The sequence below is a fragment of the Tachyglossus aculeatus genome, chromosome X1, assembly GCF_015852505.1.
Source record: "Tachyglossus aculeatus isolate mTacAcu1 chromosome X1, mTacAcu1.pri, whole genome shotgun sequence".
Taxonomy (NCBI): Eukaryota; Metazoa; Chordata; class Mammalia; order Monotremata; family Tachyglossidae; genus Tachyglossus; species Tachyglossus aculeatus.
In genome coordinates, this window is record NC_052101.1 from 20,510,999 (window position 1) to 20,583,087 (window position 72,089).

The 72,089-nt window shown below is 44.8% G+C and overlaps 2 protein-coding genes and 2 non-coding genes across 4 annotated transcripts in view; 2 read left to right on the top strand and 2 right to left on the bottom strand.

Annotated features, from left to right (window-relative positions):
- Window positions 1-4,539, bottom strand: part of LOC119919900 (ovomucoid-like) — a 7,477-nt gene extending 2,938 nt beyond the window's left edge. The window contains exons 1-2 of the mRNA XM_038740696.1: window positions 4,421-4,539; window positions 1,291-1,316 (exon numbers count right to left, since the gene is read on the bottom strand). Coding sequence (XP_038596624.1) covers window positions 1,291-1,316; window positions 4,421-4,511 — 117 coding nt within the window. The 5' untranslated portion in view covers window positions 4,512-4,539. The remainder of the gene's footprint in view (window positions 1-1,290; window positions 1,317-4,420) is intronic.
- Window positions 4,540-11,205: 6,666 nt separating this feature from the next.
- Window positions 11,206-18,924, bottom strand: LOC119950015 (ovomucoid-like). The gene is made up of 4 exons (XM_038771897.1): window positions 18,870-18,924; window positions 16,424-16,449; window positions 14,416-14,543; window positions 11,206-11,251 (listed from the first exon to the last, which is right to left on the bottom strand). The coding sequence occupies exons 1-4, from the start codon at window positions 18,922-18,924 to the stop codon at window positions 11,206-11,208; spliced, it is 255 nt and encodes an 84-aa protein (XP_038627825.1).
- A 7,101-nt stretch (window positions 18,925-26,025) lies between these two features.
- LOC119920038 lies at window positions 26,026-26,163 on the top strand. Its single transcript, XR_005447809.1, has one exon. It is a non-coding gene; the product is annotated as a small nucleolar RNA SNORA7 (small nucleolar RNA).
- A 27,669-nt stretch (window positions 26,164-53,832) lies between these two features.
- Window positions 53,833-53,971, top strand: LOC119920130. The gene has a single exon (XR_005447895.1). It is a non-coding gene; the product is annotated as a small nucleolar RNA SNORA7 (small nucleolar RNA).
- The last annotated feature ends 18,118 nt before the right edge of the window (window positions 53,972-72,089 follow it).

Here is a 72,089-nt window from a genome sequence, read left to right on the forward strand (position 1 = left end):
GTAAGCGCTCAATAAATACGATTGATTGATTGATTGATTCTGACCCCAGGTCAATGCGCTATCCATTAGGCCACGCTTCTTCTCTAGTAATACCTGAGTTACTTGGGGGCTATTCAAGAAGCCCGGTTTGGGCAAGCATCTGAAACACAGTTGTCCCTAGGAGCACTTCATCTTTGCTTGGCCGTTAATCCCGAGGCCCTGCTGGACACCAAGCCTGCCTAGAATTCACCGTTCATTCATTCATTCGTATTTATTGAGCGCTTACTGTGCAGAGCACTGTACTAAGCGCTTGGGCAGTACAAGTTGGCAACCTATAGAGGCGGTCCCTACCCGACAACGGGCTCGCAGTCTAGAAGGGGGAGACAGACAACAAAACAAAACATGTGGACAGGTGTCAAGTCGTCAGAATAAATAGAAGTAAAGCTAGATGCACAGCGTTGACAAAATAAATAGAATCGGAAATATGGACAAGTAAAATAAATAGAGTAATAAATCTGTACAAATATATGTACAGGTGCTGTGGGGAGGGGAAGGAGGTAGGGCGGGGGGGGGGAAGGGGGAGAGGAAAAAGGGGGCTCAGAGCCAAATCAGAGAAGAGACTATAAGCTCCTTGTGGGCAGGGAATGTGTCTACCAACTCTGTTAAAAAATTGCAGTATTTTTTAAGCATTTACTATGTGACAGGCACTGTACTAAACACTGGAGGGAATATAAGCCAATCAGGTTGGACACAATCCCCTAAACACTGGAGGGAATATAAGCAAATCGGGTTGGACACAATCCCTGCCCCACGTGGGGCTCACGGTCTTAATCCGCATTTTACAGATGAGGCAACTGAGACCCAGAGAAGTGCAGTGACTTGCCTAAGGTCACACAGCAGACAAGTGGTGAAGTTGGGATCCGAACCCCTGAACTTCCTCTTTCCACTGAGCCACGCTGCTTCGGTTGTACTCTCCCAAGTACTTTGTACGGTGCTCTGCACATAGTAAGTGCTCAATAAATACCACTGATGACTCTTTCAGCAAATTCAAATGCGAACTTGAGAAGCAGCGTGGCCTAGTGGATAGCGTATGAGCCCTGGAGTCAGAAGAAGCACCATTAGAAAACAATTCATCTTAAATCTCAAGGAATTTCCCACAGCACTCTCTCTTTAGCTGGACGTGTTTTTATCAACATCACTTCTCACAGTTCCACCCAATCTTCTGTTCGAGAATGGATACAAATATCACAAGCGAAAGCCTTGGCTTGATGATGGCCGAAGTCATTTGTAGACAGGAAATAATACTCTTACCTTTCTCGGGGAGATTGCATATATATCTGGAACAAAGAATATAAAGGCAGAAGAATGAAATAAAGCAGCCCAATGGTGAGGTAGAGGAAGTAGAGCTCAAGGTTGAGATAGCATTTGTAAAGCATGCTTTTCGGGTGGGTACACTGTATTAGGTGCTTGAGAAGTGCAGAATATCAATGAAACATTTTCTCCACCCAAAAGGATCCTGTGGGACCTCTAATGGGGGAGAAAGACTTGTAAAACATGCTTTATATGTTTTGTGCAGACTGATATTCGCGAGTGCTAAACAGAGTGTGAATAAGTTCATAAATGAACCCGTGAGCCCCATGTGTGACCTGATTCATTCATTCAGCCGTATTTATTGAGCGCTTACTATGTTTAAGCGCTTGGGAAGTACAGGTCGGCAACGTATAGAGGCGGTCCCTACCCAATAGCGGGCTCACAGTCTAGAAGAGAAGCAGCGTGGCTCGGTGGAAAGAGCCCGAGCTTTGGAGTCAGAGGTCATGGGTTCAAATCCTGGCTCCGCCAATTGTCAGCGGTGTGACTTTGGGCAAGTCACTTCACTTCTCTGGGCCTCAGTTCCCTCATCTGTAAAATGGGGATTAAGACTGTGAGCCCTCCGTGGGGCAACCTGATCACCTTGTAACCTCCCCAGCGCTTAGAGCTGTGCTTTGCACATAGTAAGCGCTTAATATATGCCATTATTATTATTAGAAGGGGGAGATGGACAACAGCACAAAACACGTAGACAGGAGTCCAAGTCGTCTGAACTAATAGAATTAAAGCTATATGCACATCATTAACAAAATAAATAGAATAGCAAATATGTACAAGTAGAATAGAGTGATAAATCTGTACAAATATATATAGGTGCTGGGGTGGGGGAAGGAGGAGAGGAAAAAGGGGGCTCAGTCAGGGAAGGCCTCCTGGAGGAGGTGAGCTCTCAGTAGGGTTTTGAAGGGAGGAAGAGAGCTAGTTTGGCGGATGTGAGGAGGGAGGGTATTCCGGGCCAGGGGAAGGACGTGGGCCGGGGGTCGACGGCGGGATGGGCGAGAACGAGGCCCAGTGAGGAGGTGAGCGGCGGCAGAGGAGCGGAGGGTGCGGGCTGGGCTGGAGAAGGAGAGGAGGGAGTGGAAATAGCAGGGGGTGATCTTATATCTACCCCAGAGCTGAAATTTATTTATTTCTATTAATATCTGTCTCCCCCTCTAGGCTGTAAGTTCGCTGTGGGGCGGGAATGTGTCCATTTATTGTTATATAGTACTCTCCCAAGCGCTTATTCATTCGTTCATTCTATCGTATTTATTGAGCACTTACTGTGTGCAGAGCACCGTGCTAAGCCCTTGGAAAGTACAATTAGGCCGCAGATAGAGACAATCCCTACCCAACAACGGGCTCACAGTCTAGAAGGGGGGGAGACAGACAACAAAACAAAATACAGTGCTCTTCACAGAGTAAGCACTCAATAAATACGATTGAATGAAATGCTAGATGAAGGTGAAGTGAGCTACACTCTGTACAGTGAAAGGGTGCAGTCTCTGTTCAGGTGACAACAGGGAAAGAAGGTTGGGTAGGGGATGTGTTTTAGAATCTGTTTTAGAAGCTAATTAAAAATTGAGCTTTTTCGTGTTTTGTTTTTACCCAGCCCTAGACACAGAATCATCATCAATCGTATTTATTGAGCGCTTACTATGTGCACAGCACTGTACTAAGCGCTTGGGAAGTACAAATTGGCAACATATAGAGACAGTCCCTACCCAACAGTGGGCTCACAGTCTAAAAGAGTGGGCTCACAGTCTAAAAGGTGATTTAGAATGATTTAGAGCCGTAGAGAATTCTCCAAGAAAAGCAGTACAAGACTGCCGAAAGGCAGAACTGGCCAATCAATGAATCAATAGCATTTATAATAATAGTAACAATAATAATTTTAATTTATTGAGTGTTTACTGGGTACCAAGCAGCCTTCCAAATGTTGGAAGAGTTCAATTCCAGAATAGAATAGATAGCCACGGTCCCTGTCAGAAAGGAGCTTACATAACGGAGGGGGAGACAGACAATAAATCGCGGTTGGATAAGTACATAAGTGCCTTAAGATCGGGTGAAAATCAAAATGCTTGTGGGTTACAGAGCCAAGCGCATAGATGGAGGATATGAGGCCCAGGAGATTCTCTTTTCGTGAGCTTTAATTTAAGGATTTGGGCACATTTTAAGGCTGTTTCTCATAATCAATCCATCCGTGGTAATTATCTAGCGCTTACTATGTGCAGGGCACTGTTCTAACCATTCATTCATTCATTCATTCAATCGTATTTATTGAGCACTTACTGTGTGCAGAACACTGTACTAAGCTCTTGGGAAGATTTTGTTCTCTGTCTCCCCCTTTTAGACTGTGAGCCCACTGTTGGGTAGGGACTGTCTCTATATGTTGCCAATTTGTACGTCCCATGCGCTTAGTACAGTGCTCTGCACATAGTAAGCGCTCAATAAATACGATTGATGATGATGATGATGGAAGTCCAAGTTGGCAACATATAGAGACGGTCCCTACCCAACAACGGGCTCACAGTCTAGGGTGGGGGGAGAGAGACAACAAAACAAAACATGCGGACGGGTGTCAAGTCAGCAGAATAAATAGAAGTAAAGCTAGATGCACATCATTATAAATTATAAATAAATAAATCACAATAAATCTGTTGCCGACTTGTACTTCCCAAGTGCTTAGTGCAGTGCTCTGCACACAGTAAGCGCTCAATAAATACGATTGATTGATTGATCATTAGCAAAATAAATAGAATAGGAAATATGTACAAGTAAAATAAATAGAGTAATAAATCTGTACAAACATATATACAGGTGCTGTGGGGAGGGGAAGGAGGTAGGGTGGGGGGGATGGGGAGGAGAAGAGGAAAGAGCGGGCTCAGTCGGGGAGAGTACAATACAACAGAATTAACAGACACGTTCCCTGCCCATAATGAGCTTACAGTCTAGAGGAGGCGATGAACTGCATCATTCTTACACCGGGAATGTTTCCTTTTTTCAAGACAAAAACTTGGAAAATAACCTAATCTAGAAAACAGCTATCCTGATTTACAATGTCTTAGGAGTTAGGAACAGTTTCAAAAGCCATCACCTGAGAAATAAAGTGTCAAGAAGGGGAGCATCAAGGCGGTATTCATTTTCACGAGGGAGAAGGTGGCTCCATTGACCAAAGTGTTCTCCATGAGAGCTCGCCAAGAATTAAAACCTCAGAAGTCTGAGCTCACTTGATCTTAACGGGTAGGAACTCAGTAATCACCCATTTATGACGAGGAGCGTGGCGATTATGAAGTCACATTCAGAATGTTTTAGAGGAAAGGGACACCCTAGAACAGGGTCATTAAGAACATGAGGATTCAACGGGAAATGCCTAGAAGTTTCAGACGATGGCCTAAGAAAGTGATTTCTATATTAAACCTGAGGATTGGAAAGTCATTTTATGGTAGTCAGTTTTGTCAGCTGTGTGACTTTGGGCAAGTCACTTCACTTCTCTGGGCCTCAGTTCCCTCACCTGTAAAATGGGGATGAAGTCTGTGAGCCCCCGTGGGGCAACCTGATCACCTTGCAACCTCCCCAGCACTTAGAACGGTGCTTTGCACATAGTAAGCGCTTAACAAATGCCATCACTATTGTTGTTATTATTAGTCATTTCATTTTTTAGCACCGTTTCAATAGCAAAGTTAAAATCAGTTGAGAAGTATTCTAGACGTGGGTTCTAATCCTGCCTCCACCACTTGTCTGTTGTGTGGTTTTGGGCAAGTCACTTAACTTCTCTGGACCTCAGTTACGTCCTCTGTAAAATAGGGATTAAGACTGTGAGCCGCACATGGGACAACCTATCTTGTATTTATTTTATTTATTTATTTATTTATTTATTTATTTATTTATTTTATTTTGTTAGTATGTTTGGTTTTGTTCTCTGTCTCCCCCTTCTAGACTGTGAGCCCACTGTTGGGTAGGGACTGTCTCTATTTGTTGCCAGCTTGTACTTCCCAAGCGCTTAGTACAGTGCTCTGCACACAGTAAGCGCTCAATAAATCCGATTGATTGATTGATTGTATTCTAGACCTTGTATCTACGCCAGGGTTTTCAACAGAGCTTGGCACGTTTTAAGCGCTTAACAAATATCATCACTATTATCATTATTATACCACAATTTTTACTATTATTATTATTTTTTTAATAGCATCTCAAGTCTGCAGAAGCAAACCACAGTGCTCAGCCCATGCGGGGAGCAAAGTCCCAAGAGGCAGCAGTTCTTTTGCCAATTTTTTTTTTTTATGGGATTTGTTAAGCACGTATTTATGTGCTAGGCCCTGTACTAACAGCTGGGGTAGATAATAATAATGGCATTTACTAAGCACTTCCTAGGTGCAAAGCACTGTTCTAAGCGCTGAAAAAGCTAAGTATATAAAAGCTAATCAGGTTGGACATAGTCTATGTCCCATGTGGGGCTCAAAGTCTTAATCCTCTATTTATAGATGAGGTAACTGAGGCCCGGAGAAGCAAAGTGACTTGTCCAAGGTCACACAGCAGACAATGAAAACTTTTCGTAGTGTATAGGGTTTTCCCAACTGCGGGACTGCAACATCCCTTCCATTTTCTTGAGACTTTTTGTCCAGTCTTAGAGCTGTTCTGAGTCTGATTCATTCATTCAGTCATTCATTCAGTCAATCGTACTTATTGAGGGCTTACTATGTGCAAAGCACCATACTAAGTGCTTGGGAGAGTACAATGCAGCAACAGACACATTCTTTGCCCACAAAAAGCTCACAGTCTAGATGGGAAGACAGACATTAATATGCATAAATAAATAAATAAACGGCAGATAATAATGATGGCATTTATTAAGCGCTTACTATGTGCAAAGCACTATTCTGATCAGGTTGTCCCACGGGGGGCTCACAGTCTTAATCCCCATTTTGCAGATGAGGAAGCTGAGGCCCAGAGAAGTGAAGTGACTTGCCCAAAGTCACACAGCTGACAATTGGCGGAGCCGGGATTTGAACCCATGACCTCTGACTCCAAAGCCCGGGCTCTTTCCACTGAGCCACGCTGCTTCTCTTATATTCATATGTGACACATCGTCTTGTGCTGGTGACCCTAAAGCCCAGTTACCTGCATAGAGCAACTCCAGAATCATTCATTCAATCGTATTTATTGAGCGCTTACTGTGTGCAGAGCACTGTACTAAGCGCTTGGGAAGTACAAGTTGGCAACATATAGAGACAGTCCCTACCCAACAGCGGGCTCACAGTCTTCTCAAAGGCGTGGGATGCAATGCACCAGATGTTTAGCTAGATCGTTGTTATCATTTTGGTATTTGTTAAGCACTTACTGTGTGCTGAGCAATCAATCAATCATATTTATTGAGCGCTTACTGTGTGCAGAGCACTGTACTAAGCGCTTGGGAAGTACAAGTTGGCAACACGTAGAGACGGTCCCTACCAAACAGTGGGCTCACAGTCTAGAAGACTGTTCTAAGCGCTGGGGTAATAATAATAATAACAATAACGGCATTCGTTAAGCGCTTACTATGTGCAAAGCTGTTCTAAGCACTGGGGAGGTTACGAGGTGATCAGGTTGTCCCACGGGGGGGCTCACAGGCTTCATCCCCATTTTCCAGATGAGGGAACTGAGGCCCAGAGAAGTGAAGTGACTTGCCCAAAGTCACACAGCTGTCAAGTGGCAGAGCCGGGATTCCTCCGACTCCCAAGCCTGTGCTCTTTCCACTAAGCCACGCTGCTTCCCCGTACCGGATGAGTTTCCCCAGTGAATTGGAAGTCTGCCCCGACTCCCTCAGTGCATCTTCCAGCATGGCAACGTCGAAGAGGCCGAGCAGGACTGTATGGAGCGCTCAATCCAGCTCCATCCTATTTATTGTTCCAAGGCGGACAGCCCCGAGGAGCTCCCTGAATGAAACCCAAGTGATAGGAGCAGAAACCGCTAACTCCAGACCATCATCATCATCAATCGTATTTATTGAGCGCTTACTATGTGCAGAGCACTGTACTAAGCGCTCGACCAGCAGAGTCTACGTTGACGGGCTAAGTTTGGGGAGAGAAAGAGGAGAGTTAGCAGAGTGATTGGATCCAGAAGCAGCGTGGCTCAGGGGAAAGAGCCCGGGCTTTGGAGTCAGAGGTCATGGGTTCAAATCCCGGCTCCGCCAATTGATGATGATGGCATTTGTTAAGCGCTTACTATGTGCAAAGCACTGTTCTGAGCGCTGGGGGGATACAATGTGATCACGTTGTCCCACGGGGGGCTCACAGTCTTAATCCCCATTTTTACAGATGAGGTAACTGAGGCTCAGAGAAGCGAAGTGACTTGTCCAAGGTCACACAGCAGACTTGTGGTGGAGCTGGGATTCGAACCCATGACCTCTGACTCCAAAGCCCGGGCTCCTTCCGCTGAGCCATGCTGCTTCTCAATTGTCAGCTGGGTGACTTTGGGCAAGTCACTTCACTTCTCTGTGCCTCAGTTACCTCATCTGTAAAATGGAGATTAAGACTGTGAGCCCCCCCTGGGACAACCTGATCACCTTCATTCATTCATTCAATCATATTTATTGAACGCTTACTGTGTGCAGAGCACTGTACTAAGCGCTTGGGAAGTCCAAGTTGGCAACATATAGAGACAGCCCCTACCCAACAGTGGGCTCACAGTCTAGAACTTGTAACCTCCCCTGCTTTTAGAATAGTGCTTTGCACATAGTAAGCACTTAATACATGCCATTATTATTATTCATTCATTCAATCGTATTTATTGAGCACTTACTGTGTGCAGAGCACTGTACTAAGCGCTTGGGAAGTCCAAGTTGGCAACATATAGAGACAGTCCCTACCCAACAGTGGGCTCACAGTCTAGAACTTGTAACCTTCCCTGCGCTTAGAACAGCGCTTTGCACGTAGTAAGCGCTTAATAAATGCCATTATTATTATCATTATTCTACCAAGAGTCAGTGGAATGAGGTGCTTAACTTGGTTTTTTTTTTTTTTATATGGCATTTGTTAAGTGCTTCTTATGTGCCAGACACTGTACTAAACGCTGGGGTAGAACAAGACAATCATATTGGACACTTGCCTAAAAGGAAAGAGAGCGAGAGAGAGAGAGGGAGAGTGAAAAAAAGCCAAAATGTGGGTATTTTAGCTCACGCTTTTAGCCTGCTTGTTGTTGGTTTTTTCTGCCATTGGTCATGCAGGGGAACAGTCAAAAAGGGGAAAGTCATTTCATCCCACTGCCTCCCTGTAGACTGTTTGCTCACCGTGGGTAGGGATTGTGTCTACCAACTCCACTGTCCTTCCCAAGCGCTTAGCACAGCGTCCTGCCCACAGTAAGCACTCAATAAGTACCACTGATTGATTGATTGAGGTGAGCACCAACAAATGATTTTCGATTCTGATACAAACTTCATCTTACACCTTTAGGAAGCAGACATACCCTTGAAATCCTTTCACCCTGGTATCGCTTTTCGGAGAAGCATAAAAGGGACAAAATGGGGACTCCAAAGGCTTTGTCTTCTTGGAAGAGAAGGGAATCTTGTTGGCACCTTTGGCCCTCTTCATTGAATTATTTCTAACCTTGAACGCTCACTAAGCACTCCCTTACATACGTATACAAGCCGGGGTTTTGAAATCTCTTTCCCGCATTTTTATTAATCCACGATTTAGGAATCAGATTCCCAGGCCAGGGCCTGCAAGTGAAATATTCCTGTTGGAAAGGATTGTCGGAGACACCGGGTGACGATTAATTGTGCACGTGTCGCTTACCTCCTTGGTTGGTGACCAGTATGGGATGTCACTGTTTTCATGTGTAATTCATGAGGTACAGTTCTGCTCAAGTCCAGACAGGTCTCCTCATTACAGGAGAATAGGTCATTCGTGACAGATCAGATGGTGTTAATGAACGCTGCTATTGTCCTAGCCACAGCTTCTGAAGGATATTTTTAATGGATTACAACAGCAGTGGCACTCAGGTATAAAAACTAAATTATGCCCATCAGACCTTTGCACATAGTAAGTGCTTAATAAATGCTATTAAGAAGAAGAAGACCCAGGAACTCACTTGGAAGTGGGTAGTTGACTGGAAAGTGGATCTTTGTGGAAGGCAAAGAGGATGGTTTGATTTTGTGGTCACACAAAGAAGCGCTATTATTTCCTACTGAATCAGATTTTCATTGGGCCAAAGCTGACACCTTGCGTCTATTTAATATGCGTCTTAATTAATATTAATTGCATCTTTGTTAATATGTTTGGTTTTGTTAATATGTTTGGTTTTGTTCTCTGTCTCCCCCTTCTAGACTGTGAGCCCACTGTTGGGTAGGGACTGTCTCTATATGTCGCCAACTTGTACTTCTCAAGTACAGTGCTCTGCACACAGTAAGTGCTCAATAAATATGATTGATTGATTGATTTAAATCTGGCAATCGCTAAGCTTTCTGGGCTCTTATTTGCTACTCATTCTATCTCTATTCCAATAACCCTAATATCGCCGCATCTCCTAATCGATGGAGGGAATTTCCAGCTTATTCAGCTCACCCTCCCTGGGTGACCTCTTCCGTCTGAGACACCCAAGGCAGTGACTTGGAGTCCAGGTGAGCCAGCAGGAGGGGCTTGGGGAGAATATTATTATTAATAATATTATAATTAATATTTATATTTGTTAAGCACTTACTATGTGCCACGCACTGTCCTAAGCACCGGGGTAGATAAAAATAAATTGGGTTGGACACAGTCCCTGTCCCACATGGGGCTCACAGGATCAATCCCCCTTTTACAGATGAGGTAACTGAGGCCCAGAGAAGTGAAGTGACTTGTCCAAGGTCACACAGCAGACGAGTGGTGGCGCCGGGATTAGAACCCATGACCTTCGGGCTCCCAGACCTGTGCTCTGTCCACAAGGCCACGCTGCTCCTCTAAGGTGCCTACTTGATACAGAGAAGCAGCGTGGCTCAGTGGAAAGAGCCCGGGCTTTGGAGTCAGAGGTCATGGGTTCAAATCCCGGCTCTGCCAATTGTCAGCTGTGTGACTTTTGGGCAAGTCACTTCACTTCTCTGGGCCTCAGTTACCTCATCTGGAAAATGGAGATTAAGACTGTGAGCCCACTGTGGGACAACCTGATTGCCTTGTAACCTCCCCAGTGCTTAGAACAGTGCTTTGCACATAGTAAGACCTTAATAAATGCCATCATCATTATTATTATTATTATGTTCCAGGCAAGACCTGGGGTGGATATAAGCAAATCAGGCTGGACCCAGTCCCTGTCCAACACGGGACTCGCAGTTTCCATCCCCGTTTTACAGATGAGGTAACTGACGCCCAGAGAAGTGAAGTGACCTGCCCAAAGTCACACAGAGGACAAGTTCCTGGAAGTCAGAGGACTTGGATTCTACTTCCAACTCTGCCAATTGCCTTGCCTGTGTGACCTCGAGTAAGTTAATTTCTCTGTGCCTCAGTTTCCTCAACTGTAAAATCTAGATTTTTTTTATAGTAGAGATACCTGTTCTCTCTCCTGTTTAGATTGTGAGCCCCGTGTAGGACAGAGACCGTGTCTGACCTAATTAACATGTTCCTACCCCAGCGTTAAGAATGGTGTTTGACACCTAGTAAGTGTTTAACAAATACCATTAAAAAAAAACCATAAAAAAAGTGGGCTCTGCCTTTTGAGACACCTAGAACTTTAGCCCCCCAATCAGACATAAACACGTGGTAGAGCTGCAAAGCTTATTTTATTAAATAATCCAATGGATGAAAAAGAATGAGTGTTGGAGAGTGGAAGAGTAAGGAATTGGGCACAGGCTCAAGGGAGAGAGAGCGTTTCTAAAAAGCATGGAGGGAATTCTGGAAGTAACAGAGTTCTCGAGTCAGTAGCGTCAAGAATTCAGCACCTTCCTCTGTGGCGAAGACCGACTCTTCCTTTAGTTTCTCTGAAATGAAATGCAAAATAGAAATAAACCACGGTAAACATCAATTCACGTTCTTCCCTTCCCTCTAAACCCTTGCCCACGTCCTGCCTTTGGCCTGGAACTTCCTCCCACTTCATATATATGCCAGGCCACCACCCTCTCCACCTTCAAAGCCTTATTAAAGCCTTCCCCGACAGAGTCCTCATTTCCCCTTTGCCCTCTCCCTTCTCTGTTATTACTGATAATAATAATAATGGTATTTGTTAAGCGCTTACGATGTGCCAGGCACTGCTTTTAGTGCTGGGATAGAAACAAGGTAATCAGGTTGTCCCACGTGGGGCTCACGGTCTTAATCCCCATTTTACAGATGAGGTAACTGAGGCCCAGAGAAGTGAAGTGACTTGCCCAAGGTCACGCAGCTGACAAGTGGCAGAGCCGGGATTAGAACCCACCTTTTCTGACTCCCGAGCCCGGGCTCTTTCCATTAAGCCACGCTGCTTCTCATCAAGGATCTGTGCTTTTTCAGCCGTTGATAGTCACCCTGCTCTTTTAGACTGTGAGCACAATGTTGGGTAGGGACTGTCTCTATATGTTGCCAATTTGTACTTCCCAAGCGCTTAGTACACTGCTCTGCACATAGTAAGCGCTGAATAAATATGATTGATTGATTGCTCTTTGCCCTACAGCATTTATGAACATATCCAGAATTTATTTTAATGTCTCACCCCTTGGACTGTAAGCAGGGATCACATCTACCAACTCTGTCGGCTCAAGATTCTATGACTTCAATCAACCGATAGTATTTACTGAGTATCCTGAGCAGAACATAGTACTAAATACTTGGGAAAGTGGCATAGAAACAGGAGACATGATCCCTGCTATCAAGAAGCTTATAATCTAATGGAGATGAGAAATATTAAGATGAATTGCAGATGGGAAGTAATGGAATATAAAAGTATGTATATATGTATGTGTGTATTCATTCATGTATTCATTCAATCATATTTATTGAGCGCTTACTGTGCACAGAGCACTGTACTAAGCGCTTGGAAAGTATAATTCAGCAATAGAGACACTCCCTACCCAACAACAGGCTCACAGTCTAGAAGGGGGAGACAGACAACAAAACAAGTAGACAGGCATCAATAGCATCATGAGAAGCAGCATGGCTCAGTGGAAAGAGCCCGGGCTTTGGAGTCAGAGGTCATGGGTCCAAATCCCGGCTCCGCCAATTGTCAGCTGTGTGACTTTGGGCAAGTCACTTAACTTCTCTGTGCCTCAGTTCCCTCATCTGCAAAATGGGGATTAAGACTGTGAGCCTCCAGTGGGACAACCTGAACACCTTGTAACTTCCCCAGTGCTTAGAACAGTGCTTTGCACATAGTAAGCACTTAATAAATGCCATTATTGTTATTATTATATTTATGTATATAAGAGGATCAGCTCCCTTCTGCCTTGCCGTGACTTTCTCCATTCCCCATCCCAGCCCCACAGCACTTAATAATAATGGCATTTGTTGAGCACTTACTATGTGCAAAGCACTGTTCTAAGTGCTGGGGTGGATACAAGGTGATCAGGTTGTCCCATGCAGACAGTCTAAATCCCCATTTTGCAGATAAGGTAACTGAGGCACAGAGAAGTTAAGTGACTTGCCCAAAGTCACACAGCTGACAAGCGGCGGAGCTGGGATTTGAACCCATGAACTCTAACTCCCAAGCCTGTGCTCTTTCCACTGAGCCATGCTGCACATCTGTAATTTATTGATTTATTTATACTAATATCTGTCTCCCCCTCTAGACTGTAAGCTCCTTATGGACATGGACAGGGAAAGTTTCTGTTTATTGTTATACTGTACTCTCCCAAGCGCTAAGTACAATACTCTGCATGCAGTAAAGTGCTTAATAAATGTGATTGATTATTGACTGACTAAGGAAAACCTTGGCTAAAAGTCAGTACTTCATATATATATATATATATATATATACATATATATATATATATACATACATATACACATATATGTGTGTATGTGTATATATATATATATACATACTTAACAAACAGTGGTATTTGTTAAGCACTTACTATGTGCTAGGCATTACACCAGAGCGCTGGGGTGGATACAAGCAAATTGGGTTGGACACGGTCCCTTCCCCACATGGGGCTCCCGGTCTTAATCTGCACTTAACAGATGAGGGAACCGAGGCACAGAGAAGCAAAGTGACTTGTCCAAGGTCACACAGCAGACAAACTGCAGAGCCGGGATGATGTGTGTTGCATGCTCCTTTCTGAAGGGATGCCTCAGATCTCACCAACGTGAGAGTGGGCCTGGGTGATAATTCTCCATAAATCACTTAAGATTTTTGGGTGTCCGCTTCCTCCTCTGTGAAACAGGGTTTAGAACTGAAGGACCAATTATTTAACACAAATTGGGAGGCAGCATGTCCTAGTGGAAAGAACACGAGCCTGAGAGCCAGACTGTTCTGTCGACTTGCCTGCTGTATGTCACTTAATTTCTCTGGGCCTCGTTTTCCTCAACTGCAAAATGGTAATTCATTACTCATTCTTCCTCATTCATTCATTCAATCGTATTTATCGAGCGCTTCCTATGCGCAGAGCCCTGTACTAAGTGCTTGGAAAGTACAATTCGGCAACAGAGAGAGACAATCCCTACCCAAAAATGGGCTCACATTCTAGAAGGGGGAGTGTGATTACTCAGTGTCAAAATGCATTCCAGACAGGAATGATCATTTTAATGTAAGCACATCTTTTCTGACAAAGAATCTGAATGGTAGGGAAGACTTGATATAACAAATAAGAAGTCCAGAGAGTAATGCGAAAGAGGCTTCATCTTTTGGTATTCAGCCGATTATCAAATTACTTAAATTTAGCAACAGGCAGCATATAAACCTCCAGTGCAGAGGAATCCCACTCCTAAGATGTCAACTAGATACTTGCGGGTGTGTTTCACTAGTATTCTAGTGAATTGAAGAAGTCACTGTGCCCCTCTAAATCCCTGGCTCCCAGGGAGGAATTCGGACAGGAAGAAAAATCTAATCCAGCATAAACATTTTATCTTTCATTACTCTTTTGGCTGGGCAGAGGATTGGGAAGCTAAGAACTGTCCTGTCTGATAGCACAGATCTTTCAAATTTGTTCTTGTCTCACCAAAAGATCATACTTACACAATTTTACCACACAGACTACACTCATTTCCGTAGGTTTGTCCATCAGTTCCACAAACAGGCCCATACACCAGGGTGCAGGGTCCTACACTCCCATCTGGCTTTCTTGGGTATCTACTGCAATCCACCTGTAATGAAACAAAAATGCTTGGTTTTCTTTCCTTTGCTCTTTTGAGAGGTCGCACTAAACAGCTTTTACCACTGCTAAAGAAATACACATTGTTGCCTAAGAGAAGGTGAAAAGTGCTGTAGGTGTAAGCAACAAACTGGAATTATCCAAAAAGTTTCAGGGAACTCAGAGACTGGATGGTAATTCAGAGATCATTGTATTCTCCTGCCCCTCAACTGTACTTTAACTATTATTACTATCAAGTGCCACTGAGTTGTTTCTGATTCATAGTGACTCTATGGATATATTTCCTCCAGCACATCTGACATAATCTGTAGCCTTTCTAGCGGGTCTTCTGTTATCATTGTTATGGTTTCTGTCCATCTAGCTGCCGGTCTGACTCGCCTGCATTTTCCCTGGAATTTTCCTAGCATTAGTGTCTTCTCCAGAGAATTGGTTCTCCTGATTAGGTGTCCAAACTATGCTCATCTAAGTCAAGTCATTTGGCCTTTCAAAGACCACCTTGGCTTAATTTGCTCCAAAATCCATTTGTTTGTGTTTGGGGCAGTCCGTGGTATTCGGAAAAGCCTTCTCCAATACCACATTTCAAAAGAATCGAGGTTCTTTCTATCCTGGTTTCTTTTCCACCGTCCAGCTTTCAAACCCCATACATTGTCACTAGAAATATCATATCTCTCCTATGAGTCAATGCCTTACTGTGGCAGGAGAGTTTGTGCACACCAATGAAGCTTAGAGCTATGCCATTGAGAGATACTCTCACTAGAGTTACCCATAATGGAGAGGTCTAAGCTGAAGCATCAGACCAAGTTGCCAACGAGAGTTGCCAACTTGTACTTCCCAAGCGCTTAGTACACTGCTCTGCACACAGTAAGCACTCAATAAATACGATCAAACGAATGAAAAGTTGATTCACCTGTGCTGGGTGGCAGCAACATGGGAAAGAGTCAAAGGCAGATGATCAAATGATCAAAATGTTGATCAGAGACAGCGGCAGAAACTCAAGTTTTCACTGCGCGGAAGGTGGCAGTGGTAAACCACTTCCATATATTTACCAAGAACACCCTATGGATACACTCCAACTACACTCTTGTAAAATATGGAGCTTCTGTTCTCATTCCTAAGACTTCTGGGGTGGATATTAACTTCCCTTAGAAAACCGAACCAGTATTTACACCTCAATCATCTCTTCTTTTGGCTCACTCTTCCCTACTCATTCAGTCTTTCCTCGTAAATCTTTCTTTCCCATCTTTTGATCCTTTTTCATCTGTGCATTTTAAGTTAGAACACCGCATTTCTGATTCATGTTCAGTGCTGGTCCATTTTTATGTGTAAATCTTTGGAATACAGTATCTTTCAAAATATCGTGTTGGGCGTTAGTCTCTAAATACACTTTACCTCTCTTGCTATTCTATTCTATTTTATGCTTTTCTAGGTTAAGTGCTAATCCTGCCCCATAAAGTTCTTCCAAATAGGTACCATATCTAACATCCCAAAATGGGGAACATTTTCCTTTCTGTTTCTATTCCTGGCCATTGTGAGGTAATTGTCTAGCCTAGGACTGGAAGAGATAATGTACATTTTGAGAGTCCAGAAAACTAGAGTGTAAATTCTTTGGGGGCAGAAATTCTTTCTGTTCTATTGTTCTATCGCACTCTCCCAAGGGCTTAGGTCAGTGATCTGAGTCCAGTAAGTGCTCAGTAAATACTATTGTCTGACTGACTAACCTATTGAATTTCCATTCTCTCCCTCAAACTGGTAGATACTCTTTCTTTTCATCGCATTCCTTATTTGTGGTTTTTGTTCTACTATGGAAGTGTCAAACAAAAGATCAACTTTTTTTTTAACCATCAGATATTATAAAAACTGAAATTGATTCACCTTTTGTTGAGGCGTTCGTGAGGCAACTAGAAGGAAGCGGAGGAAAGAAAAGAGAACTGAATTAGAAGCCTTAATCTGTTTAAATAATATATTTAGGCAGTTTTCACCCAGAGAAATCCCACCGGCAGCTTAAAGAGAGTTCACAACATTTGATCGGATCCTAAAGAGGTTAATGCTATCTAACCAGTTAGCCGGGTTCAAATCCGAATTTTCATACTATAATAATTGCTTTGTTATTCTGTATGTGGGAAAGTGGGAGGTGCTCATTAAATGAAAAATTCCATTTGCCAGAGTCAGGGTGGAAGAGTCTCAGCCGCCCTGGAGAAGCGATCACTCAGTGGAGCTTTGTGGAGGTCCATTTGCAGACTTACACAGTGCTCAAGCCCAGCCGGAAAAACCCGACTAAGGAATTTGAGAGAGGGAGTTCCTTCACTTCTGCCTTGCTAATAATAATAATGATGATGATGGTATTTGTTAAGCACTTACTATGTGCCAAGCACTTTTCTAAGCACCGGGATAGAGACAAGGTTATCAGTTGTCCCACGTGGGGCTCACAGTTTTAGTCCCTATTTTGCAGATGAGGGAACTGAGGCCCAGAGAAGTGAAGTGACTTGCCCATCACTGTTCCCCTCTGTATCCTATTTCAAATGTTTAAACTCTTCTGAAGTGGGACCACTGATGCGTGGCTCTAAAAATATCGATCCTGCCTTCACAGCCCAAATCTCTCTGACATTACGATATAGTCTTTAATGATTGGTTTGGCCTGTTCTGATTTGGGTAATTAAGTCCCAAAGTGGTTCAAAATAAGATTCGGTTCAGGAAAATGATTCTGAAGCAATGCACTTGCTTTGGACTGCCACAGCACCTGGGTTTTAGTGAAGGAATCATTCCTCAGCAAAAAACGATCAGAACTGCAAGGCTTCCTCAAACTTGATCAGGAAGTCTCTTCTATCATCATCATCATCATCAATCGTATTTATTGAGCGCTTACTGTGTGCAGAGCACTGTACTAAGCGCTTGGGAAGTACAAGTTTGCAATACATAGAGACAGTCCCTACCCAACAGTGGGCTCACAGTCTAAAAGGGGGAGACAGAGAAGATCATCATCTCTCCAGGGAACAGAAATGCTCCTTGTAGGGGGTACTTGCAGGAGGGAGAGGTTCACATTTCACAGGACTATTTCAGCTAAAACGTCAATACAAACTCAAAGGAACTATCCACCCCTCACCTTCCCCTTAGAGCCATCGGATCATTGTCATACATTATCCTTTTTATCTCTCCAGATGGTCTAAAGGAGGGACACCCAGAGAGAACACCATTTTTCAGTAGAAGAAACTGAGTTTCAAATTGAGGCTTTTCTGATGAATGTCGCCCCACTGTCAATCATCCAGCGAGAGCAGATCTTATCCTGAACCCGAGAGCTGTTACTCATAGAGAAGCAGCATGGCTCAGTGGAAAGTATATGGGCTTTGGAGTCAGAGGTCATGGGTTCAAATTCCGGCTCCGCCACTTGTCAGCTATGTGACTTTGGGCAAGTCACTTAATTTCCCTGTGCCTCAGTTACCTCATCTGTAAAATGGGGATTAAGACTGTGGGGCCCCTGTGGAACAACCTGATCATCTTGTAGCCTCCCCAGTGCTTAGAACAGTGCTTTGCACATAGTAAGTGCTTAATAAATGCCATTATTATTATTATTATTATCATTATCCCTAACCATTCAGCTCTTCAAGTCTCCTGAGAACAAGGCATTGATCATTCTATAAGCTTACAGGGCAGAACTGTCCTTATTCATTCATTCATTCAATTGTATTTATTGAGTGCTTACTGTGTGCAGAGCACTGGAATAAGCACTTGGGAAGTACAAGTTGGCAACATATAGAGACAGTCCCTACCCAATAATGGACTCACAGTCTAGAAGGGGGAGACAGACAACAAAACAGAACACGTAGACAAGTGTCAAAATCGTCAGAACAAATAGAATTATAGCTATATGCACATCATTAACAAAAATAAATAGAATAGTAAATATATACAAGTAAAATAGAGCAATAAATCTGTACAAATATATATACAGGTGCTGTGGGGAGGGGAAGGAGGTAGGGTGGGGGGATGGGGAGGAGCAGAGAATAAAGGGGGCTCAGTCTGGGAAGGCCTCCTGGAGGAGGTGAGCTCTCAATAGGGCTTTGAAGGGTGGAAGAGAACTAGTTTGGCGGATGTGTGGAGGGAGGGCATTCCGGGCCAGGGGAAGGACGTGGGCCAGGTGTCAATGGCAGGACAGGTAAGAATGAAGCACAGTGAGGAGGTTAGCGGCAGAGGAGCGGAGGGTGCAGGCCGAGCTGGAGAAGGAGAGAAAACCCTTAGTTAAAAACCTTAGTTAAAACCCCCAACAGAACTGGGGTGAAACCAAAGACTAGGCCCAAATCATAGATCATCAAAGGCTACTCACCTGTGAGGCCCAAAAATGCCAAAAAGAGGACTAGGAAGACCCCTCCTATCTTCATGATGGAAGCAGTAGTGGAGATTATGGAGTTGGTTGGTGCCTCCTTTGATCAAACCCCCCTATATATAGGACAAACGAAGAGGGAGTTGTTCCTAGGCGTTGCCAGAATGACGTTAAGCAGTCAGCTTGGGGACAGTCCCTAGTATGGGAGAATGCTTTTTTCCTCAACTGAATTTGTGTAGAAACAATCAGGACCGGGAACTTGGGGGCAATTAGAAAGGCTTATGAAGTATCAACTCAAGAAGCTTCCTGAATGCACACTCCCTAGGAGTATTTGGGACAAAACCGAGGGCCAGGAAGTCTTCCTAAATCATGAAGAGGGGGTGAATTTCAGCAAGAACACGGGCTTGGGAGTCCGAAGTCGTGGGTTCTAATCCCGGCTCCCCCATCTGTAAAATGGGGATTGAAACTGTGAGCCCCACTTGGGACAACCTGATTATCTTGTATCTGCCCCAACGCTTGGCACATAGTAAGTGCTTAACAAATACCATCATTATTATTATTATTATTATTATTATTATTATTATTATTATTAGTCAGGTCGACTGATGATCTCTTTTCGATGATGATGATGATGGCATTTGTTAAGCGCTTACTATGTGCCAAGCACTTTTCTAAGCGCTAGGGGATACAAGGAGATCAGGTTGTCCCACGAGAGGCTCACAGTTTTAATTCCCATTTTACAGATGAGGTAACTGAGGCACAGAGAAGTTAAGTGACTTGTCCAAAGTCACATAGCAGACCATTCAATTCAAACATATTTATTGAGTGCTTACTGTGTGCAGAGACAGGATTAGAACCCAGGACCTCTGATTCCCAAGCCCGGGCTCTTTCCACTGAGCCACGCTGCTTTCGATACCACCGGAGGCCCTTCAGGAGGAGGAAGGAATGGCCAAGAAACCCTGATTGCAGAAATTAAACATTTCCAGTGCCCGAACTCATTAGCACCGATGACGATCAAATGCTGACGAGTTGTTTCCGACTCGTAGCGACCCCATGAGTCAGTAAAACAGCTCATTTTTTCTCGGTAAAAAATACGAAAGTGGTCTACACCACTGCCTTCTTCTGTGCAGTAAACGACTTGAGTCTCTGCGGTCGTCTTTGATCAACACTCGATCATCTGCCTTTGACTCTTTCCCAGGCCACCGCTGCCCAGCACAGGACAATCAACTTTGTCTGACACGTTGGCTTAGACGCTTTTCCGTTACGGGTAACCCTAGCAAGAGAGTATCTCCAAATGGCATAGCTCTAAGCTTCACTGGCGTACGCAAACTCTCCTGCCACGATAAGGCATTGATTCATTGGTGGTACAGTAACACTGACCAACTACTTTACAGAGACCCAATTGTTTAAAGCAAATAAGTTGTCCTTGCTCTCGCCTAGTAAATCATTACGCCAATCAGTCAAATTTATTGAGTGTTTACTGCGTGCAGAGCCTTGTTCTAAGCGCTTGGGAGAGTAGAGAACAACCGAGTTGGAAGACACTTTTCCTGCTCACAAGCTCACGGTTTCCCACAAAGGTTTATCTAGGGGGTGTAGTAGTAGTAGTAGTAGTAGTAGTAGTAGTAGTAGTAGTAGTAGTAGTAGTAGTAGTAGTAGTAGTAATAATGGTAAGAACAATAATAATGGTATTTATGGGCCGACAATGTGTCAAGCACCATTCTAAGCCCTGGAGTAGATGCCAAATACTCAGCTCCCCCATGGGGATTACTGTGTAAGTAGGTGGGAGAACAGGTATTGAATCCCTATTTTGCAGATAATAATGATGGCATTTATTAAGCGCTTACTATTTGCAAAGCTCTGTTCTAAGCGCTGGGGAGGTTACAAGGTGATCAGGTTGTCCCATGGGGGGCTCACAGTCAATCCCCATTTTACAGATGAGGTAATCGAGGCACAGAGAAGTTGTGACTTTCCCAAAGTCACACAGCTGACAAGTGGTGGAGCCGGGATTTGAAGCCTTAACCACTGACTTCAAAGCCCGTGCTCTTTCCACCGAGCCACGCTGCAGATGAGGGAACTGAGGCAAGGAGAAGTGAAGTGACTTACCCAAGGTCCCACAGCCAAATGGCAGAGCCTGGATTAAAACCCAGGTCCTTTGACTTCCATTCCCACGTTCCTTCTAGTAGGCCAAGAACCAGCTGCTGCTTTGGGACATCCCACTAGGGATGCTACTTGTATAAACGGTTGAAAACCCCCGATTTGTCCATGATTATCCCCTTAGATGACTATAGGATGCTCACCCAGTGGCATATGTAATTTAGGCACTGTCTTAAAAAGTAGTGTGTATAAGCAGAAATGATCTCACCTTCTTTTTTTCCGGTGAGAATTTCATTTACAAGGAATCGTTTCAACGTCAGATAGACCGAGGAGGTGATGGATTTTCCCAGTCAGTGACTATCCGACAAACATGGAGCCTTCAATTGTTCCAAGAGAATGATTTTTTAATGCTATTCATTAAATTCTTACTATGTGCCAGGCATTCTAGGTACCCCATCGGTCGCTAAGTGCTGAGGTAGATGCATGCTAATAAATTGGACATGTCCACACATTTCCCTAATGGGGCTCACAGTCTTCACCCCCATTTTACAGATGAAGTAACAGAGGCGGAGCCGGAATTTCCACCCAGGTCCTCTGGCTCACTGACCTGGACTCTTTCCAGTAGACCATATTGCTTCCTAGATTATTCCCAGATTTGACTTGGGCAATCTTGGGAATCTGAAGAGAAATATCCCCCTTTTGCCTTCATGACTCTCCACAAAGAGATTCATTTGTTCATTCATTCAATCAGTCATATTCATCGGGCACTTACTTTGTGCAGAGCACTCTACTAAGCGCTTGCGAGAGTACAAGGAGAAGCAGCGTGGCTCAGTGGAAAGAGCATGGGCTTTGGAGTCAGAGGTCATGGGTTCAAATCCCGGCTCCACCACATGTCTGCTGTGTGACTTTGGGCAAGTCACTTCACGTCTCTGGGCCTCAGTTACCTCATCTGTAAAATGGGGATTAAGACTGTGAGCCCCACGTGGGACGACCTGATCACCTTGTATCCACCCCAGCGCTTAGAACAGTGCTTTGCACATAGTAAGCGCTTAATAAATGCCATCATCATTATTATTATTATTATTACAATGTAACAATAAAGAGACACATTTCCTGCCCGCAACGGGTTTACCGTCTAGAGACTTTGTGGGGCCGGAGCAGGTTGGGGAAGAAAATTTGCCTGACCGCTTTTGGGGTTCTGACACCCACCTTAGAATGCAGCCCCACAATTAGCATCCTTAACACCCATTCTACCTTCCCAGTTCCAACCTCCCATCTAATCGACAATCCCTCATTTCCTCTTGCTTCTAGGACACCTTTCCTTTCATGTCCTGCCAACACCTCAAACTGAACATTGTCCAAAACTGACCACCACTGGGTCTGTCCCAGAAACTCCCAACCTTAGCATCATATGCTCAACTCCTGTATTCAGTACTGGGGTAAATACAAGCTACCAACTCTGTTACATTGTAATCGATCAAGCAATCATATTTACTGAGCGCTTACTGTGTGCAGAGCACTGTACTAAGCGCTTGGGAAGTACGAGTTGGCAACATATAGAGACGGTCCCTACCCAACAATGGGCTCACTGTCTAGAAGGGGGAGACAGAGAACAAAACCAAGCATACTAACAAAATAAAATAAATAGAATGGATATGTACAAATAAAATAGAGTAATAAATATGTACAAACATATATACATATATACAGGTGCTGTGGGGAGGGGAAGGAGGTAAGGGGGGGATGAGGAGGGGGAGAGGAAGGAGGGGGGCTCAGTGTGGGAAGGCCTCCTGGAGGAGGTGAGCTCTCAGTAGGGCTTTGAAGGGAGGAAGAGAGCTAGCTTGGAGGGTGTGTGGAGGGAGGGCATTCCAGGCCAGGGGGAGGACATGGGCCGGGGGTCGATGGCGGGACAGGCGAGAACGAGGTACGGTGAGGAGATTAGCGGCAGAGGAGCGGAGGGTGCGGGCTGGGCTGGAGAAGGAGAGAAGGGAGGTGAGGTAGGAGGGGGCGAGCTGATGGACAGCCTTGAAGCCGAGGGTGAGGAGTTTCTGCCTGATGCGTAGGTTAATTGGTACCCACTGGAGATTTTTGTACTCTCCCAAGTGCTTAGTACAGTGCTCTGCACACAGTTAATGCTCAATAAATATAATAATAATAATGATAATGATAGCATTTATTAAGTGCTTACTGTGTGCAAAGCACTGTTCTAAGCGCTGGAGAAGTTACAACAGGTTGTCCCATGGGGGGCTCACAGTCTTCATTCCCATTTTACAGATGAGGTAACTGAGGCCCAGAGAAGTGAAGTGATTTGCCCAAAGTCACCCAGCTGGCAATTGGCAGAGCCGGGATTTGAACCCCTGACCTCTGACTCCAAAGCCTGAGCTCTTTCCACTGAGCCACGCTGCTTCTCTATAACGGATGGATTGATAGATTGGGCACAGTCAAGCTGTCAACGTGGCTTAGTGGACAGATCACGGGCTTGGGAATCAGAAGGTCCTGAGTTCTAATCTTGGCTCCACCGCATGTCTGCTGTCTGACCCTGGACAGATCACTTCACTTTTCTTGGCCTCAGTTACGTCATCTGAAAATGGAGATTAAGATTGTGGGAGAGCCTGTGTCCGACCTGATTACCTTGTATCTATCTATCTATTGATTATTATTATTATTACCAGGGAAAGAGCTGTTTGAGAGCCTTGAAACCAATAATAATGATAATAATAATAATGACGATGGTATTTGTTAAATGGTTACTCTGTGCCAGGCACTGTACTAAGCGCTGGGGTGGATCCAAGCAAATTGGCTTGGACACAGTCCCTGTCCCACGTGGGGCTCAGTGGTTAGGATTTCTTTGTTTGAAAGCTTAGAGATGGCTCTGAAATATGCCATCTCATTGCGGAGAACCATTCGCAAGTTTGGCCCACAGTGCCAGCTAGACTATAAACTTGTTGTGGGCAAGGAACCTGTCTGATAATTTTGTTGCATTGTGCTTTTCCAAGTACTTAGTACAGTGCTCTTCCAAGTGCTCAATAAATGAAACTGATTGATTAATTGGTAGAACCCATCTCCCCCCTCATAATCTCTAAAGACAATTCAATTATCTCTGCTAAAAACAGATTCATAATCATTGGATTCAAAGCTCCTCAGCAGCTGTGACTTTCCTCTCTGCTCCGTTCCTCTGTTATGTTCCAGCTCTCATTCTTTCCTTCTCCCATCCTCACCTCCTAGCTGAATCTCATTTTTGGCATTCATTCGTTCCTTCATTCAATCGTATTTACTGAGTGCTTACTATGTGCGGAGCACTGGACTAAGCGCTTGGAAAGTACAATTCAGGAATAGAGAAAATCCCGGCCCACACAGGGCTTACAGTCTAGGAGGGGGGAGACAGACATTAAAACAAGTAAAGAGGCATCAATATAAATAAAATTATATATACATACACATCAAAACAATTAGGCAGGCATCAATATAAATAAATAGAATTATACATCTATACATATATACATAAATACATAAGTTCTGTGGGGCACGGAGTCGGGGGTAGGGGGAGAACAAAGGGAGTGAGGTGAGGTGATGCGGACAGGAGGGAGAGCTGAGGAAAAGGGGGGCTTAGTCTGGGAAGGCCAGTTTCTGCTGAGACAAAGCCCGGTCTGTTTAAGGACACCCCCTTGACTGCTTCTGATTCTTTCTCCGGCTTGTTGTTCTTGTTCTAGGTGCAATAATAATAATAATAATGGCATTTATTAAGCGCTTACTATGTGCAAAGCACTGTTCTAAGCGCTGATGCAATGCGACGAGTTCAGAATCTCTCATTTTCATTTATGACTTTAGTTTCTGCTGAGACAAAGGCCAGTCTGTTTCCAGACACCCCCTTGACTGCTGCTGATTCTTTCTCCCGCTTGTTTTTCCTGTTCTAGGTGCGATGTGACCAGTTCAGAGTCTCTCCTTTTCATTTGAGAAGCAGTGTGGCTCAGTGGAAAGAGCACGGGCTTTGGAGTCAGGGGTCATGGGTTCACATCCCGACTCTGCCAATTGTCAGCTGTGTGACTTTGGGCAAGTCACTTAACTTCTCTGTACCTCAGTTCCCTCATCTGTAAAATGGGGATCAAAAACTGTGAGCCCCCCGTGGGACAACCTGATCACCTTGTAATCTCCCCAGCGCTTAGAACAGTGCTTTGCACATAGTAAGCGCTTAATAAATGCCATCATCATCATCATCATCATCATCATTTATGACTTTAGTTTCTGCTGAGACAAAGGCCAGTCTGTTTCCAGCTACACCCTTGACTGCTTCTGATTCTTTCTCTTGCTTCTTGTTGTTGTTATTAAGCACTTACTATGGACCCGACACTGTAGTAAAGGCTGGGATCGATGCAAACTTATCAGGTTAGACACAGCCCTTGTCCCACGTTGGGTTCACAATCTTAATCCCCATTATCATCATCATCAATCGTATTTATTGAGCACTTACTGTGTGCAGAGCACTGTACTAATCCCCATTTTTCAGATGAGGTAACTGAGGCACAGGGAAATGAAGTGACTTGCCCAAAGTCAAACAGGCAGGTGGTGGAGCTGGGATTTGAACTCAGGGCTTCCTGACACCATGCTGTGTGCTTTCCACTCTTCACACTGCTATTCAGGCTTGTTTGCTTTGCTCTAGAATTACAAGTCTGGATGGTTTAGTTCAGGGGTTCCTGCTTACATAGTTTGTGAGCCCGATAATAATAATGATAATAATGGTATTTGTTAAGCGCTTACTATGTGCAAATCACTGTTCTGAGCGCTGGGCAGGGAACACTTCTACCAACAGGGTTGTATTTCCCCAAGTGCTCAGTACAGTGCTCTGCACAGTAAGTGCTCACTAAAGACCATTGATACCATTCCTACCTCCAGGTGATGGTGCCCACTTTTTGTTTGATGTGGAGCTCCCTCCCATCTCATATCCAATAAACCAGAAACCATATTCCCGCCCGCCTTCAAATCCTTCCTAAAAAAAAAAAGACTCTTCCAAGAGGTATGCTGCGACTAATTCCCACCTCCAAATTATTCCATCAAGTACCCTTAATACCCCCTTTCAGGATCGCATCTGGAGAGTTTCCAGTCCTCTACTGGTCTTGGCTACGGGAGGGAGAGTCAAGCAGAGGTCTGCCCAGTCCATTCCTAGCTTGGGCAGTGGCTAGCAAGTGGAAGACCATCTGCTACAAGTCAAAATTCACCCGTGCTGGGCAGCACCGTCATGGGAGAGGGTCGAGGGTGGAGACTCGAGTTTATTGCACGGAAAGTGGTGATGGTAAACCCCTTCCGGATTTTTACCAAAAAAACTCTACGGATACACTACCGGAATGGTTGCAGAGGGAGAGCGGGGCGTTCTGGGAGAGATACGTCCGTGGTGCCGCTATGGGTCGGAAATGACTCGGCGCCATCAAACAAGACAAGAACCTTAACACATATGGGCGCAAGAGTTTGTACCATTCATTTTGTCATTTTTTACTTACATTTGTTTTCCCAGTTGCCTCAGTTTCCCCTTTATATAGCTAAATTTTTCCTCTTATTATAAGTACACAATTTGGGTTTGCCTGCCTCCCCTGTTAAGTTGTTCATTCCTCAAAGATAGGGGCAGCGTTTGTGCGTTTAACCTATGCCCCCAGGCACCTCGGAAACGTTCGGCCCGTAGTCGATGCTCAATAAAAACGATGAGCATGGATGTTAAGGCGACCGACACATTGCCACTACCAAAAACAGAACACAGAGTTAGTTAGGTGGACCATTCATTCATTCATTCAATCGTATTTATTGAGCGCTTCCTGTATGCAGAGCAAGGCACTAAGAGCTTGGAAAGTACAGTTCGACAACAAAAAGAGAGAAATCCAACCCAGTAATGGCCATTTCTTAATAAGGGAAATTATGGACCATAACGGGCAGATAGACAGAAAGAATGAGGCCAGCGATGATTTAGAATGTTCTTTTCTTTATGAACATTTGGAATGACAAGAATGACAAGGTTGCTTCTGGCAATTTCCCGGCAGGAGTAAGCCCAGGCCAGACTTCCTTGGTTTCAGCAAGGGCCTTTATGCTTCAGTTTAATTTTTCCGCCACTTTTCCTGAGGAGAAAAAAAAAATAGAATGATATGTTCTGTCAAAGAATAAACTTGCTTTTCACATAGTTCCTTAGAAAAGTGTGCTGCCTAGAAACGTTTCCCAGCTCTTCCCTTTCTCTTCACCCAACAGCCACCATCTTGCTTCAAAGGACTGCTTCAAATGCACCAGCCTCCTCACTGGGCTTCTAACCTCCAGTCTCTCCCCTCTTCAGTCCACACCCCATGCTGCTTTACAGAGCACCTCCACAAAATATGGGTCAGTTCCCATCTCTCCACTCCTCAAAAACTTCCAGTGGTTACCCATCTCCCTCTACCTCAAACAAAAACACTTCATCATTTGCATCATTTTCCTTTTTTCTCTCTTTTTTTTATATCGGCTCATCCTCTTCTATTCCCTAGCTCTCCCTATTCTCTCCTCCCAAGACCACCTCCTAATTATTCCTTTCTCTGATCTCACCAACCTCTACTTGCTCACATTTTTCCCCTGGCCTGGAGGTCTTTCTACTCCAGTCCCAAATCTACCAAGCTTCAGTCTTCCCCATCTTCAGAGCACTTTAAAATCCCTCCTCTTCCAACAACCCAAAGCCATCCCCAGTATATATATATATATATATATATAGAGAGAGAGAGAGAGAGAGAGAGAGAGATCTATATCTCTATATCTATATCTATACCATATCTATAGCTATATATCTATATCTACACTAATTATTCTCTCTCCCTCTATGTCTCTATGTCTCTGTGTCTCTCTATGACTCTGTCTCTATGTCTATGTAGACAGAGAGAGAGAGAGAGAGAGAGAGAGAGAGAGAGAGAGAGAGAGAGAGGGAGAATAATTAGTAATAATTAGTAATTAGTAATAATTATGATACTTGTTAGAACACTGTTCTAAGCACTGGGGTAGATAATGAGTTAGTCAGGTTGCACACAGTCCCTGTCCCACATGGAGCTCACACTCATTCCCATTTTACTGATGAGGGAACTGAGGCACAGAGAAGTTATGTGACTTGCTCAAGATCACCCAGCAGCCAAGTGGGCCAGGATTAGAACCCAGGGCTTCCCGACTCACAGACCCATGCGCTATCCACTAGGCCATGTTGCTTCCCCATTGATTGTTTGATCGATAGATTGATTCTGGGACCCTACAGATGGGAGCTGCAGTTCTAAAACTCCATAGACAGGGTACCATTCTGGAATCTCACAGATGGAGTGTGCTTCTGGAACCACTGAAGCTTTACTGGGCTCAGGAATGGGAAGAGAGGGGATTAAGACTCTAGTTCCATCCAAATCCCTCTTGAACCCCGTCTCCCTGTCCCGTTTTTTGCATCACTAGAGGAGATTCATTCAATCATATTTATTGAGTGCTTACTGTGTGCAAAGCACTGTACCAAGCGCTTGGGAAGTACAAGTTGGCAACATATGTCCCGACGCAACAGCAGGCTCACAGCCTAGAATCAGAGTACTCTTTTCTTTTTAAAAATAAAAAATGATATTTGTTAAGTGCTTACAATGTGCCAGGAACTGAACTAAGAGCTGGGATAGATTCAAGATAATCAGGTGGGAAACAACCCTTGTCCCACCTGGGGCTCCCAGTTTTAATTCCCATTTTATAGATTAGTTAACGGAGGTACAGAGAAGTTAAGCAACTTGCCCGACATCACCCAGCAGACAAGAGATAGAGTTGAGAATAGAACCCAGGTCCTCTGACTCCCAAGCCTTTCCACAAGGCCATATCACCACCCTCCGGTTAGAGATAATCCTTCTGAAACATGCAACTGCTAAACCCTTTAGGCACACACTTGCATAACAAAAACGACCTATCACCCTCATACTTCCTTATGTTTGCACTCACCGGCTTGCTATTCCAAGAGTACAGCTGTTACCATAGGTCACTCCATCAGTACCACACACTGGAGCATAAACCATTGGACACATGTCCGGTTGTGTTACCTGAAAAGATGAGATCGTATTTTACAGCAAAACTTCCCTAAGGCATCTCCCAATGAGCAGCCAAAACCGATTCGATAAACGACATTCTTGGAAAAGTGTATATTTGATCCCTCCATTCTGAATCACATGGTTTACGAAAAATGTCTTCCTTGAGAAAGCGAGGCTTGATGACCGTCTCTCTATGTTGCCGACTTGTACTTCCCAAGTGCTTACTACGGTGCTCTGCACACAGTAAGCACTCAATAAATACGATTGAATGAACGAATGAATAAATGATGATCCTGTCTCTCAAGTTGGTGATTCTACTGTTTTTTCATTAGAATACGCTTGTCTGGCTGCCGATAGGTATCTCTTGCACTCTTGGAAAGTAGCATTCTCCCCCTCTAGACTGTGAGCACTTTGTGGGGAAGAATGTTTCTGTTTGTGGTTCTGCTGTACTCGGCTGAGTGCTTAGTACAGTGCTCTGCACACAATAAGCGCTCAATAAATACAATTGAATGAATGATACCTGTCTACTTGTTTTGTTTTGGTGTCTGTCTCCCCCTTCTAGACCGTGAGCCCGTCGTTGGGTAGAAATTGTCTCTATCTGTTGAAAAATTGTACTTTCCAAGCACTCAGTAAGCCTCTCTGCGCACAGAAAGTGCTCGATAAATACAATTGAATGAATACACGAATGAATTGATGGCGAAAGCATCAATTGTTGCCACTGAGTGTTCTGGGCCGGTAGGCGTTGCCCCTGCCCTGGATTTTGCACATTTCCCCTAACTCCAAGACAGATCCCCGTCCTTTCAGAGTTCAGCTGGTAAAGACTTTTAGCATAATTAACATTAACAACAGCACCCCAAAATGAGTTCCTTGTGCTCAGGGTTCATGTCCATCAGCTCTATTGTGCTGTATTTGCTCAAATCCTTAGTACAGTGAGCCCTTTGTACAGTGCTCTGCACACTGTGAGTGCTTACTAAATCCCAGTGATTGATGGAATGATGCTGGAGAATGAAACTTTAAGACTCACCTTTCCCAGAGGTTTGACAGCAGCACCTAGAATAAAGCGCAAATATGAAAGGTGAAATTCAACAAAGCCTTGGAAAGAATATACCTAGAAAATCGTGGGGTCATCAGCCTAGCTTCTAGCTTCGGTCTTCTCATTTGTAACAGTGGGGGTCAGAGAGATTGTGAGTCATTTGGGATAGTCTGTCCATCTCATAACCTTGAGTCTATCCTAAAGCTTAAGACAGAGTAAGGTTTCACATCGCATAATTCATACCTTGAAATCACCCCTACTCTCTGGCGACTACACCAAAGGCTAGCGCAGGCCAGCCAAAACCAATTACAAAACTTCACCGTCTCAGTGGAAATTAGCAAAGCAGCGGATTTGTGGAGGGAGGGCAATGCAGGCCAGGGGAAGGACATGGGCCGGGGTCAATGGTGGGACAGTTGTAAAGGAGGCACGGTGAGGAGATTAGCGGCAGAGGAGCAGAGGGTGCGGGCTGGGCTGGAGAAGGAGAGAAAGCCCTTAGCTAAAAACCTTAGTTAAAACCCCAAACAGAACTGGGGTGAAACCAAAGATTAGGCCGAAATCATAGATCATCAAAAGGTGCTCACCTGTGAGGCCCAAAAATGCCAAAAAGAGGACTAGGAAGACCCCTCCTATCTTCATGATGGAAGCAGTAGTGGAGATTGTGGTGCCTCCTTTGATCAAACCCCCCTATATATAGGGCAAATGAAGAGGGAGTTGTTCCTAGGCGTTTACAGCATGACGTTACGCAATCAGCTTGGGGACAGTCCCTAGTTAGGGAGAAGGCTTTTTTCCTCAACTGTATTTGTATAGAAACAAGCAGTGCTGGGAACCTGGGGGTAATTAGAAAGGCTTATGAAATATCAACTCAAGAAGCTTTCTGAAATGCACACTCCCTAGGAGTATTTGAGACAAAAACAAGGGCCAGGAAGTCTTCATAAATCATGAAGAGGGGGTAAATTTCAGCAAGAACACGGGTTTGGGAGTCCAAAGTCGTGGGTTCCAATCCCGGCTCCAACACTTGTCTGCTGTGGGACTTTGGGCAAGTCACTTCACTTCTCTGTGCTTCAGTTCCCTCATCTGTAAAATGGGGATTGAAACTGTGAGCCCCATTTGGGACTACCTGATTGGCTTGTATCTGCCCCAGTGCTTGGCAGATAGTAAGTGCTTAACAAATGCCATCATTATTGTGATTGTTGTTATTATTATCATTGTTATTATCAGTCAGGTGGACGGATGATCTCTTTTCGATGATGATGATGATGGCATTTTTTAATCAATCAATCAATCAATCGCATTTATTGAGAGCTTACTATGTGCCAAGCACTTTTCTAAGCACTAGGGGATACAAGGAGATCAGGCTGTCCCACGGGGGGCTCAGAGTTTTAATCCCCATCTTGCAGATGAGGTAACTGAGGCACAGAGAAGTGAATTGACTTGCCCAGAGTCACATAGTAGACAAGTGGCAGAGCCGGGATTAGACCCACGACTTCTGACTCCCAAGCCCGGGCTCTTTCCAATGAGCCACGCCGCTTTTGATACCACCAGAGGCCTTCAGAAGGAGGAAGAAATGGCCAAGAAACCCTGATTGCAGAAATTAAACATTTCCAGGACCCGAACACATTAACACCGATGACGATCAAAGGCCGTCGAGTCGTTTCCGAGTCATAGCGACCCCACGGACACATCTTCTCCAAACGCCGAGTCATAGCGACCCCACGGACACATCTTCTCCAGAACGTCTCATCTTCAGTAGTCATTCTCGTATCATCTATCCGTAGAGCTTTCTCAGTAAAAAATACGAAAATGGTCTATACGACTGCCTTCTTCTGTGCAGTAAATGACTTGAGTCCCTGCGGTCATCTTTGATCAACACTCGATCATCTGCCTTTGACTCTTTCCAGGCCGCCGCTGCCCAGCACAGGACAATCAACTTTGTCTGACACGTTGGCTTAGACGCTTTTCTGTTACGGTTAACCCTAGCGAGAGAGTATCACCAAATGGCATAGCTCTAAGCTTCACTGGCGTACGCAAACTCTCCTGCCACGATGAGGCATTGATTCATTGGTGGTACAGTAACACTGACCAACTACTGTACAGAGACCCAATTGTTTAAAGCAAATAAATTGTCCTTGCTCTCGCCTAGTAAATCATTATGCCAATCAGTCAAATTTATTGAGTGTTTACTGCGTGCAGAGCCTTGTTCTAAGTGCTTGAGAGAGTAGAGTACAACCGAGTTGGAAGACACATTTCCCGCTCACAAGCTCAGGGTTTACCACAAGGGTTTGTCTAGGGGGTTTAATAGTAGTAGTAATAGTAGTAAAAATAATAGTAAGAACAATAATTCATTCAATCGTATTTATTGAGCACTACTGTGTGCAGAGCACTAGGGCCTACAATGTGTCAAGCATCATTCTAAGCACTGGAGTAGATGCCAAATAATCAGCTCCCCCATGGGGATTACTGTGTAAGTAGATGGGAGAACAGGTATTGAATCCCCATTTTGCAGATAATAATGATGGGATTTAATAAGCGCTTACTATTTGCAAAGCACTGTTCTAAGTAATGGGGAGGTTATAAGGTGATCAGGTTATCCCACAGGGGGCTCACAGTGAATCCCCATTTTACAGATGAAGTAACCGAGGCTCAGAGAAGTGAGGCGACTTTCCGAAAGTCACATAGCTGACAATTGGTGGAGGCGGGATTTGAACCCATTTCCACTGACTTCAAAGCCCGTGCTCTTTCCACTGAGCCACGCTGCCGAGGAGGGAACTGAAGCAAGGGGAAATGAAGTGACGTACCCAAGGTCCCACAGCCAAATGGCAGAGCCTGGATGAAAACCCAGGTCCTTTGACTCCCATTCCCACATTCCTTCTAGTAGGCCAAGAACCAGCTGCTGTGCTGGGACGTCCCACTAGTGCTACTACTAGTAGAAATAGTTGAAAAGCCCCGATTTGACCATGATTATCCCCCTAGATGATTGTAGGATGCTCACCCAGTGGCATATGTAATTTAGGCACTGTCTTAAAAAGTAACGTGTATAAACAGAAATGATCTCACCTTCTTTTTTTCTGGTGAGAATTTCATTTCCAAGGAATCATTTCCACCTCAGACAGACCGCAGAGGTGTTGGATTTTCCCAGTCGGTGACTATCCGACAAACATGGGGGCTTCAGTGGTTCCAAGAGAATGATTTTTTAATGCTATTCATTAAATTCTTACTGTGTGCCAGGCATTCGAGGTACCCTGTGGGTCGCTAAGTGCTGAGGTAGATGCGTGCTAATAAATTGGACATGTCCACACATTTCCCTAATGGGGCTCACAGTCTTAACCCCCATTTTACAGGTAAAGTAACTGAGGCAGAGCCGGGATTTTTCAACCCAGGTCCTCTGGCTCCCTGACTTGGACTCTTTCAAGTAGACCATATTGCTTCCCAGATTTTTCCAGGATTTGACTTGGGCAATCTCAGCAATCTGAATAGGAATATCCCCCCTCTGCCTTCATGACTCTCCACAAAGAGATTCATCCGTTCATTCATTCAATCAGTCGTATTCATCGGGAACTTAGTATGTGCAGTGCACTGTACTAAGCACTTGCGAGAGTATAATGTAACAATAAAGAGACACATTTCCTGCCCACTTCGAGTTTACCGTCTACAGACTGTATCTCTTTGTGGGGCCGGAGCAGGTTGGGGAGGAAAATTCCCCTGGCCGCTCTTGGGGTTCTGACACCCACCTTAGAATGCAGCCCCATGATTAGCATCCTTAAAACCCATTCTACCTTCCCAGTTCCAACCTCCCATCTAATCGACAATCCCTCATTTCCTCTTGCATCTAGGACACCTTTCCTTTCATGTCCTGCCAACACCTCAAACTGGACATTGTCCACAACTGACCACCACTGGGTCTGTCCCAGAAACTCCCAACCTTAGCGTCATATGCTCAACTCCTGTATTCAGTACTGGGGTAAATACAAGATACCAACTCTGTTACATTGTACTCTCCCAAGTGCTTAGTACAATGCTCTGCACACAGTTAATGCTCAATAAATACAATAATAATAATGTTAACATTTTTCTAGTGCATACTGTGTGCAAAACACTGTTCTAAGCGCTGGAGAAGTTACAAGGTGATAAGGTTGTCACAATCTTCATTCCCATTTTACAGATGAGGTAACTGAGGCCCAGAGAAGTGAAGTGACTTACCCAAAATCACCCAGCTGGCGATTGGCAGAGCCGGGATTTGAACCCCTGACGTCTGACCCCAAAGCCCGGGCTCTTTCCACTGAGCCACGCTGCTTCCCTATGACTGATGGATTGAGAGATTGGACACAGTCAAGCTGTCAGCGTGGCTTAGTGGACAGAGCACGGGCTTGGGAGTCAGAAGGTCCTGAGTTCTAATCCTGGCTCCACCGCATGGCTGTTGCATGACCCTGCACAGGTCACTTCACTTTTCTGGGCCTCAGTTACCTCATCTGAAAACGGGGATGAAGACTGTGAGCCCCATGTGGGAGAGCCTGTGTCCAATCTGATTACCTTGTATCTATCTATCTATTGATTATTATTATTATTACCATGGAAAGAGCTGGTAGAGAACATTGAAGCCAATAATAATGATAATAATGGTATTTGTTAAACAGTTACTCTGTGCCAGGCACTGTACTAAGCGCTCGTGTGGATCTAAGCAAATCGGGTTGAACACACTCCCTGTCCCATGTGAGGCTCAGTGGTTAGGATTTCTTTGTTTAAATCTTAGAGATGGCTCGGACATATGCCATCTCCTTGAGAAGAACCATTTGCAAGTTTGGCCCGCAATGCCAGCTAGACTATAAGCTTGTTGTGGGCAGGGAACCTATCTGATAATTCTGTTTCCTTGTGCTTTGCCAAGTACTTAGTACAGTGCCCTTCCAAGTGCTCAATAAATGAAACTGATTATTTAATTGGTAGAATCCATCTCTCCCCTCATAATCTCTAAAGACAACTCAATTATCTCGGCTAAAAACAGATTCATGATCATTGGATTCAAAGCTCCTCAGCAGCTGTGACTTTCCTCTCTGCTCTTATCCCCTTTTCTGTTCCAGGTTTCATTCTTTCCTTCTCCCGCGCTCACCTCCTAGCTGAATCTCATCCTTGGCAGCTGATGGGGCCCATTTTTTGTTTGATGTGGAATTCCCTCCCATCTCATATCCAATACACTGGAAACCATATCCCTGCCCACCTTCAAATCCTTCCTAAAAGAACAACTCTTCCAAGAGGTATGCCCCGACTAATTCCCACCTCCAAATTATTCCCTAATACCCCCTTTCAGGATCGCATCTGGAGAGTTTCCAGTCCTCTACCAGTCTCGAGCTATGGGAGGGTGAGTGAAGCAGAGGCCTGCCCAGCCCATTCCTAGCTTGGCAGTGGCTAGTGAGTGGAAGGCCATCTGCTATCAGTCAAAACTCACCCGTGCAGGGCAGCACCATCATTAGAGAGCATCGAGGGTGGAGACTCGAGTTTATTGTACGGAAGGCGGCGATGGTAAACCACTTCCAGATTTTTACCACAAAAACTCTATGGATATACTACGGGAATGGTTGCAGAGGGAGAGCGGGGCGTTCTGGGAGAGATACGTCCGTGGTGTCGCTATGGCTCGGAAATGACTCGACTCCATCAATCAAGACAAGAACCTTAACACATATGCACCCATGTGCAAGAGTTTGTACCGCTCATTTTGTCATGTTTTGCTTACATTTGTTTTCCCAGTTGCCTCAGTTTCCCCTTTATGTAGCTAAATTTTTCCTCTTATTACAAGTATACAATTTGGGTTTGCCTGCCTCCCCTGTTAAGTTGTTCATTCCTCAAAGATAGGGGCAGCATTTGTGCGTTTAACCTATGCCCCCAAGCACCTCGGAAACGTTCGGCCCGTAGTCGATGCTCAATAAAAATGATGACGATGAGCATGGATGTTAAGGCGACTGATACATTACCACTACCAAAAACAGAACACGGAGTTAGTTAGGTGGACCATTCATTCATTCATTCAATCGTATTTATTGAGCGCTTCCTGTGTGCAGAGCAAGGCACTAAGAGCTTGGAAAGTACAATTTGACAACAAATAGAGAGAAATCCAACCCAGTAATGGCCATTTCTTAATAGGGAAATTATGGACCATAACGGGCAGATAGACAGAAAGAATGAGGCCAACGATGATTTAGAATGTTCTTTTCTGAATGAACATTTGGAATGACAAGAATGACAAGGTTGCTTCTGACAATTTCCCAGCAGGAGTAAGCCCAGGCCAGACTTCCTTGGTTTCAGCAAGGGCCGTTATGCTTCAGTTTAATTTTTCCGCCACTTTTCCTGAGGAGAAAAACAAAATAGAATGATATGTTCTGTCAAAGAATAAACTTGCTTTTCACATAGTTCCTTAGAAAAGTGTGCTGCCTAGAAACGTTTCCCAGCTCTTCCCTTTCTCTTCACCCAACAGCCACCATCTTGCTTCAAAGGACTGCTTCAAACGCACTAGCCTCCTCAATGGTCTTCTAACCTCCAGTCTCTCCCCTCTTCAGTCCATACCCCATGCTGCTTTTCAGTGCACCTTCCCAAAATATGGGTCAGTTTCCATCTCTCCATTCCTCAAAAACTTCCAGTGGTTACCCATCATCCTCTACCTCGAACAAAAACACTTCATCATTTGCATCATTTTCCTTTTTTCTCTCCTTTTTTTCATATCGGCTCTCATCCCCTTCTATTCCCTAGCTCTCCCTATTCTCTCCTCCCAAGACCACCTCCTAATTATTCCTTTCTCTGATCTCACCAACCTCTACTTGCTCACATTTTTTCCCCTGGCCTGGAGCTCTTTCTACTCCACTCCCAAATCTACCAAGCTTCAGTCTTCCCCATCTTCAGAGCACTTTAAAATCCCTCCTCTTCCAACAATCCAAAGCCATCCCCAGTATATATATATATATATAGAGAGAGAGAGAGAGAGAGAGAGAGAGGGATCTATATCTATATCTCTATATCTATACCTATACCATATCTATAGCTATATATCTATATCTACACTAATTATTCTCTCTCCCTCTATGTCTCTGTGTCTCTCTATGACTCTGTCTCTATGTCTATGTAGACAGAGAGAGAGAGAGAGAGAGGGAGAATAATTAGTAATAATTATGGTACTTGTTAAGCACTTACTATGTGCCAAGCACTGTTCTAAGCACTGGGGTAGATAATGAGTTAGTCAGCTTGCACATGGTCCCTGCCCCACATGGAGCTCACACTCATTCCCATTTTACTGATGAGGGAACTGAGGCACAGAGAAGTTATGTGACTTGCTCAAGGTCACCCAGCAGACAAGTGGGCCGGGATTAGAACCCAGGTCTTCCTGGCTCACAGACCCATGCGCTATCCACTAGGCCATGTTGCTTCCCCATTGATTGTTTGATCGATAGATTGATTCTGGGACCCTACAGATGGGAGCTGCAGTTCTAAAACTCCATAGACAGGGTACCGTTCTGGAATCTCACAGATGGACTGTGCTTCTGGAACCACTGAAGCTTTACTGGGCTCAGGAATGGGAAGAGAGGGGATTAAGACTCTAGTTCCATCCAAATCCCTCTTGACCCCTGTCTCCCTGTCCCGTTTTTTTACATCACTAGAGGAGATTCATTCAATCATATTTATTGAGCACTTACTGTGTGCAAAGCACTGTACTAAGCGCTTGGGAAGTACAAGTTGGCAACATATGTCCCTACGCAACAGCAGGCTCACAGCCTAAAATCAGAGTACTCTTTTCTTTTTTAAAATAAAAAATGATATTTGTTAAGTGCTTACAATGTGCCAGGAACTTAACTAAGAGCTGGGATAGATTCAAGATAATCAGGTGGGAAACAACCCTTGTCCCACCTGGGGCTCCCAGTTTTAATTCCCATTTTATAGATTAGTTAACTGAGGTACAGAGAAGTTAAGCAACTTGCCCGACATCACCCAGCAGACAAGAGATAGAGTTGAGATTAGAACCCAGGTCCTCTGACTCCCAAGCCTTTCCACAAGGCCATATCACCACCCTCCGGTTAGAGATAATCCTTCTGAAACATGCAACTGCTAAACCCTTTAGGCACACACTTGCATAACAAAAACGACCCATCACCCTCATACTTCCTTATGTTTGCACTCACCGGCTTGCTATTCCAAGAGTACAGCTGTTACTGTAGGTCACTCCATCAGTACCACACACTGGAGCATAAACCATTGGACATATGTCCGGTTGTGTTATCTGAAAAGATGAGATCGTATTTTACAGCAAAACTTCCCTAAGGCATCTCCCAATGAGCAGCCAAAACCGATTCGATAAACGACATTCTTGGAAAAGTGTATATTTGATCCCTCCATTCTGAATCACATAGTTTACGAAAAATGTCTTCCTTGAGAAAGCGAGGCTTTGACGATGACCGTCTCTCTATGTTGCCGACTTGTACTTCCCAAGCGCTTACTACAGTGCTCTGCACACAGTAAGCGCTCAATAAATACGATTGAATGAACGAATGAATAAATGATGATCCTGTCTATCGAGTTGGTGATTCTACTGTTTTTTCATTAGAGTACGCTTGTCTGGCTGCCGATAGGTATCTCTTGCACTCTTGGAAAGTAGCATTCTCCCCCTCTAGACTGTGAGCGCTTTGCGGGGAAGAATGTTTCTGTTTGTGGTTCTGCTGTACTCGGCTGAGTGCTTAGTACAGTGCTCTGCACACAATAAGCGCTCAATAAATACAATTGAATGAATGATACCTGTCTACTTGTTTTGTTTTGGTGTATGTCTCCCCCTTCTAGACCGTGAGCCCGTCGTTGGGTAGAGATTGTCTCTATCTGTTGAAAAATTGTACTTTCCAAGCACTGAGTAAGCTGCTCTGCACACAGTAAGTGCTCGATAAATACGATTGAACGAATACACGAATGAATTGATGGCGACAACATCAACTGTTGCCATTGAGTGTTCTGGGCCGGTAGGCGTTGACCTGCCCTGGATTTTGCACATTTCCACTAACTCCAAGACAGATCCCTGTCCTTTCAGAGTTCAGCTGGTAAAGACTTTTAGCATAATTAACATTAACAACAGCACCCCAAAATCAGTTCCTTGTGGTCAGGGTTCATGTCCATCAGCTCTATTGTGCTGTATTTGCTCAAATCCTTAGTACAGTGAGCCCTTTGTACAGTGCTCTGCACACTGTGAGTGCTTACTAAATCCCAGTGATTGATGGAATGATGCTGGAGAATGAAACTTTCAGACTCACCTTTCCCAGAGGTTTGACAGCAGCACCTAGAATAAAGCGCAAATATGAAAGGTGAAATTCAACAAAGCCTTGGAAAGAATATACCTAGAAAATCGTGGGGTCATCAGCCTAGCTTCTAGCTTCGGTCTTCTCATTTGTAACAGTGGGGGTCAGAGAGATTGTGAGTCATTTGGGATAGTCTGTCCATCTCATAACCTTGAGTCTATCCTAAAGCTTAAGACAGAGTAAGGTTTCACATCGCATAATTCATACCTTGAAATCACCCCTACTCTCTGGCGACTACACCAAAGGCTAGCGCAGGCCAGCCAAAACCAATTAGAAAACTTCACCGTCTCAGTGGAAATTAGCAAAGCAGCAGATTTGTGGAGGGAGGGCAATGCAGGCCAGGGGAAGGACATGGGCCGGGGTCAATGGTGGGACAGTTGTAAAGGAGGCACGGTGAGGAGATTAGCGGCAGAGGAGCGGAGGGTGCGGGCTGGGCTGGAGAAGGATAGAAAGCCCTTAGCTAAAAACCTTAGTTAAAACCCCAAACAGAACTGGGGTGAAACCAAAGATTAGGCCGAAATCATAGATCATCAAAAGGTGCTCACCTGTGAGGCCCAAAAATGCCAAAAAGAGGACTAGGAAGACCCCTCCTATCTTCATGATGGAAGCAGTAGTGGAGATTGTGGTGCCTCCTTTGATCAAACCCCCCTATATATAGGACAAACGAAGAGGGAGTTGTTCCTAGGCGTTTACAGCATGACGTTACGCAATCAGTTTGGGGACAGTCCCTAGTTAGGGAGAAGGCTTTTTTCCTCAACTGTATTTGTATAGAAACAAGCAGTGCTGGGAACCTGGGGGTAATTAGAAAGGCTTATGAAATATCAACTCAAGAAGCTTTCTGAAATGCACACTCCCTAGGAGTATTTGAGACAAAAACAAGGGCGAGGAAGTCTTCCTAAATCATGAAGAGGGGGTAAATTTCAGCAAGAACACGGGTTTGGGAGTCCAAAGTCGTGGGTTCCAATCCCGGCTCCACCACTTGTCTGCTGTGGGACTTTGGGCAAGTCACTTCACTTCTCTGTGCTTCAGTTCCCTCATCTGTAAAATGGGGATTGAAACTGTGAGCCCCATTTGGGTCTACCCGATTAGCTTGTATTTGCCCCAGTGCTTGGCACATAGTAAGCGCTTAACAAATGCCATCATTGTTATGATTGTCGTTATTATTATCATTGTTATTATCAGTCTGGTGGACGGATGATCTTTTTTCGATGATGATGATGATGGCATTTTTTAAGCACTTACTATGTGCCAGGCACTTTTCTAAGCGCTACGGGATACAAGGAGATGAGGTTGTCCCACGGGGGTCTCACAGATTTAATCCCCATTTTGCAGATGAGGTAACTGAGGCACAGAGAAGTGAATTGACTTGCCCAGAGTCACATAGCAGACAAGTGGCAGAGCCAGGATTAGAACCCACGACCTCTGACTCCGAAGCCCGGGCTCTTTCCAATGAGCCACACCGCTTTCGATACAACCGGAGGCCTTCAGGAGGAGGAAGAAATGGCCGAGAAACCCTGATTGCAGAAATTAAACATTTCCAGGACCCGAACACATTAACACCGATGACGATCAAAGGCCGTCGAGTCGTTTCCGACTCATAGCGACCTCACGGACACGTCTTCTCCAGAACGTCTCATCTTCAGTAGTCATTCTCGTATCATCTATCCGTAGAGCTTTCTCAGTAAAAAATACGAAAATGGTCTATACGACTGCCTTCTTCTGTGCAGTAAACGACTTGAGTCTCCGCGGTCGTCTTTGATCAACACTCGATCATCTGCCTTTGACACTTTCCAGGCCGCCGCTGCCCAGCACAGGACAATCAACTTTGTCTGACACGTTGGCTTAGACGCTTTTCTGTTACGGGTAACCCTAGCGAGAGAGTATCACCAAATGGCATAGCTCTAAGCTTCACTGGCGTACGCAAACTCTCCTGCCACGATAAGGCATTGATTCATTGGTGGTACAGTAACACTGACCAACTACTGTACAGAGACCCAATTGTTTAAAGCAAATAAATTGTCCTTGCTCTCGCCTAGTAAATCATTATGCCAATCAGTCAAATTTATTGAGTGTTTACTGCGTGCAGAGCCTTGTTCTAAGCGCTTGAGAGAGTAGAGTACAACCGAGTTGGAAGACACATTTCCTGCTCACAAGCTCAGGGTTTACCACAAGGGTTTGTCTAGGGGGTTTAATAGTAGTAGTAGTAGTAGTAGTAATAGTAGTAAAAATAATAGTAAGAACAATAATTCATTCAATCGTATTTATTGAGCACTACTGTGTGCAGAGCACTAGGGCCTACAATGTGTCAAGCATCATTCTAAGCACTGGAGTAGATGCAAAATAATCAGCTCCCCCATGGGGATTACTGTGTAAGTAGATGGGAGAACGGGTATTGAATCCCCATTTTGCAGATAATAATGATGGGATTTATTAAGTGCTTACTATTTGCAAAGCACTGTTCTAAGTAATGGGGAGGTTATAAGGTGATCAGGTTGTCCCACGGGGGGCTCACAGTGAATCCCCATTTTGCAGATGACGTAACAGAGGCACAGAGAAGTGAGGCGACTTTCCCAAAGTCACATAGCTGACAATTGGTGGAGGCGGGATTTGAACCCATTTCCACTGACTTCAAAGCCCGTGCTCTTTCCACTGAGCTACGCTGCCGAGGAGGGAACTGAAGCAAGGGGAAATGAAGTGACGTACCCAAGGTCCCACAGCCAAATGGCAGAGCCTGGATGAAAACCCAGGTCCTTTGACTCCCATTCCCACATTCCTTCTAGTAGGCCAAGAACCAGCTGCTGTGCTGGGACGTCCCACTAGTGCTACTACTAGTAGAAATAGTTGAAAAGCCCCGATTTGACCATGATTATCCCCCTAGATGATTGTAGGATGCTCACCCAGTGGCATATGTAATTTAGGCACTGTCTTAAAAAGTAACGTGTATAAACAGAAATGATCTCACCTTCTTTTTTTCTGGTGAGAATTTCATTTCCAAGGAATCATTTCCACCTCAGACAGACCGCAGAGGTGTTGGATTTTCCCAGTCGGTGACTATCCGACAAACATGGGGGCTTCAGTGGTTCCAAGAGAATGATTTTTTAATGCTATTCATTAAATTCTTACTGTGTGCCAGGCATTCGAGGTACCCTGTGGGTCGCTAAGTGCTGAGGTAGATGCGTGCTAATAAATTGGACATGTCCACACATTTCCCTAATGGGGCTCACAGTCTTAACCCCCATTTTACAGGTAAAGTAACTGAGGCAGAGCCGGGATTTTTCAACCCAGGTCCTCTGGCTCCCTGACTTGGACTCTTTCAAGTAGACCATATTGCTTCCCAGATTTTTCCAGGATTTGACTTGGGCAATCTCAGCAATCTGAATAGGAATATCCCCCCTCTGCCTTCATGACTCTCCACAAAGAGATTCATCCGTTCATTCATTCAATCAGTCGTATTCATCGGGAACTTAGTATGTGCAGTGCACTGTACTAAGCACTTGCGAGAGTATAATGTAACAATAAAGAGACACATTTCCTGCCCACTTCGAGTTTACCGTCTACAGACTGTATCTCTTTGTGGGGCCGGAGCAGGTTGGGGAGGAAAATTCCCCTGGCCGCTCTTGGGGTTCTGACACCCACCTTAGAATGCAGCCCCATGATTAGCATCCTTAAAACCCATTCTACCTTCCCAGTTCCAACCTCCCATCTAATCGACAATCCCTCATTTCCTCTTGCATCTAGGACACCTTTCCTTTCATGTCCTGCCAACACCTCAAACTGGACATTGTCCACAACTGACCACCACTGGGTCTGTCCCAGAAACTCCCAACCTTAGCGTCATATGCTCAACTCCTGTATTCAGTACTGGGGTAAATACAAGATACCAACTCTGTTACATTGTACTCTCCCAAGTGCTTAGTACAATGCTCTGCACACAGTTAATGCTCAATAAATACAATAATAATAATGTTAACATTTTTCTAGTGCATACTGTGTGCAAAACACTGTTCTAAGCGCTGGAGAAGTTACAAGGTGATAAGGTTGTCACAATCTTCATTCCCATTTTACAGATGAGGTAACTGAGGCCCAGAGAAGTGAAGTGACTTACCCAAAATCACCCAGCTGGCGATTGGCAGAGCCGGGATTTGAACCCCTGACGTCTGACCCCAAAGCCCGGGCTCTTTCCACTGAGCCACGCTGCTTCCCTATGACTGATGGATTGAGAGATTGGACACAGTCAAGCTGTCAGCGTGGCTTAGTGGACAGAGCACGGGCTTGGGAGTCAGAAGGTCCTGAGTTCTAATCCTGGCTCCACCGCATGGCTGTTGCATGACCCTGCACAGGTCACTTCACTTTTCTGGGCCTCAGTTACCTCATCTGAAAACGGGGATGAAGACTGTGAGCCCCATGTGGGAGAGCCTGTGTCCAATCTGATTACCTTGTATCTATCTATCTATTGATTATTATTATTATTACCATGGAAAGAGCTGGTAGAGAACATTGAAGCCAATAATAATGATAATAATGGTATTTGTTAAACAGTTACTCTGTGCCAGGCACTGTACTAAGCGCTCGTGTGGATCTAAGCAAATCGGGTTGAACACACTCCCTGTCCCATGTGAGGCTCAGTGGTTAGGATTTCTTTGTTTAAATCTTAGAGATGGCTCGGACATATGCCATCTCCTTGAGAAGAACCATTTGCAAGTTTGGCCCGCAATGCCAGCTAGACTATAAGCTTGTTGTGGGCAGGGAACCTATCTGATAATTCTGTTTCCTTGTGCTTTGCCAAGTACTTAGTACAGTGCCCTTCCAAGTGCTCAATAAATGAAACTGATTATTTAATTGGTAGAATCCATCTCTCCCCTCATAATCTCTAAAGACAACTCAATTATCTCGGCTAAAAACAGATTCATGATCATTGGATTCAAAGCTCCTCAGCAGCTGTGACTTTCCTCTCTGCTCTTATCCCCTTTTCTGTTCCAGGTTTCATTCTTTCCTTCTCCCGCGCTCACCTCCTAGCTGAATCTCATCCTTGGCAGCTGATGGGGCCCATTTTTTGTTTGATGTGGAATTCCCCTCCCATCTCATATCCAATACACTGGAAACCATATCCCTGCCCACCTTCAAATCCTTCCTAAAAGAACAACTCTTCCAAGAGGTATGCCCCGACTAATTCCCACCTCCAAATTATTCCCTAATACCCCCTTTCAGGATCGCATCTGGAGAGTTTCCAGTCCTCTACCAGTCTCGAGCTATGGGAGGGTGAGTGAAGCAGAGGCCTGCCCAGCCCATTCCTAGCTTGGCAGTGGCTAGTGAGTGGAAGGCCATCTGCTATCAGTCAAAACTCACCCGTGCAGGGCAGCACCATCATTAGAGAGCATCGAGGGTGGAGACTCGAGTTTATTGTACGGAAGGCGGCGATGGTAAACCACTTCCAGATTTTTACCACAAAAACTCTATGGATATACTATGGGAATGGTTGCAGAGGGAGAGCGGGGCGTTCTGGGAGAGATACGTCCGTGGTGTCGCTATGGCTCGGAAATGACTCGACTCCATCAATCAAGACAAGAACCTTAACACATATGCACCCATGTGCAAGAGTTTGTACCGCTCATTTTGTCATGTTTTGCTTACATTTGTTTTCCCAGTTGCCTCAGTTTCCCCTTTATGTAGCTAAATTTTTCCTCTTATTACAAGTATACAATTTGGGTTTGCCTGCCTCCCCTGTTAAGTTGTTCATTCCTCAAAGATAGGGGCAGCATTTGTGCGTTTAACCTATGCCCCCAAGCACCTCGGAAACGTTCGGCCCGTAGTCGATGCTCAATAAAAATGATGACGATGAGCATGGATGTTAAGGCGACTGATACATTACCACTACCAAAAACAGAACACGGAGTTAGTTAGGTGGACCATTCATTCATTCATTCAATCGTATTTATTGAGCGCTTCCTGTGTGCAGAGCAAGGCACTAAGAGCTTGGAAAGTACAATTTGACAACAAATAGAGAGAAATCCAACCCAGTAATGGCCATTTCTTAATAGGGAAATTATGGACCATAACGGGCAGATAGACAGAAAGAATGAGGCCAACGATGATTTAGAATGTTCTTTTCTGAATGAACATTTGGAATGACAAGAATGACAAGGTTGCTTCTGACAATTTCCCAGCAGGAGTAAGCCCAGGCCAGACTTCCTTGGTTTCAGCAAGGGCCGTTATGCTTCAGTTTAATTTTTCCGCCACTTTTCCTGAGGAGAAAAACAAAATAGAATGATATGTTCTGTCAAAGAATAAACTTGCTTTTCACATAGTTCCTTAGAAAAGTGTGCTGCCTAGAAACGTTTCCCAGCTCTTCCCTTTCTCTTCACCCAACAGCCACCATCTTGCTTCAAAGGACTGCTTCAAACGCACTAGCCTCCTCAATGGTCTTCTAACCTCCAGTCTCTCCCCTCTTCAGTCCATACCCCATGCTGCTTTTCAGTGCACCTTCCCAAAATATGGATCAGTTTCCATCTCTCCATTCCTCAAAAACTTCCAGTGGTTACCCATCATCCTCTACCTCGAACAAAAACACTTCATCATTTGCATCATTTTCCTTTTTTCTCTCCTTTTTTTCATATCGGCTCTCATCCCCTTCTATTCCCTAGCTCTCCCTATTCTCTCCTCCCAAGACCACCTCCTAATTATTCCTTTCTCTGATCTCACCAACCTCTACTTGCTCACATTTTTTCCCCTGGCCTGGAGCTCTTTCTACTCCACTCCCAAATCTACCAAGCTTCAGTCTTCCCCATCTTCAGAGCACTTTAAAATCCCTCCTCTTCCAACAATCCAAAGCCATCCCCAGTATATATATATATATATATATATATATAGAGAGAGAGAGAGAGAGAGAGAGAGAGAGAGAGAGAGAGAGAGAGGGATCTATATCTATATCTCTATATCTATACCTATACCATATCTATAGCTATATATCTATATCTACACTAATTATTCTCTCTCCCTCTATGTCTCTGTGTCTCTCTATGACTCTGTCTCTATGTCTATGTAGACAGAGAGAGAGAGAGAGAGAGGGAGAATAATTAGTAATAATTATGGTACTTGTTAAGCACTTACTATGTGCCAAGCACTGTTCTAAGCACTGGGGTAGATAATGAGTTAGTCAGCTTGCACATGGTCCCTGCCCCACATGGAGCTCACACTCATTCCCATTTTACTGATGAGGGAACTGAGGCACAGAGAAGTTATGTGACTTGCTCAAGGTCACCCAGCAGACAAGTGGGCCGGGATTAGAACCCAGGTCTTCCTGGCTCACAGACCCATGCGCTATCCACTAGGCCATGTTGCTTCCCCATTGATTGTTTGATCGATAGATTGATTCTGGGACCCTACAGATGGGAGCTGCAGTTCTAAAACTCCATAGACAGGGTACCGTTCTGGAATCTCACAGATGGACTGTGCTTCTGGAACCACTGAAGCTTTACTGGGCTCAGGAATGGGAAGAGAGGGGATTAAGATTCTAGTTCCATCCAAATCCCTCTTGACCCCTGTCTCCCTGTCCAGTTTTTCAGATCACTAGAGGAGATTCATTCAATCATATTTATTGAGCGCTTACTGTGTGCAAAGCAATGTACTAAGCGCTTGGGAAGAACAAGTTGGCAACATATGTCCCCACGCAACAGCAGGCTCACAGCCTAGAATCAGAGTACTCTTTTCTTTTTAAAAATAAAAAATGATATTTGTTAAGTGCTTACGATGTGCCAGGAACTGATCTAAGAGCTGGGATAGATTCAAGATTAATCAGGTGGGAAACAACCCTTGTCCCACCTGGGGATCCCAGTTTTAATTCCCATTTTATAGATTAGTTAACTGAGGTACGGAGAAGTTAAGCAACTTGCCCGATGTCACCCAGCAGACAAGAGATAGAGTTGAGATTAGAACCCAGGTCCTCTGACTCCCAAGCCTTTCCACAAGGCCATATCACCACCCTCCGGTTAGAGATAATCCTTCTGAAATATGCAACTGCTAAACCCTTTAGGCACACACTTGCATAACAAAAACGACCCATCACCCTCATACTTCCTTATGTTTGCACTCACCGGCTTGCTATTCCAAGAGTACAGCTGTTACTGTAGGTCACTCCATCAGTACCACACACTGGAGCATAAACCATTGGACATATGTCCGGTTGTGTTATCTGAAAAGATGAGATCGTATTTTACAGCAAAACTTCCCTAAGGCATCTCCCAATGAGCAGCCAAAACCGATTCGATAAACGACATTCTTGGAAAAGTGTATATTTGATCCCTCCATTCTGAATCACATAGTTTACGAAAAATGTCTTCCTTGAGAAAGCGAGGCTTTGACGATGACCGTCTCTCTATGTTGCCGACTTGTACTTCCCAAGCGCTTACTACAGTGCTCTGCACACAGTAAGCGCTCAATAAATACGATTGAATGAACGAATGAATAAATGATGATCCTGCTTCTCGAGTTGGTGATTCTACTGTTTTTTCATTAGAGTACGCTTGTCTGGCTGCCGATAGGTATCTCTTGCACTCTTGGAAAGTAGCATTCTCCCCCTCTAGACTGTGAGCGCTTTGCGGGGAAGAATGTTTCTGTTTGTGGTTCTGCTGTACTCGGCTGAGTGCTTAGTACAGTGCTCTGCACACAATAAGCGCTCAATAAATACAATTGAATGAATGATACCTGTCTACTTATTTTGTTTTGGTGTCTGTCTCCCCCTTCTAGACCGTGAGCCCGTCGTTGGGTAGAGATTGTCTCTATCTGTTGAAAAATTGTACTTTCCAAGCACTGAGTAAGCTGCTCTGCACACAGTAAGTGCTCGATAAATACGATTGAATGAATACACGAATGAATTGATGGCGACAACATCAACTGTTGCCATTGAGTGTTCTGGGCCGGTAGGCGTTGACCTGCCCTGGATTTTGCACATTTCCCCTAACTCCAAGACAGATCCCTGTCCTTTCAGAGTTCAGCTGGTAAAGACTTTTAGCATAATTAACATTAACAGCAGCACCCCAAAATGAGTTCCTTGTGGTCAGGGTTCATGTCCATCAGCTCTATTGTGCTGTATTTGCTCAAATCCTTAGTACAATGAGCCCTTTGTACAGTGCTCTGCACACTGTGAGTGCTTACTAAATCCCAGTGATTGATGGAATGATGTTGGAGAATGAAACTTTAAGACTCACCTTTCCCAGAGGTTTGACAGCAGCACCTAGGATAAAGGGCAAATATGAAAGGTGAAATTCAACAAAGCCTTGGAAAGAATATACCTAGAAAATCGTGGGGTCATCAGCCTAGCTTCTAGCTTTGGTCTTCTCATTTGTAACAGTGGGGGTCAGAGAGATTGTGAGTCATGTGGGACAGTCTGTCCATCTCATAACCTTGAGTCTATCCTAACGCTTAAGACAGAGTAAGGTTTTACATCGCATAATTCATACCTTGAAATCACCCCTACTCTCTGGCGACTACACCAAAGGTTAGTGCAGGCCAGGCAAAACCAATTACAAAACTTCACCATCTCAGTGGAAATTAGCAAAGCAGCGGATTTGTGGAGGGAGGGCAATGCAGGCCAGGGGAAGGACATGGGCCGGGGTCAATGGCGGGACAGTTGTAAAGGAGGCACGGTGAGGAGATTAGCGGCAGAGGAGCGGAGGGTGCGGGCTGGGCTGGAGAAGGAGAGAAAGCCCTTAGCTAAAAACCTTAGTTAAAACCCCAAACAGAACTGGGGTGATACCAAAGTTTAGGCCCAAATCATAGATCATCAAAAGGTGCTCACCTGTGAGGCCCAAAAATGCCAAAAAGAGGACTAGGAAGACCCCTCCTATCTTCATGATGGAAGCAGTAGTGGAGATTGTGGTGCCTCCTTTGATCAAACCCCCCTATATATAGGACAAATGAAGAGGGAGTTGTTCCTAGGCGTTTACAGCATGACGTTACGCAATCAGTTTGGGGACAGTCCCTAGTTAGGGAGAAGGCTTTTTTCCTCAACTGTATTTGTATAGAAACAAGCAGTGCTGGGAACTTGGGGGTAATTAGAAAGGCTTATGAAATATCAACTCAAGAAGCTTTCTGAAATGCACACTCCCTAGGAGTATTTGAGACAAAAACAAGGGCCAGGAAGTCTTCCTAAATCATGAAGAGGGGGTAAATTTCAGCAAGAACACGGGCTTGGGAGTCCAAAGTCGTGGGTTCCAATCCCGGCTCCACCACTTGTCTGCTGTGGGACTTTGGGCAAGTCACTTCACTTCTCTGTGCTTCAGTTCCCTCATCTGTAAAATGGGGATTGAAACTGTGAGCCCCATTTGGGACTAAATAATTAGGTTGTATCTGCCCCAGTCCTTGGCAGATAGTAAGTGCTTAACAAATGCCATCATTATTGTGATTGTTGTTATTATTATCATTGTTATTATCAGTCAGGTGGACGGATGATCTCTTTTCGATGATGATGATGATGGCATTTTTTAATCAATCAATCAATCAATCAATCAATCGTGTTTATTGAGAGATTACTATGTGCCAAGCACTTTTCTAAGCACGAGGGGATACAAGGAGATCAGGCTGTCCCACGGGGGGCTCAGAGTTTTAATCCCCATCTTGCAGATGAGGTAACTGAGGCACAGAGAAGTGAATTGACTTGCCCAGAGTCACATAGTAGACAAGTGGCAGAGCCGGGATTAGAACCCACGACTTCTGACTCCCAAGCCCGGGCTCTTTCCAATGAGCCACGCCGCTTTTGATACCACCGGAGGCCTTCAGAAGGAGGAAGAAATGGCCGAGAAACCCTGATTGCAGAAATTAAACATTTCCAGGACCCGAACACATTAACACCGATGACGATCAAAGGCCGTCGAGTCGTTTCCGACTCATAGCGACCTCACGGACACGTCTTCTCCAGAACGTCTCATCTTCAGTAGTCATTCTCGTATCATCTATCCGTAGAGCTTTCTCAGTAAAAAATACGAAAATGGTCTATACGACTGCCTTCTTCTGTGCAGTAAACGACTTGAGTCTCCGCGGTCGTCTTTGATCAACACTCGATCATCTGCCTTTGACACTTTCCAGGCCGCCGCTGCCCAGCACAGGACAATCAACTTTGTCTGACACGTTGGCTTAGACGCTTTTCTGTTACGGGTAACCCTAGCGAGAGAGTATCACCAAATGGCATAGCTCTAAGCTTCACTGGCGTACGCAAACTCTCCTGCCACGATAAGGCATTGATTCATTGGTGGTACAGTAACACTGACCAACTACTGTACAGAGACCCAATTGTTTAAAGCAAATAAATTGTCCTTGCTCTCGCCTAGTAAATCATTATGCCAATCAGTCAAATTTATTGAGTGTTTACTGCGTGCAGAGCCTTGTTCTAAGCGCTTGAGAGAGTAGAGTACAACCGAGTTGGAAGACACATTTCCTGCTCACAAGCTCAGGGTTTACCACAAGGGTTTGTCTAGGGGGTTTAATAGTAGTAGTAGTAGTAGTAGTAATAGTAGTAAAAATAATAGTAAGAACAATAATTCATTCAATCGTATTTATTGAGCACTACTGTGTGCAGAGCACTAGGGCCTACAATGTGTCAAGCATCATTCTAAGCACTGGAGTAGATGCAAAATAATCAGCTCCCCCATGGGGATTACTGTGTAAGTAGATGGGAGAACGGGTATTGAATCCCCATTTTGCAGATAATAATGATGGGATTTATTAAGCGCTTACTATTTGCAAAGCACTGTTCTAAGTAATGGGGAGGTTATAAGGTGATCAGGTTGTCCCACGGGGGGCTCACAGTGAATCCCCATTTTGCAGATGAAGTAACAGAGGCACAGAGAAGTGAGGCGACTTTCCCAAAGTCACATAGCTGACAATTGGTGGAGGCGGGATTTGAACCCATTTCCACTGACTTCAAAGCCCGTGCTCTTTCCACTGAGCTACGCTGCCGAGGAGGGAACTGAAGCAAGGGGAAATGAAGTGACGTACCCAAGGTCCCACAGCCAAATGGCAGAGCCTGGATGAAAACCCAGGTCCTTTGACTCCCATTCCCACATTCCTTCTAGTAGGCCAAGAACCAGCTGCTGTGCTGGGATGTCCCACTAGTGCTACTACTAGTAGAAATAGTTGAAAAGCCCCGATTTGACCATGATTATCCCCCTAGATGATTGTAGGATGCTCACCCAGTGGCATATGTAATTTAGGCACTGTCTTAAAAAGTAACGTGTATAAACAGAAATGATCTCACCTTCTTTTTTTCTGGTGAGAATTTCATTTCCAAGGAATCATTTCCACCTCAGACAGACCGCAGAGGTGTTGGATTTTTCCCAGTCGGTGACTATCCGACAAACATGGGGGCTTCAGTGGTTCCAAGAGAATGATTTTTTAATGCTATTCATTAAATTCTTACTGTGTGCCAGGCATTCGAGGTACCCTGTGGGTCGCTAAGTGCTGAGGTAGATGCGTGCTAATAAATTGGACATGTCCACACATTTCCCTAATGGGGCTCACAGTCTTAACCCCCATTTTACAGGTAAAGTAACTGAGGCAGAGCCGGGATTTTTCAACCCAGGTCCTCTGGCTCCCTGACCTGGACTCTTTCCAGTAGACCATATTGCTTCCCAGATTTTTCCAGGATTTGACTGGGCAATCTCAGGAATCTGAATAGAAATATCCCCCCTCTGCCTTCATGACTCTCCACAAAGAGATTCATTCGTTCATTCATTCAGTCAGTCGTATTCATCGGGAACTTAGTATGTGCAGAGCACTGTACTAAGCACTTGCGAGAGTATAATGTAACAATAAAGAGACACATTTCCTGCCCACTTCGAGTTTACCATCTACAGACTGTATCTCTTTGTGGGGCCGGAGCAGGTTGGGGAGGAAAATTCGCCTGGCCGCTCTTGGGGTTCTGACACCCACCCTAGAATGCAGCCCCATGATTAGCATCCTTAAAACCCATTCTACCTTCCCAGTTCCAACCTCCCATCTAATCGACAATCCCTCATTTCCTCTTGCATCTAGGACACCTTTCCTTTCATGTCCTGCCAACACCTCAAACTGGACATTGTCCACAACTGACCACCACTGGGTCTGTCCCAGAAACTCCCAACCTTAGCGTCATATGCTCAACTCCTGTATTCAGTACTGGGGTAAATACAAGATACCAACTCTGTTACATTGTACTCTCCCAAGTGCTTAGTACAATGCTCTGCACACAGTTAATGCTCAATAAATACAATAATAATAATGTTAACATTTTTCTAGTGCATACTGTGTGCAAAACACTGTTCTAAGCACTGGAGAAGTTACAAGGTGATCAGGTTGTCCCACGGGGGGCTCACAGTCTTCATTCCCATTTTACAGATGAGGTAACTGAGGCCCAGAGAAGTGAAGTGACTTGCCCAAAGTCACCCAGCTGGCAATTGGCAGAGCCGGGATTTGAACCCCTGACCTCTGACCCCAAAGCCCGGGCTCTTTCCACTGAGCCACGCTGCTTCCCTATGACTGATGGATTGAGAGATTGGACACAGTCAAGCTGTCAGCGTGGCTTAGTGGACAGAGCACGGGCTTGGGAGTCAGAAGGTCCTGAGTTCTAATCCTGGCTCCACCGCATGGCTGTTGCATGACCCTGCACAGGTCACTTCACTTTTCTGGGCCTCAGTTACCTCATCTGAAAACGGGGATGAAGACTGTGAGCCCCATGTGGGAGATCCTGTGTCCAATCTGATTACCTTGTATCTATCTATCTATAGATTATTATTATTATTACCATGGAAAGAGCTGGTAGAGAACATTGAAGCCAATAATAATGATAATAATGGTATTTGTTAAACAGTTACTCTGTGCCAGGCACTGTACTAAGCGCTTGCGTGGATCCAAGCAAATTGGGTTGAACACACTCTCTGTCCCATGTGAGGCTCAGTGGTTAGGATTTCTTTGTTTAAATATTAGAGATGGCTCGGACATATGCCATCTCCTTGAGAAGAACCATTTGCAAGTTTGGCCCGCAATGCCAGCTAGACTATAAGCTTGTTGTGGGCAGGGAACCTATCTGATAATTCTGTTTCATTGTGCTTTACCAAGTACTTAGTACAGTGCCCTTCCAAGTGCTCAATAAATGAAACTGATTATTTAATTGGTAGAATCCATCTCTCCCCTCATAATCTCTAAAGACAACTCAATTATCTCTGTTAAAAACAGATTCATGATCATTGGATTCAAAGCTCCTCAGCAGCTGTGACTTTCCTCTCTGCTCTTTTCCCCTTTTATGTTCCAGCTTTCATTCTTTCCTTCTCCCGCGCTCACCTCCTAACTGAATCTCATCCTTGGCAGCTGATGGGGCCCATTTTTTGTTTGATGTGGAATTCCCTCCCATCTCATATCCAATACACTGGAAACCATATCCCTGCCCACCTTCAAATCCTTCCTAAAAGAACAACTCTTCCAAGAGGTGTGCCCCGACTAATTCCCACCTCCAAATTATTCCCTAATACCCCCTTTCAGGATCGCATCTGGAGAGTTTCCAGTCCTCTACCAGTCTCGAGCTATGGGAGGGAGAGTGAAGCAGAGGACTACCCAGTCCATTCCTAGCTTGGGCAGTGGCTAGTGAGTGGAAGGCCATCTGCTATCAGTCAAAACTCACCCGTGCAGGGCAGCACCGTCATTAGAGAGCGTCGAGGGTGGAGACTCGAGTTTATTGTACGGAAGGCGGCGATGGTAAACCACTTCCAGATTTTTACCACAAAAACTCTATGGATATACTACGGGAATGGTTGCAGAGGGAGAGCGGGGCGTTCTGGGAGAGATACGTCCGTGGTGTCGCTATGGCTCGGAAATGACTCGACTCCATCAATCAAGACAAGAACCTTAACACATATGCACCCATGTGCAAGAGTTTGTACCGCTCATTTTGTCATGTTTTGCTTACATTTGTTTTCCCAGTTGCCTCAGTTTCCCCTTTATGTAGCTAAATTTTTCCTCTTATTACAAGTATACAATTTGGGTTTGCCTGCCTCCCCTGTTAAGTTGTTCATTCCTCAAAGATAAGGGCAGCATTCGTGCATTTAACCTATGCTCCCAAGCACCTCGGTAGCCTTCGGCACGTAGTTGATGCTCAATAAAACCGATGACGATGAACATGGATGTTAGGGTTACCGACACATTACCACTACCAAAAACAGAACATCAAGTTAGTTAGGTGGACCATTCATTCACTGATTCAAGCGTATTTATTGAATGCTTACTGTGCGCAGAGCAAGGCACTAAGAGCTTGGAAAGTACAATTTGGCAACAAATAGAGAGAAATCCAACCCAGTAATGGCCATTTCTTAATAAGGGAAATTGTGGCCCATAACGGGCAGATAGACAGAAAGAATGAGGCCAACAGTGCTTTAGAATGTTCTTTCCTGAATGAACATTTGGAATGACAAGAATGACAGGGTTGCTTCTGGCAATTTCCCAGCAAGAGTAAGCCCAGACCAAACTTCCTCGGTTTCAGCAAGGGCCTTTATGCTTCAGTTTAATTTTTCCGCCACTTTTCCTGAGGAGAAACAAAAATGGAATGATATGTGCTGTCAAAGAATAAAGTTGCTTTTCACATAGTTCCTTAGAAAAGTGTGCTGCCTAGAAACGTTTCCCAGCTCTTCCCTTTCTCTCCACCCAACAGCCACCATCTTGCTTTAAAGGACTGCTTCAAACACACCAGCCTCTTCACTGGTCTTCTAACCTCCAGTCTCTCCCCTCTTCAGTCCATACCCCATGCTGCTTTTCAGAGCACCTTCCCCAAATATGGGTCAGTTCCCATCTCCCCACTCCTCAGAAACTTCCAGTGGTTACTCATCTCCCTCCACCTCAAACAAAAAGACCTCCTCATTTGCTCCAAGGTCTCCACCACCAGCTCTCTTCTTTTCGTCTCTCCTTTTTTGCATATCGGCTCTCATCCTCTTCTATTCCCCAGCTCCCCCTATTCTCTCCTCCCAAGACCACCTCCGAATTGGACCTTTCTCTCATCTCATCAACCTCTACTTGCTCACGTTTTTCCCCTGGCCCGGAGCTCTTTCTTTTTCACTCCCAAATCCACCAAGCTTCAGTCTTCCCCAGAGTACTTCAGAGCACTTTAAAATCCCTCCTTCTCCAACAATCCAAAGCCATCCCCAGTACATATAGATAGATAGACAGATAGATAGATAGATAGATAGATAGATATTTCTCTATATCTATATCTACAACCATAGCTATACTAATTATTCTGTCTGTCCATATGTCTCTATGTCTATATGGCTCTCTATGTCTCTATGACGTTGTAGACATAGAGAGAGAGAGAATCACTAGTTTTAATTATGGTAGTTGTTAAGCACTTACTATGTGCCTAGCACTGTTCTAAGCATTGGGGTAGATGATAACGAGTTAGTCAGGTTGCACACAGTCCCTGTCCCACATGGAGCTCACACTCATCCCCATTTTACCCATGAGGGAACTGAGGCATGGAGGAGTTAAGTGACTCGCTCAAGGTCACCCAGCAGACAAGTGGTGGAGCTGGAATTAGAACCCAGGGCTTCCCGACTCATAGACCCATGCGCTATCCACGAGGCCGTGTTGCTTCCCCATTGGTTGTTTGATCGATAGATTGATTCTGGGACCCTACAGGTGGGGGCTGCAGTTCTAAAACTCCATAGACAGGGTACCATTCTGGAACCTCACAGATGGAGTGTACTTCTGGAACCATTGACGCTTTATTGGGCTCGGGGTTGGCAAGAGAGGAGATTAAGATTACAGTTCCATCCAATTCCCTCTTGACCCCCATCTCCCTGTCCAGTTTTTCAGATCACTAGAGGAGATCAGAGTACTCTTTTCTTTTTTAAAATCAAAAATGGTATTTGTTAAGTGCTTACAAAGTGCCAGGAACCGTACAAAGAGCTGGGGTAGATACAAGATCATCAGGTGGGAAACAACCCTTGTCCCACCTGGGGCTCCCAGGTTTAATTCCCATTTTACAGATTAGTTAACTGAGGTCAAGGGAAGTTAAGCAACTTGCCCAAGGTCACCCAGCAGACAAGTGGTGGAGCTGAGATAAGCACCCAGGTCCTCTGACTCCCAAGCCTTTCCACTAGGCCATATCACCACCCTCCAGTTATTGATAATCCTTCTGAATTATACAACGGCTAAACACTTTAGGCACACATTAGCATAACAGAAACGACCCATCACCCTCACAATTCCTTATATTTGCACTCACCGGCTGGCTACGTCAAGAAAACACTTATTACTGTAGGTCACTCCATTAGTACCACACACCGGATCATAATTCTGTGGACACACGGTGTCCAGTTGTGTTATCTGAAAAGGTGAGATCATACTTTAGAGCGAAACTTCCCTATGGCATCTCCCAAAGAATGAGCAGCCAAACACGATTCGATAAATGACATTCTTGGGAAAATGTACATTTGATCCCTCCACTCTGAATCACATGGTTTATGAAAAAAGTCTGCCTTGAGAAAGCGAGGCTTTGACGATGCCCGTTGTTGGGTGGGGACCGTCTCTCTATGTTGCCGATTTGTACTTCCCAAGCGCTTACTACAGTTCTCTGCACGCGGTAAGCGCTTAATAAATACGACTGAATGAACGAATGAATGAGTGATGATCCTGTCTCTCATGTTGGTGATTCTACTGTTTGTTCATTAGAGTACGCTTGTCTGGCTGCCGATAGGTATCTCTTGCACTCTTGGAAAGTAGCATTCTCCCCCTCTAGATTGTGAGTGCTTTGTGGGGAAGAATGTTTCTGTTTGTGGTTCTATTGTACTCGGCTGAGTGCTTAGTACAGTGAGAGGCACACAGTAAGCGCTCAATAAATACAACTGAATGAATGATACCTGTCTATTTGTTTTGTTTTGGTGTCTGTCTCCCCCTTCTAGACCGTGAGCCCGTCGTTGGGTAGGGATTGTCTCTATCTGTTGAAAAATTGTACTTTCCAAGCACTCAGTAAGCTGCTCTGCACACAGTAAGTGCTCGATAAATACGATTGAATGAATACATGAATGAATTGATGGCAACAACATCAATTGTTGCCATTGAGTGTTCTGGGCTGGTAGGCGTTGACCTGCCTTGGATTTTGCACATTTCCCCTAACTCCAAGACAGATGCCTGTCCTTTCAGAGTTCACCTGGTAAAGACTTTTAGCATAATTAACATTAACAACAGCACCCCAAAATGAGTTCCTTGTGGTCAGGGTTCATGTCCATCAGCTCTATTGTGCGGTATTTGCTCAAATCCTTAGTACACTGAGCCCTTTGTACAGTGCTCTGCACACTGTGAGTGCTTAATAAATCCCAGTGATTGATGGAATGATGCTGGAGAATGAAACTATTAGACTGACCTTTGCCAGAGGTTTGACAGCAGCATCTAGAATAAAGCACAAATATGAAAGGTGAAATTCAACAACGCCTTGGAAAGAATATACCTAGAAAATCGTGGGGTCATCAGCCTAGCTTCCAGCTTCAGTCTTCTCATTTGTAACAATGGGTGTAAGAGAGATTGTGAGTCATGTGGGATAGTCTGTCCATCTCATAACCTTGGGTCTATCCTAGCACTTCAGAGAATGTAAGGTTTTTACATCACATAATTCATACCTTGAAATCACCCCTACTCTCTGGTAATGCACCAAAGCCTAGCTCAGGCCAGCCAAAACCAATCACCAAATTTCACCGACTCAGTGGAAATTAGCAAAGCAGCGAAGCCTAGTGGATAGAGAATGGGCCCGGGAGTCCGAAGGACCTGGGTTCTGAGGACCCGGCTCTTCCACTTGTAACTCTGTGCCTCAGTTACCTCAACAGTCAAATGGGGATTAAGATTGTGAATCCCATGTGACACAGGGACTGCGTCCAACCTGATTAGCTTGTATCTACCCCAGCACTTAGTACAAGAGAAGCAGCATGGCTCAGTGGAAAGAGCCCGGGCTTTGGAGTCAGAGGTCATGGGTTCAAACCCTGGCTCCGCCAATTTTCAGCTGGGTGACTTTGGGAAAGTCACTTCACTTCTCTGGGCCTCAGTTCCCTCATCTGGAAAATGGGGATGAAGACTGTGAGCCCTCCGTAGGACAACCTGATCACTTTGTAGCCTCCCCAGTGCATAGAGCGGTGCTTTGCAGATAGTAAGCATTTAATAAATGTCATCGTTATTATTACAGAGCCTAGTACCTAAGTGAGCACTTAACAAATACCGTAAAAAATCCTTTCAAAGTTGAAACAGAGCACCACTGACAACACACCTGCCAGAACCTCAAAGCTGGCACATCTCTGGGCTCCTCCTGCAAGACTTCCATTGACCCTGTGTTCCTAGCCCAGTCCGCTCGGACTATTAAGCTACATTGCACAGGAGAGTGTGACCTGCCCGAGCTGACACGGGTCACTTAACCCCACTCGCCCTGGCAGTAGAAACTCACCTGAGAAACAGATAAAGGCCATAGTGAGGAGGAGGATTTTGCCAGCAAGCTTCATGGTGAAGGAAGGAGCTGAGTGTGTCTCCCAAGATGCCGGTGCCGACTGAGTCTCTCGAAGACCCTGGAGGAATTTATATAATTCCCAGGATGGCGGTTTCTCCGCCTTCGTTATGTAAATCGGTTCTCATCAGCTCGGGAATTTGTTGAGTCTACAGCGTATTGCGAGTAAACATGGTTGTGAATTTCCAGGGCAAACATTTCTACATGGCGTTGTTGTGAACCTACCATGCAAATAAATTAAGAATTCTCTGGGAAACCTACCTCTGCCTCTGGTGATGGTACTGACAATTTTGTTGATGGGTGATTAAAAGGGAATGAGGACATTTTAATGGGATTGCTTTTTGGGATGCAGGATTCTGGAAACAGTGAGGGCTAAGATGCAGAAGGGCAGGGCTGCGTGTTGAAGTGCCAACATGGCTGCCTAGCCACGGACGGCCCTCATTTCCTCTTCCCCACTCCCTTCTGTGTCGCCCTGGTGCTTAGATTTGCATTCTTTATTCACCTCTCCCTCAGTCCCACGATACTTAGGTTAAAATCTGTAATTTCATTCATTCATTCAATCATATTTAATGAGTGCTTACTGTGTGCAGAGCACTGTACTAAGCGCTTACGAAGTACAAATTGGCAACATATAGAGACGGTCCCTACCCAACAGTGGGCTCACAGTCTAGAAGATGGTAATTTATTTCTATTAATGTCTGTATTAGGTATTTTCCTGCCTGGAGGAGGGAAGCTGGGCCAGATGATTAGTACAGTGCTTAAGCGCTTAGCACAGTACTTATTGCACTCAGTAATCAATAAATACGATAGAACTGAATGGATGAATGATTCTCAGAGTGCCTTTCAGATCTAGGATTCTGGACTCCTATTTGGCGTTTTCTTTTCTCACCTCAGGTCCACAGTTTGATCGCTTTCCGAAGTGCTGTTGTCAGCAATAGCCTGCATTTGGGACAGCACAGAAGTAAACAAGATGATGCTGACGCGGAATAGGCTGTGAGTAGCCTCACTCAACAAAGTACAATCACGAAAAGCAGGCTCGAGAAGCTTCTTCAACAACCCGGGAAAACCCCTCCATTCGGGGAGTAGTAAAGCTCCCAACCTTCGATTTACCTCGGCCAGTGCCTCATTAAGGAAGATCTCTCAAGGTGGAGGAGTTATGGCTGCTGTTGTTCACTGGGGATGAGTCACAGAAAGTCCCTTTCACTGCCAAGGACCCATGGCTGCGTAGCCACAACCAGCCCTCATTTCTTCTTCCCCAGTCCCTTCTGTGTCGCCCCGAAGCTTAGATTTGCATTCTTTATTCACCTCTCCTTCAGTCGCACGATACTTTTAGGTAAAAATCTGTAATTTCTTTCTATTCATGTCTGTCTCCCCCTCTAGACTGTAAGCTTACTGTGGGCAGGGAACGTGTCTACCAACTCTGTTGGACTCTGCCCTCCCAAGCACTTAGTACAGTGCTTTACACACACGGGAAGCACTCAATAAATACCACTGCTCTATTAATGATCTGAGATCAAAACCAGGACTGGCCAGTGGCAGGATGCCTTGCCGAAGCAGCGTGGCCTGGTGGAAAGAGCACAGACTTGGTATTCAGAAGGACCTGGGTTCTAACCCCAGTTCTGCCACTTGTCTGCTGGGTAACCTTGGGCGAGTCACTTTGCTTCTCTGTGCCTCATTTACCTCCTCTGTAAAATGGGGATTAAGACTGTGTGAGCCCCATGTGAGACAGGGACTGTGTCCAACCTGATTAACCTGTATCTATCCCAGCACTTAGAAAAGTGTTTGACATATAGTAAACAATTAACAAATACCATTACTATTATTAGTATTAGTATTATCCTCCTGCCTTCTTCCACGGTTTATGGCTAGGGAATACTGCAGCCCCTTCACCTGTCTCAATCAGGAAGGCTAACTTTCCATTTGGGGGTTGAGGTAAAATGGGGATTAAGACTGTGTGAGCCCCATGTGAGACAGGGACTGTGTCCAACCTGATTAACCTGTATCTATCCCAGCACTTAGAAAAGTGCTTGACATATAGTAAGCAAATAACAAATACCATTACTATTATTAGTATTAGTATTATTATTATCCTCCTGCCTTCTTCCACAGTTTATGGCTAGGAACACTTCAGCCCCTACACCTATCTCAATCAGGAAGGCTAACTTTCCATTTGGGCGTTGAGGTAAAATGGGGATTAAGACTGTGTGAGCCCCATGTGAGACAGGGACTGTGTCCAACCTGATTAACCTGTATCTATCCCAGCACTTAGAAAAGTGCTTGACATATACTAAGCAATTAACAAATACCATTACTATTATTAGTATTAGTATTAGTATTATCCTCCTGCCTTCTTCCATGGTTTATGGCTACACCTATCTCAATCAGGAAGGCTAACTTTCCATTTGGGGGTTGAGGATGAACTTGACAGCAGAGCTGTGAGGAAAAGGAATCAATCAATCAGCGGTATTTATTCAGCACTTACTGTGTGCGGAGCACTGTACTAAGCGCTTGGGAGACTACAGTACAACAGAGTCGGTAGACACATTCCTCGTGCACCACGAGCTTATGGTCTAGAGGGGAAAGGCAGGAAGGAGTGGAGGAGGGATGGAAGGGAAAGAGGCAAGGATTGGAAGAGGAAGGAAGATGAGGAAAGGAGAGCATGAGAGAGGAAGGAAGAGGAAGTAAAAAGTGTGTCATTCCCCACGCCTCCCCTCGGGTCCTCCCGAAACACAGAGGTGGGATACGAGTGGTTCCTGTTGCTTGACTCAATCAATCAATTAATAGTATTTATCGAGCGCTTACTGTGTGCAGAGCACTGTACTAAGCCCTTGGGAAGTACAAGTTGGCAACATATAGAGACGGTCCCTACCCAACAGTGGTCTCACAGTCTAGAAGGGGGAGATAGAGAACAAAACAAAACATATTAACAAAATAAAATAAATAGAATAGATATGTACAAGTAAAATAAATAGAGTAATAATAAATAAATAGAGTAATAAATAAATAAATAGAGTAATAGACTCCTACCCACCTCCCTTGCCTGAATCACACATGCCTCTTTTCCCCTACCACCATACAAGCAAGGGGTTTTCCCAATCACTCCACGTCAGAGTCTGCCACTTGACCTTCCTGCGGGCCAACGGCTTTTTCAAAAGTGCACAGACTGAGAGGTTCTGAGGGAAAGCTGAAGAGAATCATCTTGGAGAAAGGAAGGTTTAGGGGTGACATAATAACCAGATCCCAGGCTACGGAGAGATCGATGTTGATGAATTGTTTAGCATCCACTGGAGTTCAAGCCCAAGGAAAACAGGTTCAGTGACAGTATTCATTCATTTGAACATATTTATTGAGCACTTACTGTGTGCGAAACACTGTACTGAGCTCTTGGGAGGTACAAGTCGGCTACATAGAGAGACGATCCCTACCCAACAACGGGCTCACAGTCTAGAAGGGGGAGACAGGCAACAAAACAAAACAGGAGAGTTTTCACTAAAGCGGGTGATTTATGAGAGGGATAGAGCAGTGGAATGGGTTCCTTGTTGAAACTGTGGACTCATCATCTCTGAGGAGCTTTATGGAGAATAGACAGTCCCTTATTTAATAATAATAATGATGATAGTAATGATGGTATTTGTTAAGCACTTACTATGTGCCAAGCACTGTTTTAAGCACTGGGGTAAACACAAGGTAATCAGGTTGTCCCACGTGGGGCTTACAGTCTTCAACCCCATTTTACAGATGAGATAACTGAGGCCCAGAGAAGTTGAGTGATTTGCCCATAGTCACAGCTTCCCCGACTAAGCCCTCATTTCTTCTTCTCCCACTCCCTTCTGTGTAGCTCTTGAATTTGGTTTGCAACCTTTATTCACTCCTTCCTCAGCCCCACAGCACTTAGGTGCGTATCCGAAATTCATTTATTTATATTAATGGCTGTCTCCCCCTCCTGACTGTAAGCTTGTTGTGGGCCTGGAATGAGTCTACCAGCTCTGTTATGTTGTACTCTACAAGTGCTTAGTACAGTGCTCTGCCTATCGTAAATGTGCCATAAATATGATTGATTGATTGCATAGTTTAGGTGTTTTTGTGCCTGGAGGCCGGAGGCTGGGCCAGATGATTAGTACAGTGCTTAAGCTCTTAGCACAGTACTTATTGCACACAGTAATCGATAAATACGATTGAATTGAATGGATGAATGATTCTCAGAGTGCCTTTCAGATCTAGGATTCTGAACTCCTCTTTGACTTTTGCTTTTCTCACCTCAGGTCCACAGTTTGATCGCTTTCTGAAGTGCTGTTGTCAGCAATAGCCTGCATCGTGGGACAGCACAGAAGTAACCAAGATGACACTGCCGTGGAAGAGGCCGCGAATAGCCTTACTCAACAAAGCACAATCATGAAAAGCAGGCTCGAAGAGCTTCTTCACAACCCGGGAAAACCCCTCCATTCAGGGAGTAGTAAAGCTCCCAACCTTCGATTTACCTCGGCCAGTGCCTCATTAAGGAAGATCTCTCAAGGTGGAGGAGTTACAGCCCCTGTTGTTCGCTGGGGATGAGTCACGGAAAGTCCCTTTCATAGCCAAGGACTACGCTCCCGACTCTTCTGACTGAACCACCGCATCCCTTCCATCAATTTTAAGTTGCCGAGCCAGAGAAAAGCATCATGAATGCAATAAGATTTTAAATTGGGCCACCTGTCTGGTGGACATTATGATTTTAACTACAGGGAAACTCCCCAAAACAGCTGGAGGCTGAGACAGTTGATCCTCCTTTCCTGCTGACATCAGGATCCGGAAAGGCTCGAAGATTTTATCTCACTAGACCAGAGCTCTCCCGAAGGTCGTCGTTTGGCAGTGAGGGCTATGGTTTTTTTTTATTTTTATGGTACTTGTTAAGCACTTACTACGTGCCAGGCACCATACTAAGCACTGGGGTAATAATAATAATGGCATTTATTAAGCACTTACTATGTGCAAAGCACTGTTCTAAGCGCTGGGGAGGTTACAAGGTGATCAGGTTGTCCCACGGGAGGCTCATAGTCTTAATCCCCATTTTCAGATGAGGTAACTGAGGCACAGAGAAGTTAAGTGACTTGCCCAAAGTCACACAGCTCACAATTGGCGGAGTTGGGATTTGAACCCATGACCTCTGACTCCAAAGCCCGGGCTTTTTCCACTGCTTCTCTAAGACATAAGCTGATCTTGGATATAAGCTGATCGGGTTGGACGCGGTCCGTGTCCCACATAGGGGTCACAGTCTTAATCCCCATTTTACAGAGAAGGTAACAAGCACAGAGAAGTGAAGTGGCTTGTCCAAGGTCACACAGCAGACAAATGGCAGAAGCGGCATTAGAACCCAGGTCCTCCTGATTCCAAGATCCGGGCTCTATCCATTAGTCCACACTGCTTCTTACCCATTCAAAGAAGAGACCCCTTCTGGGTGTGTTTAGAGCCGAGGAGGATGATGTAGGTTTAAGAAACCTGATTTACCAAGATCGCTCCTGAGTGTCATGAAGTATCTGATGATTTCAGTGTTTGGCACAGACTTCTTTTTTGTCTCTATGGCTGACGATCCTTTCCAAGCTCCGGCTCGAAAGAAGCCATTCCTTTTTAATTGCGGTGCATGAAAAGCTGATCTGTTTTCTAGGGAAGCAGCGTGGTTCAGTGGAAAGAGCCCGGGCTTTGGAGGTCGTGAATTCGAATCCCGGCTCCACCACATGTCTGCTGTGTGACCTTGAGCAAGTCACTTAACTTCTCTGAGCCTCAGTTCCCTCATCTGTAAAATGGGGATTAAGACTGTGAGCCCCGCGTGGGACAACCTGATCGCCTTGTATCTCCCCCAGCACTTAGAACAGTGCTTTGCACATAGTAAGCGCTTAACAAATGCTATCATTATTATTATCATTATTATCACGGCTCCCAGATTTCGTAGCGGGTGAGTTGTTCTTTGGTTTTCACTACTGATGGCGAGATGGAAGCCGGGTGCGTCTCTGAGGGAGTTTGTCCGTGAAAATTCAGATGTGCACTTTTTCTGGCCCCGACCATCTGGCTGAGAATTGCTCAGATCCCCGTGGTCAAGGGAGAAAAGGCATGTCCAACCACCTTACTGCTTGCCTTAAAGTCATGTCCCCTTTGCTTCGGGTAGTTATTATTATTAGTGATAATAATTATGGCATTTGTTAAGCACTTTCTCTGTTGCAGGTACCTTACTAAATACCGGGGTAGATTCATTCATTCAATCGTATTTATTGAGCACTTATTGTGTGCAGAGCACTGAACTGAACGCTTGAGAAGTACAAGTCGGCAACATAGAGAGATGGTCCCTGCCCATCAACGGGCTCACAGTATGAGGTAATTGGATTGAATATAGTCCCTGTCCCACAAAGGGCTGACAGGCTTCATCCCCATTTTCCAGATGAGGTGACTGAGGCCCAGAGAAGTGAAGTGATTTGCCCAAAGTCACACAGCGGGCAAGCAGCAGAGCAGGGATTAGAACCCAGGTCCTTCTGACTCCCAAGTCCCTGCTCTATCCACCAGGTCATGCTGCTTTTCCAGCTGACATGGTTGCCCCGTGTTAACGAACCATGACAGCTGTTTGGGCAGTCTTGTCTGTCTCCCCCTTCTAGACCGTGAACCCGTTGTTGGGTAGGGACCGTCTCTCTATGTTGCCGACTTGTACTTCCCAAGCGCTTAGTACAGTGCTCTGCACACAGTAAGTGCTCAATAAATACGATTGAATGAATGAATCCATTCTCCTCACAAGTTCCATTCAGTGAAGTTGGGTTAAGGTGAACATATCTTCATTGTTAGGACTTTTGTTTTAGGATTTCATTTTCTTCGGGTTTTTTGTTTGTCCGCTTATTATGGCATTTTTTAAGTGCTTATTATTTGCTTTGTAACCTTTGGACAAGTCACTTAACTTCTCTGTGCCTCAGTTACCTCATCGGTAAAATGGGGATTAAGACTGTGAGCATCATGTGGGACAACCTCATTACCTTGTATCTACCCAGAGCTTAGAACAGCACTTGGCACATAGTGAGCGCTTAACAAATACCACTGAGGAAGCAGTATGGCATAGCAGATAGAGCACGGGCCTGGGAATCAGAAGGTCATGGGCTTTAATCTCCATTCCACCACTTGTCTACTGTGTGGCCTTGGGCAATTCACTTAACTTCTCTGTGCCTCAGTTACCTCATCTGTGAAATGGGGATTAAGACTGTGAAATACCATCATTATTATCGTTATTATTTGCCAGACACTGTACTAAGTGCTGGGGTAGATACAAGATAATCCACATGGAGCTCACGGTACAAATAATCAGCCCCATATGGGGCTCACCATCTTAATCGCCATTTTACAGATGAGGTAACAGAAGCACCGAGAAGGTGAAGGGACTTGCCCAGGGTCTCCCAGTAGACAAGTAGTAGAGCCAGGATTGGAACCCAGGTCCTCTTGATTCCCAGGGCTGTTCTTTTTCCACCAGGCTATCGTTCGCCATCCCGTTTTACTACTTGGTATTGAGTACGGGCCAGGAGGGATGCTGTTGGAAATGTCCAGAAGCCAGAGGGCATGTCAAGGTGAGTCCAGGCCTCACGATCTTAGAATCAATCAATCAATCAATCGTATTTACTGAGCGCTTACTGTGTGCAGAGCACTGGACTAGGCGCTTGGGAAGTACAAGTCGGCAACATAAGAGACCGCAAAGCGTTGTACGCCAGTCAACGAAGCAACAGTATTTACTGAGTAGGTAGTATGGACAGAGCAGTGCACTCAGTGTTTGGGAGCGTACAATAAAAGGAAAAGACTCAACCCTGACCTCAAAGAGCAAACGAGCTAGTGGGGGAGACCAGCAGACAGAAATTATTTACGAATGTTGGAAACGGGAAAAAAAAATACAATAATAACAATAATGGCATTTAAGACTCAACCCTGTCCTCAAAGAGCAAACAAGCTAGTGGGGGAGACCAGCAGACAGAAATTATTTACGAATGTTGGAAATGGGAAAAAAACAATACAATAATAACAATAATGGCATTTAAGACTCAACCCTGACCTCAAAGAGCAAACAAGCTAGTAGGGGAGACCAGCAGACAGAAATTATTTACTAATGTTGGAAATGGGAAAAAAAATACAATAATAATAATAATGGCATTTATTAAGCGCTTACTATGTGCAGTGCACTGTTCTAAGCACTGGGGCGCTTACAATAATAATAATAATAATAATAATAATAATAATGGCATTTATTAAGCGCTTACTATGTGCAAAGCACTGTTCTAAGCGCTGGAGAGGTTACAAGGTGATCAGGTTTTCCCACGGGGGGCTCACAGTCTTCATCCCCATTTTACAGATGAGGTAACTGAGGCCCAGAGAAGTTAAGTGACTTGCCCAAAGTCACACAGCTAATTGGCGGAGCCGGGATTTGAACCCATGACCTCTGGTTTACAAGGTGACAGGTTACAACAAACGCTAACTCCGGAAGTACAGAACGGTGAATAAGTGAGAAAATCAGTAGCGCACATAAACTCAGATGTAAGCGTGTGCTAGATTAAACAAAAGTGCTAAAGATGGCGGGTAAATTGCCATGACCTGATGGAAGTGGATTAATCGCAGAATGCTTCCTTGATAAAGCAGGCTTTCAGGAAGACTTTAATAGTAATAGTAGTAGTATTTGTAGTAGTAGCAGTAGTACTTATTAAGCCCTGACTGTGTATTAAGCACCCGGAAAGAATTCACAGTTGGGAATTGGACACAATCACGGGATTTAGGAGGAGGTCACAATCTAAAAACACCACTGGTGGTTCCACAGACTTCTCCGTGCCTTAGTTTCCTCATCCGTAAAATGGGGATTAAATCCTACTCTCTCCTACCTACCGTGAACCCTACGTGGGCCGGGCACCGCGACCAACCTGATAACCTGGTTTCTACCTCGGCCCTCGAAACCTAGTAAGCGCTTAACAAACACCCCGATTAGCTCATAATTGTTATTTTGTATAGGAGATTCTGGTCTTCTTTATTGGATTTCTACTTCCTCATCTGCTATTTCATCACTGGACAGTGTGCTGCCTGTGTAATTGAGTTTGTTGACAATAGTCAGTTCTGTGTCGGCAATTAAGTTATCAGCTCGGATGAAGTTTCAGCTTGGGTTGCCTAATGGTCTTCAGAACTGGATTATCGGTCTATAATCTTGGGAGTTCAGATCATTGGCATATCTTCCTGGGTGCGTGCCTTAGTGATGGTCTCTGAAGGTTCAGTTGATATTCGTAACCTGTTTTGGTTTTTAATGGTATTTGTTAAACGTGCTTAACTCTATGCCGGACACTGTGCTAAACGCTGGGGTAGATACAAGCTAATCAGGTTGCTCATAGTCTTAATCCCCCACTAGACTGTAAACTCATTCTGGGCTCAACCCTCCCTCCCTCTGCTCTACCCCCCCTCCCTGCTCCACTGCATTTGTGTATATACATATGTATTTATTATTCTTTTTATTTTATTAATGATGTGTATAGATCTATAATTCTATTTATTTCTATTGATGCCTGTCTACTTGTTTTGTTTGGTTGTCTGTCTCCCCCCTTCTAGACTGTGAACCCGTTGTTGGGCAGAGATTGTCTCTATCTGGTGCCAAATTGTACTTTCCAAGCGCTTAGTGCAGTGTTCTGCACACAGTAAGTGCTCAATAAATATTCATTCATTCAATCGTATTTATCGAGAGCTTACTGTATGCAGAGTACCGTACTAAGCGCTTGGGAAATACAAATCGGCAACATATAGAGACGGTCCCTACCCAACAACGGCCTCACAGTCTCAGAGGGAAGTACAAGTTGGCAACATGTATATGACATTTTCAAATACTTAATCAAGCTGTAGAAAATCAAAGCTGCTGGTGATTTGACACTCAGGTGGCTTTGGAAGAAAGCACGTTTTCAGTTGCGTCAACAGGATATTTACTGAGCACTTACTGTGGTGTTTGTTAAGCGGTCCTTCTGATTCCCAGGCCTGGGCGCTCTCCACTACGCCAAACTGAAGTGAAGTGACTCGCCCAAAGTCACACAGAGGACAAGTGTTGCCAATTTGTACTTCCCAAGCGCTTAGTACAGTGCTGTGCACATAGTAAGCGCTCAATAAATACGATTGATGATGATGATGAAGTGGCAGGTGGGGGATTAGAACTCAGGTCCTCCCAGGCTCATGCTCAATCCACTGGGCCATGTTACTTCTCAATCATCATCAATCGTATTTATTGAGCGCTTACCGTGTGCAGAACACTGTACTAAGCTTCTCAGTCTGTTGAGTTGAAAGAGCTTACTGGAAAATCAAAAGTAATCAATCAATCAATGGTATTGATTGAGCGCTTACTATGTGCAGAGCACTGTACTAAGCGCTTGAAGAGTACAATGCAACAGAATCGGCAGACCCGTTCCACGCCCATAACGAGTTTACAGTAGCATACTCTCTACTCTCCCGGGTTGGAAGGAAAGCAGGTGGGTTGGAACTCAGCTTTGGTAAAAGAAAAAAAATCCGAGAATGGCCATTCAGAAAATAGGCAAATTAGAGTGAAAAATAGGGAAGTAGCATGGTGTAGTAGAGAAGCAGCTTGGCTCGATGGAAAGAGCCCGGGCTTGGGAGTCAGAGGTCATGGGTTCAAATCCCCGCTCCGCCAATTCATCAATCGTATTTATTGAGCGCTTACTGTGTGCAGAGCACTGTACTAAGCGCTTGGGAAGTACAAGTTGGCAACATATAGAGATGGTCCCTACCCAACAGTGGGCTCCCAGTCTAAAAGGGGGAGACAAAACCAAACATACTACAAAATAAAATAGAATAGATATGTCAGCTAGGTGACTTTGGTCAAGTCACCTGGCTTCTCCGTGCCTCGGTTACCTCATCTGTAAAATGGGGATTAAGACTGTGAGCCCCACGTGGGAAAACCTGATCACCTTGTATCCTCCCCAGCACTTAGAGCAGTGCTTTGCACGTAGGTTGCACTTAACATATGCCATCATTATTATTATTATTATTATTATTATTATTATTATTGAGTCAGAGGTCATCGGTTCTAATCGGTGGGTGACCTTGGGCAAGTCACTTCACTTCTCTGGTCCTCATCTGTAAACTGATTCATTCATTCATTCATTCAATGGTATTTATTGAGCGCTTACTGCGTGCAGAGCACTGGACTAAGCGCTTGGGAAGTACAGGTTGGTAACATATAGATATGGTCCCTACCCAACAGTGGGCTCACAGTCTAGAAAGTCACAGTCTATGATGATTAAGACTATGAGCCCAACGTGGGACAGGGACCGTGTCCAACGTAATTGGTTTGGATCCAGCCCGGCGATTAATCCGGGGACCGGCAGCTAATAAGCGCTTAACAAATAGCACAATTATGATTATCATTTTGTGGCAGCGCCGGCAGGAGCGGCCTATCCGATGGGTGGTGAGCACACCACCGACCCGCCTCCGCCCGTGTGGGAGGGACAGCAGATCCCAAGCCTTTTCCTCCCCCTCCCCATTTTAGACTGTGAGCCCAATGTTGGGTAGGGACTGTCTCTATATGTTGCCAATTTGTACTTCCCAAGCGCTTAGTACAGTGCTCTGCACATAGTAAGCGCTCAATAAATATGATTGATTGATTGATTGATTGATTTTCCCGCCCCTGCGGACTCACGGCCACCAGCCTTCTAGATTGTGAGCCTGCTGTTGGGTAGGGACCGTCTCTATATGTTGCCAATTTGTACTTCCCAAGCACTTAGTACAGTGCTCTGCACACAGTAAGCGCTCAATAAATACGATTAATGAATGAAATGAATGAAAAAGGGGGAAGTCCGCTCCTTGCCCGCCGATGGCAGGCAGGGGATAGCCCTGCTCGGCCAGGCCGTAAGATTTTGGAAGGAAGAGCCCCGAACCCCAAAAGGTGTCCTTTCCTGCTTGGCTACTTAACTCTTCTACCATGTCACACCCCTGCAGGTAGTGAGTCACGGTGAGAGCAGTTGTTGATCTCCGGTAGCTACGATTCCGGCCCGTTTACCAGGAGAATACTACTATTTTAAAAAAATAGTATTTATTCCCCACCTATTGTGTGCCAGGCACTGTACTGAGCACTGGGATAGATACAAGCAGTCTATGTCCTGCAAAGGGCTCACAGTCTTAATCCCCATTTAACAGCTGGGGTAACTGAGGCATAGAGAAGTGAAGTGACTTGCCCCAGGTCATACTGCAGTCAAATGTAAAGCAGAGAAGCAGCATGTTGTAATAATAATAATAATAATGATGGCATTTAGTAAACGCTTACTATGTGGAAAGCACTGTTCTAAGCATTGTAACACGTAGAACACGATCCTGGGAGTCAGAAGGTCATGGGTTCTAATCCTGGCTCCCCCAGTTGTCTGCCGTGTGATCTGGGGCAAGTCACTTCACTTCTCTCTGCCTCAGTTACCTTATCTGTAAAATAGGGATGGAGACTGTAAATCCCGTGTGGGACAGGGACCACATCCAACCTGATGAGCTTGTTTCCACCCTGCTGCTTAGTACAGTGTTTGGCACAAAGTAAACTCTTAACAAATACCATTATTGTTATTATTATTAAGTAGTCCAACTGGGATTCGAACCCAGGTCTTCTGACCCCCAACCCATGCTCTATATTATAGACCAGGCTGCTTCCCAATGTGGTCTGTTACTATGGACAAGGTTAGGCAGGGGTATAGGCTGTCAATCTCTGGGTTCCCATGGTTACTCACAGCTCATGTCCATCACTGTCAGGGACTCCACATCCATCCATTCGTTCATTCATTCGATCGTATTTATTGAGCGCTTACTGTGTGCAGAGCACTGGACTAAGCGCTTGGGAAGTACAAGTTGGCAACATATAGAGACGGTCCCTACCCAACAGCGGGCTCACAGTCTAGAAGGGGGAGACGGGCAACAAAACAAAACATATTAACAAAATAAAATAAATAGAACAAATATGTACAAATAAAATAAATAGAGTAATAAATATGTACAAACATATATACATATATACAGGTGCTGTGGGGAGGGGAAGGAGGAACGGCGGGGGGATGGGGAGGGGAGGAGGGGGAGAGGAAGCAGGGGTTCAGTCTGGGAGCTCATCCACATTTTCAGACTGGTGAATAATAATAATAATAATAATAATAATAATAATAATAATAATAATAATAATGGTATTTGTTAAGCGCTTACTATGTGCCAAGCACTGTTCTAAGCTCTGGGGGAGATACAAGGTTATTCATTCAATCGTAT

Bases quoted from the DNA above. Each gene is read 5' to 3' on its own strand.
- LOC119950015 (XM_038771897.1), bottom strand. From the start codon at position 18,924: ATGAAGATAGGAGGGGTCTTCCTAGTCCTCTTTTTGGCATTTTTGGGC. The intron at 16,450-18,869 runs GTGAGTAGCCTT...GCTTCCTTCTAG, and splicing joins GGCATTTTTGGGCCTCACAG to TTGCCTCACGAACGCCTCAA. The intron at 14,544-16,423 runs GTGAATCAATTT...GTTTCATTACAG, and splicing joins CACGAACGCCTCAACAAAAG to GTGGATTGCAGTAGATACCC.